This window comes from Suricata suricatta, chromosome 10 (genome assembly GCF_006229205.1).
Source record: "Suricata suricatta isolate VVHF042 chromosome 10, meerkat_22Aug2017_6uvM2_HiC, whole genome shotgun sequence".
In the NCBI taxonomy this organism is placed as follows: Eukaryota; Metazoa; Chordata; class Mammalia; order Carnivora; family Herpestidae; genus Suricata; species Suricata suricatta.
In genome coordinates, this window is record NC_043709.1 from 130,304,529 (window position 1) to 130,376,617 (window position 72,089).

A 72,089-nucleotide genomic window follows, 5' to 3' on the forward strand; every position below is an offset into this window, starting at 1 on the left:
AAGTAAAAAAGGGCAGACGGGTGGTGCACAGCCTGCCGTGTACTTAGGCGGAGCGGCCAGCCACTTAATCCCCTTCATCAGAGCCTACCCCGGGACCACAGGGCATCTGATTGAGCCGGCAACCTGCAGAGAGAGGAGAGAGCTGGGAGGTTTCTCAGCCTTGGAAATTCCCCATTTCTGCTCAGCAAGTGAGAGAAGGTACTCTGACTTGGATGGGAAAGAACGATCTCTTTCTTTGCGCGTTTATGATGATGAGAAACCCACGCAGGGAGCGACCCGCGACTTCTTTCTACCTGTGCAGCAGATAGATAAACCAGGGGTCTGCCCGCACGGTGCAGCCAGCAAGGCCAACACTGAGTGTGGGACAAGAGATGCAGATTCAGGCGCGGGGGTGGGGGGTTCTGGGCAAGTCCTATTCTATCCCTTTGCTTGGCTTTCAGAGATCTACTCATGGGCATGATGGGCGGTCCCCTGGCAAAAGCAGAATGCAGTGCCTGCCTCAAAAGTAAAAAATGTTCTGGGGCGCCTGGGGGGCTCAGTCGGTTGGGTGCCTGACTTTGGCTCAGGTCATCATCTCTCGGCTTGTGAGCTCAGACCTTGTGTCAGGCTCCGTGCTGACAGCTCAGAGCCAGGAGCCTGCTTCGGCTTCTGTGTCTCCTTATCTCTCTCTCCAAAAAAAATGTTTTTAATGTTTGGGCCAAGTTTGTACTTTGAGTGCTAGTGCCCCCTTCTCAGAGAACCAGTGCTTTTGCCCTGGGGACTAACAGAGATAAAGGTCCTTCCTGGTCCCTTAGGAGTGTCACAGTGGCTCCCTCACCAGAATGTAAAAAATAAATAAATAAATAAATAAATAAATAAATAAATGGAAAATTCCTGAGATCCTCAGATGTTTGTGATGCAAATACAGAGGAATTCTCAGCCCAGGCAATTCCTCCGGAGGTTACAATTAAAGGCAAAGGTAAAGCAAAGTGGGGGATTCTGGGAGAACTACGAAGTAGGGCGTTCTGTAATCTCCTTCGCCTCATGTCTAGGATCTTTCCAAAAGCTGACCTTCAAATGTCCACGTGAAGGAGCCCAAAGACAGCTGGAGGCTGCTTGCATTTCTCCTGGTGGGCCTCTTTCCCACCAATCTTCTCCACTGCGCAAAAGAGGCAAATTCGTCCTTGAGAGAGCTGCTCCCCATTTGTCTCAGCAAGGAAGACCTCATATTTACAACCTGCCAAACAGAAATGACCATTATGACTCTCTCACGAGCATTAAAGAGGAAGGTGAGGCAAGAGTCTATGTTTCCTAGGTTTTATTCTTTACGAAAATCTAGTGTGTGTTGTCATAGCCTGAGGTCCCAGAATGCCCTTGGCACCCCTACGATTGTCCACTTCATCTTTTTTTCAACCTTGAACCCTGTGTTAAGATGCCTAAGCATGAGCCTTTCTACTCTTAGTGTATCACTTCCATTTATAGGAAACACTCCCCAACTCCTTTTAGTAAAATGAAATTTACCCATGCAGAAATCTATTCAAGAGGAACTGTCTTAAAAGAAAACTCAGGTGCTAATACAATCGATTTGTGTGTAGCAAGACCAGACTTTTGACTTTTGTCAGTTAGGTTGTGGTATTTCAGTTAAAAAAAAAAAAAAAAAAAAAAAAAGCTGTGCTGCCCCTAAATATCTTTCTCTCCAATTTCCTAAATATTTATGCAATGGAGAAGGCTCCAGAAAGCCCCCTTTAACATGCAAATATGTTTTTACCCTAAAGCGCCCCACATTAGTCCATTATCATTTTAGCAGATTAGTTTATCAGATTAGCAGAGCACAGCCCTTAGGAAAAGAAACGCAGCACAGGTAAATTTAAGGAGGCACACTCTCCTCAGGGAAGAAGGAACGGGGACCCAAGTCATTTTCCAAGCAGGAAGCTATCAGCCCAAAAATCAAGTCGCTGGCGCCGCACAGGGCAGTCAGGCTCCCATTCCCAGGTGCTAGCCCCAGGCACGGTGAGCTCCAGCAGCCTGACTCTTGTCCAAAGGTGACTCCTGGCTCTACTGCTTTCCAAATTAACCTTTACTGTGCCTCAGTTTCCCTATCTGCAAAACGGGACTAATAATGGTACCTACACATCATAGGGCTATTGAGTTAAATATCGATTTAATTAAATTAATTAGCCTATGTGGAGCACCTAGAATAGTGCCTGGCAAATAGAAGTACTAAGTGTTAGCATCAAGAATCAATAACTAGCCAAAGAGCCTATTTTTGTAAACACACACACATGCATTATAGAAAAAGTTTGGAAGAGTACACGATGAATGTTAATGACTCGATGGTAGACATTGCCACTGATTCTTTTCGTGTTTTTTCTCCTTCTGCATTTTCTAAAATCCCTACAGATAAATATGATTGGCTGGGCCATAAAAAGGTATAAAGGACTAATTAATGCTTGATGTAAAAAGATGATCATGAGTATTTTATTTATAGAATAACAAAAAATTAGAAAGAGAAAACAGTGTCCATTAATAGGGATTACTTCAATAAAGTATACATACATTAGAATTACACACCTATAATTTAAAAATGTCACACCAAAGAATGTTTATTGGCATAGAAAATACTCATGAAAAATTAAAAATACTGAACAAAAACTCCTATTTACTGAAAATAAATATAGTTTTATTTGACCAAAAATAACAACATGTATATTTCCAAAAAAAAAAAACACAAGAGGTGATAGTCATCACACATGACAGGATTGCAGAGACTCAATTTATTCCGTATGTTTTCACACATTTTCCAAATCTTCAATAACATGATGCTTTTAAAACAGAAGGAAACACCAACTGTTATCAAAAATAAATAAAGATGAATCATCAGAGTTCTAGTCAAGAAACAGAAACGTTGAGGTTGAAGCGAGGAATGAAATCAGTAGAAAATGCTGTTGACCTCATTGCCTCTGCTCAGACGTAGCACCGAGTCACCCCCAAACTGGATGTGTAAGGACTGAGGAACTGTTAGAACCAAGCAAGAAAAATTCTGGAAGAGGCTTCAAGATGCGAGAGAGATTAGAGCCATCCAAGAGTTCCAGATAAAAACGTCCCTGCCCATCCAGGGCCAGCTTTGAAGAGCAGAGCCAAACTACCAATTTTGCCTATAGCCAACCAAACACACATTTGCAAAACCAAAGTACTGAAGGAACTCTTTTTACTCTTAGCATTTCTGAGGGAGTTCGAGAGGAAAATAAATAGGAGGAATCATATTTCATCAGTAAGGAAAGTTAAGACCTGTCAAAATAATTGCTCCAGAGTCAAGAATGAAAACCAAGAGAACCAGTTCCTGGTGATGATTTTGGTGACAACAGGGAGGAGGAGATGATCTTCTCAGGTGCCCCTTGCAGCCTCCAGCTCCAATCTCGCCAACGTGTGCATATTAAAGTATTAGAAGCAGAATGTGTTAATTTACCAAGGGAGATTAGGATTTTGTAAATCCTGCTGAGTATACAGGAAAATCCTAATGCCATGACACAGATTGCTAATGGCAGCCTCCTAAAAATCAAAGATGCAAAGGACTGAAGTCACTTTGCCAAGAATCTTCACAACAGGCCGCAGGTCTAATACTTCAGATGTGCCCCAGGACCCCCATAGCAGTCAGTCTTGTTTCTTAAGACCACATTTCCATATTAGGGTGTGTGTGTGTGTGTGTGTGTGTGTGTGTGTGTGTGTGTGTTCCGTATTCTTCAAAATGCAAAAGGAAGGAGAGATCCAAAGGATGGTAAGAGGAAAAACTCCAGGCATCAAACAGACCTGGGGTAGAGTCTAGATCTCTCTCTTTTCTTCCCGAGGCATTTTGGAGAGCTACTCCCCTCTCCACGTCATGGCCCTTCCTCCGGAACACAGGGTTTAGAAAATCTCCCTACAATGCTCTTAGGTGACTCTAGACGTCGGGTTCAAAGCACCTGCCTAACACGAGGGTTAGTGCAGAGTCCATGTTCCCTTGTCCAGCGAGGCATTTGGGAAACACCTGCATTTATAATGTCCTCCAGCCTCCTGGGCAGCCTGTTTCCTGATCACCTATGAGCACCCACCCCTCTGCGAGCATCACGTCTAAGAAAACCATGAATAAATATTAAGTGGCCACATAATTGAAAACAAAAGTTGCCTTAGGAAGCAAGTCTCCAGTAGAGGAGATATTTATTCCATGCCTGGCATTCAAATTGCTTTGAGAAATGAGGTACACGGAGTAATTTTTTCCTTTAAAGTACAGTGTCTTTAACCCAGGAACCCAAATAAAGGTCATTTTCCAAGTACACTGGTGGTTCCGGATTCAAATACTCCTCGCCACAGTGTTAAAATCTAATATAGACACTTGGCGGTAACTTTACAGGCCCCAAGCTTGTATCCAGTTCTTTTGGAGAACTGATTCTTCTACGTAGCAACTGTTTCCATTCATATTCTCCTATGTGTCTTAAATATAAACACCTCCATTCATCAGTAAGTCCAAAGGTTCCATCCCAACACCTCTGCCCCCACAGAAAATGCAGAAGCATTTCTCAAAGTCCCAGAATGCCACAGCTTTGCAAACTTCCCATTTCAAGCCTCCAGAGAGGGAGGGGGTGGGGGGTGGGGGTGGGGAAAGGACACGAGTTCCTCTGAAGCCCCCCTCCTGACATTTCCAGACTTATTAGCCGGTTTTCACACTGACTTCAATCAACCTCTTTAATCCTCCAAGGAAAGAGCATTTTTAATTCACCGATTGGCTGATAAGCTTGAAGCCAAAAAATGATTTACACGTAGATGGATTGTACTTTACAAGATGGAGTTTGGAGCATTAGACGCGGATCTGAATTTCCTATCTGTCATTTTATTTGCCACATTCATTTTTTCTCTGCCATTACCCTTGCTGATTGTGATCTTTCAGCGCTATTGGGCCCCTGCTTCCACAGTTTTTAATCTGCCTTTAATCCCATAGATTTTAAATATTCCCGGCACCGAGAGACTGGAGGCAATTAACTGCCCTTCTGATGCTCTCCTTATCAGTTTCCTCCTTGTATCTCCCAGAAGCAGCCTCAAGACACTTCCAGGCTGACAAATACTACCAGCATTGCAGATGAAGCACCCGCTGCCAATGGGGATGTGAAGCCCAGCTGTGCAGGCGGACGCTGAGCAATCACGGTGCTCACAGAGGAGGCAACCGGCAAGTCAGGCTCGGTTTGGGGGGCGCGCGCTGCGTGCTGCAAACCCCCGGTGCCCCTGCTCTGAAACAATGCCCTCGTGAGGTGTCTGGGGACTCGGAAAACACGCGAATCATCTCATCTGTTTAATCTGATCGCTGTGTTTCACTAGAAAACCGTTTCCAGCGCTCTGGCTTTAATGAAGGATGCCGCAGGGATGTCAAACGGAGGCACCCGGTAGAACAGCTCCTCGAGTGTGGCTCCGGGCTCCTCCCTGGCTCTTGTTTAATTTTTTTCTCGTTTCTGAAGTTTTTTAACGTGTTACAGTTAAGATCTGCCCACTGGATTTCCCAGCCACTGGTTGATAAATGTGCGACACCTTTAACGGATGTCCAAACTTGAACGTGTTCAGATTTTCTGGCAGACCTAGGGACATCTCCCTGCTAATTCAAAGGCTCATGGGCTCCGAGTGTACCGGAGGAGCCTGAGCAGTGGGGGCCGCCATGAAAGAAGGGAGAATGTGATTCGTGAAAACCCATGTGCTCCGTCCACTAATACATGTGCATTTAAATACGCTCTGGGAAGCACTGAGGCTCTAGTTAGAGGCCACCCAGTGTCCTTATCAGACTCTCACACGTCTGGAAGTGTATCCATTGGCCTCTCCTGGAAGATAAATAAGTTGGACTCTATCACTGACCTCCATCATTGATTCCTGATGAAAAGTTTGAGCCTTTTGCTTCTTTTTGTAGTTAGGCCTTCCAATGAGACACCGAATTCAAAGCTACCACCCAAAAAAGCCGGAGAGGAGGACACTCCCCCAGCCCGTCTGCCCCCTCCAGGCCCCAGAACCCGAGTGCCTCTCTTCTTCTGGGCCCCAGTCTCCTCAGCAGATAGAATTACCCAAGAGCAATCTGGCTTGCAAATGACTGAACTGCTTGGACTCCTCGTGAGAAGGACACGCACATGGGTTGTATGTACAGAAGACACATCCGAAATTCTTGTAAATTCTTAGTGAGGTCGGGCTGCCATCAGTCCACGTCCACCAAGTGGACGGACTTCGTCGGCAAATTTCTCCATACCCCCTCGATCATTTTTATTGCGGTTTATGCCAACACCTCTCAGTGGGTCGGCGGTGAGTCTGTCCCTGAAGGAGAGGCTCTACCCTGCTCTCAAGGGGGGAAATGATACAAGCCCTGACATCCTGCCGTCTAGGGGTTGGGCGCCCCCGGGTTGGGCGCCCCCGGGTTGGGCCCCCCCCCCCAATCCAACCATGCTGTCTTGAGATGCAACGCAGGCCTTCGATAAGCAGGCCACGGGCCGCCAGCGGAGCTCTGTACCTTTTGGGAGCTGCTCTGGTTTCTAGAACACAAAACTCACAGAGGGTGACGTCAACAGGGAAAGAGGACGCAGCCGGGCAGACAAGGCATTAGGAGCATGTGGTTCATTGACAAAGTGCACCTGCTGCACTAAGAGAAGACGGCAGGCCCTTCCCACGAAGCTTTCACGGCGGCGGGCCCAGAACCCGGCGCGCGGGCGCACTGAGCGGCGCCGGAAAGCCACGCCGAGGCCTTGTGTACGAACAACGCCCGGCCACGGGGACCGGGGAAGCGTCGGGAGAAAGCGGGCGCCGAGGAAGAGGCCAGAGCTCGCTTATATAATGGCAGAGCGGCGGGCAGCAGCTCTCCCTGTGTTGTTTTGCTGTGACTTGCAGCTTTGCTAAAGCATTTTAAAGACTCTCGCAGGTCTTTTTCAAGCTGCCAGTTCTAGCCTACGAATTATGGTAATGTGCCACTTCTGAGCCCTCGGCAGGATTTGCAACAGAGAAATCACATCAGCCTATGCTGATTAACAATTCCATTCCATCCAGAGATTTATATAAAAAAACTATCTTACATTTTGCTTTTTAATAAGAATGATCGCTATCTCAAATTGAGTCCCAGCAAATTTTAATAAAGGCCCAAGGTTGAGTGGCATTTTGCATGCTGATTTAGCTGTGATTGCTTGCTTTTGATGAGCACTAGGCTGGCATGTAGCTCTCCTCAGACCAGGTTTAAAGACCAGGAGTAAGGAAAAGGATAAAAATAAAAACTTCCAACTAAAATGCGAGGTCTTTTCTTTCTATGATTGATTACTAAATAAATACCAACATGTATCTTTGGATTCAGCCTAGGAGTGAAATTCCCTACAGCGAAACAGCTGTTTTTTAATGGCTTTCCATATACTAACCTGTCAAAATATGTTAACTTCGATGACTGCAATTATTATTTTAAAAGATGTTATCAATCTGTTCATCTGCCTTCTCCCCCGATATTTCTTCCCAAATCGAATGGAAAATCACAAGCAAGTCACAGTTTTGTTTCCTGATAAGTAAATTGTCAATAAATAAATATCTCTTGGGGGGAAGCCTTCTCTCCTTTGTTAAAAGGGGAGGCACATTAATTGTTCCGAAGAATAAAACTAGATTTTCAACCTTTGCCAGTGGGTGATGAAAGACGTCTCCAAGAAGATAAAGATTATACGGAAGTAGCAATTACGGGTATTTGGGGATATTTTTCGCATCTTAAAAAACTAAACAAATCAGTGATTGTAGTTTTACAGGATGATGTCACTGCCATGTTGTTGAATGGAATTTATCCCCATGGCCATTGATATTATTTTTCAGATCCATCTGTGTGCGTAATTCCAAGCTGCCATGAAAGTCACCCCAAACGGGTAAGGGGACATTCTACTGCTGCCTCCCAAAGAAAGGTTTGATCGACCAACACAGAGCGGGATGTTTTTTTTTCAAAGCTAAAGAATGCAAATGGAATTCAGCTCATTAGCCAAAGATCCAATTTCACCAACTAGGTAGAGATCCTGACCTAGAAAAATGTTACAGCTAAATCACAGAAATAACTACATCTCAAAAATGCATAAAATGGTTTTCAACAGAATGTTGGCAGGAAGAAAGTATCTTTCCAATAGGCAAGTACTTCTTGGAAACAGCATTATCCCCCACAGAAACCCTTGTCTAGTCCTCGTTTTTAAGGGTAGAACAGAGAAATGAGCCAATGTGACATTCATTACAAAAGACAGTGATCACGTGAATTATTATATAATAACGTAGGTATCCAGTATTATCAAGGGATTGTCTAGAATTGGAGTAGTATTGTAACCACCTACAGTAGAAATTCACTTTAACTTTTTTATTTTTATGCTTTCTTTAAAAAAATTCCGTGTCAGTTAACCATTTTTGTTTCAGTTGCTCATAATGCTCATTTATGCCATGTAGTAAATGCTGTAAGTATGTTCATAAGTCATACATAATGATCATATAAATATTATATATGATTATTCACTTTTTCAGTAAGTTTGTATGGAATTACCATGATGAGCTTGACATGTTGCCAAGTCCTGGGATACAGTGATAAATAAGACCTAAGTCTTCTAAGGTGGCTTACTGTCTACCACAGGAACAAGGAAGAGAGACATTTATCACACAGAGTGATCAATGCTGTGACAAGGAAATATACTGGGTGTTATGGAAACCCACGGACTGATAAGAAGGGAATCAGGAAAAAGATCGATAATAGCTAAGTTAAAAAAGAGTGGAGATCTTGGAGTTGAGAAAGCAGAAATATCAATAAATCATCATACCTGTGCGTAGCAGGATATTCAAAGCATTTAGCAAATATTTATGAGCATCTATTATGTGCCAACGATACTTCTACACGCCAGACTATAGTCATGAAAAAGATAGTCTTGGTTCTCACAAATGTTACATTTTAATCAAGAGAGCCCCAAACCAGTATTTTTTAGAAAGCAAACTTGAATCATTACAGTGTACATATGAAACTAATGTAACGCTGTACATTATCTATACTTTGATTAAAAAAAAATGTTTTGGAAAGCTACCCAACCCACAATTCCACGTAAAAACGAGTAAATACTACAAAGAAAATTAACTGCAAAGATGGGTTTGAGAGTGATTGGAGGGCTATCTCAGATTGGATGACCAGAAAAGATTTAAGGGATTTTATCCTAAGGGAAATTGGTAATCACTAGAGGGTTAAAAGAAAAAAAAAAAAAAAAAGCAATCAGGTTTCCATTTCAGAAATCCAAACCCCCCACAGCATCCCGAAGAAGAAGAATCTGGAAAAGAACAAGACTGAAATCTGGGGACCCAGCAGCAAACAGTTGCTTTAATTTGGGTGAGAGAGGGGAAATAACCTGCCTTAAGGTAATAAAGGGTCCTCTACCGTGGCAGTGGTGCCCTGGAGAGAACCGGACTGTTCTGGAGCTATCGAGGAGGTGACATGGGCAGGTTCTCCCAAGGCGGTCATGTGGGCTGCACCGTCGGGAGCCAAGGACACAGAAGTGAGGCTCTTGGCTTGGACAGCCCTTGGAGAGCATGGTCACTGATGGAGCACATTCACAAGTAGGTCTGGGGAGATGATTGCAGGCTTTCAGTTTTGCTCATGTTGATGTGAGTATAAGGGTCTAAATACAAGTATGAGTGTTAATATTAGTAGGATGTGAGACATTCTTGTGGATATAACAGATATGTGGTTGGATATCCAGATCAGAAGCTCACTAGCAAATCTAGAAATATCTTCCCTTGTGCTGGATGGCTGTGAATCTCTTTCTATTTCTGCCTCCTTCTTCAAGGAGAAGTCTTAAAGCCTATTTTCCTTTCCCCAAATACTTTACATATCCCCACATGTTGCCTTTTATTTGTGCGCTTTCTTTTTATTACTTCTTTCTTCACTATGTTCACCTGTCAAAATTCTAACCCCTTGAATAAAGAGTAAAATTTAAGAAACAAGAATATAAAAGAATGAGAATAAAATAGGAGTGATATAAGTTTTGGGAACTCACCTAGAATAAAAGCAAAGGAAAAAGCAAAGAATATGAATAAACAATTTACAAAAGGAAGCTTAACTGGTCAATGAGCATACAAAAGAATTATTAACTTCACTAAAAAACAACCAAAGAAAACAGTGATAATAAACTATTTTCACCCATTATAGTCCCAAAAAATCTAATGGGTGAAAAGAGTAAGTTTCATATACTCTTATGTTGGCAAAGATGAAGAAAAGTAGGTATCTTCATAGATTGCCTGTCAGACCTGAAATTCATAGCATTTCTGGAAGGGAATTTGGCAAATATATCTAGTCAGCCTTACAGATTTGTACTCTTTCCTAGTAAAATCAGTCTGAGAACTTGTCCAAAGGAAAGAGTCAGTAATGTACATCAACCTTCATGTATATGGATGTTCATTGCAACTTAATTTTATATTAGAAAAAAATAGATTAAATATTCCATTAATGGACAATTAATTAAATAAATTGCAATAAATACAAAGTGTAGTACCACGTAGAAGCATCAAAGCATCACTTAAAGAATATTTAATAACACATGTGATATTAACACAATGATAGCTATGTTAAAAATGAAAATGGAAAAATTATCCAGAAAAATCACCATTTTACATATTATTTTTATCTTTTTTTCCCACATAGTGTTCTTCCATGAAAAGATGCCACAAAGATACTTTGTTAAAAATTAATATCTATTTTTTATTTTATGTATGGATAGAAGAAAATTTCTTTAACATACTAAATAGTGAAATATTGGAAGAAATCTCATTGAATTGACTGTCACTAAATATTTTTCTGAGAGTTTCAGCCTAAACAGGACAAGAAAATAAGTAAGAGACACATACATTTTGAGGAAAATATAAAATTATTCTTTAGAGATGTATGTTTCTCTACCCAGAATCAACTTGAAAACTATTGGACAAAATGAAAATGCTTAGTAAAGCGAGTAATTAAAAATACATATCATAAAGCAGAAATGTGGAGACAATAAAAACATCAGTGGTTGCCAAGAAGCAGGGTGAGGGGGACAAACAGACAAAGCAAAGAGGATTTTTGGGACAGAAGAATTAATCTGTATGATATTATAATGGCGAATATACATCATTACATGTTTGTCCAAAGCCATGACTGTACAATCTAAGCCAAACTGTGGACTTTGAGTGATTATAAAGTAAAAATGAAGGTATATATTTTTTTCAATAGGGCATGGGGTGGAACTTCCTAAAAAAAATTTATATATATGTATATATATAAATCAAAGATGAACCTTCATGTATACATCATAATCCCTCAAAGTCCATAGTTTGCCCATAATATATGTATATATATTATACATATACTATATATATATGTGTGTGTATATATATAATATACTATATATATATATGTATATATATATATACACCATTCTCTCAAGTGATGTGGATAATAAGGGAGGCTGGGGGGAGCAGAGGGAGAATCTGGGAAATCTCTGTCCTGCCCTCCAATTTTGTTGTAAACCTAAAACAGTTCAAAAGAAAAGGCTTTAAAAACAAACAAAAAAACAAAAAAACAAAGCCACAGCATTCATGTACGCTACTGATACCAGTTAGAAAATATAAGGGAGGGGCGCCTGGGTGGCTCAGTCAGTTAAGCGTCGGCTTCGGCTCAGGTCATGATCTCGCAATTCGTGGGTTCAAGCCCCTGCATTGGGCTCTGTGCTGACAGCTTAGAGCCTGGAACCTGTTTCAGATTCTGTGTCCCCCTCTCTCTCTGACCGTCCCCTGCACGCGCTTGTCTCTGTCTCTAAAAAATAAAAAAAAATTTTTTTTAATTAAAAAAAAAAAGAAAATATAAGGGAAAGAATTTCTCACTCAAAATAGCAGCCTCAAGATACAAATAGTTATAAATCAATAAATAAAAGACCAATACTCAAATGACAAAAACAGCAAGGGAGATGAGCCTCTGAAATTATAAACACCGGATGGCTGTCAATGTTGAGAGAGCATGTGAAAGTGAACATTCCACATACAGTGATGGGACTTACAAAATAATATAAGCAGTTTAGGAAGTACTTTTGACAATATGTTTCAGGTATACATTCTTTACAATAAATACAAATTAAAATTTAAAATCAGAAATCACCCAATACCACTTTATGTCCTGTCTCCAGTGATATTTCCACAAGGATGAGGTTCCTCCAATCCTTGAATGGCCAGGTCTTCCCTGCCCCCCTCCAATTTACATTTAGTCCAAGTTCATATTTGCATCTGGTCTTTCTGTGAGAAACTTTCTAAGTTCTTTGTGCACTGTAGGTACCAGGTAAGTTTTCTATAACTGAATTCCAAATGACAGAAAATCTTTTCTTAGAAACAATCTGATATCTACAACCAAGAAGCCAAAGCATGTGATAATTGACCCAACATTTTGGTAAACATTTTCCAAGCCACTATAAACTCAACATTAATTACTCCTTCTTACATTTATGTTTAACAGAGTTTAGGAACTTAAAAATATATAAGGTGACCCAAAAGTTAGCATGCACCACACACAAAAATTGTTGTATAAAATATGTGTGTGTATATTTATGTAACCATATATCCATCCATATGTATTCATATATCCACATGTATCTATATTGGAATTAGAATTAGTCCCAAAGGTGACATTCGAGGAGATGATATATTTTCAAGTGATAACCCAGCTGTTAATAAATAGTCTTAGTAAATTAAAAAATTTCACCCACTCATTGTCATCATTGCATCCGATGATGTTTGATGGAGTTTGAAGAGATTACATTGCATAACCTCTTCCCTTCAGGCAAATATAAGATTCTACTGGGCTCATTTCAGAGGTAATAAAACTGAGATCCAGAGAACGCAGGGCTTTCCCAGGGTTACCCAATTAGTTGATAGAGGACTGAGAACTAAAATCAAGTTTTTCTAGCTCCAAACCAAATGTTCCTATTAAGCCATGAAGAATTTGATACACGCACTTGCTACATACAGAAAATAAAAATATTTTTACTGCTGTTTTCCTTCTTCAGTTCAATCAAACATGTATACATGTGTGGACATGTGTGCAAGAGAGAAAGGCCAAAGACACCAATTACCAAAAAAAAAAAAAAAAAAAAAAGCATCATGAAAGAGAATGAAAGGAAAATATCACAATGACTCTTAAGTTTCAAGTTGGAGTTACTTGAGAATGATAGTTCTGCCCCAATCTCTAGGGCAAACTAAAAATGTGAAATGCGAAGGCAGAAGGAAAGAGTTCTGTAGGAAAAGAGAATGAAGAGGAAATAGGAGGATCCCAAAGATTGAATCTGAGGGAACCCCACAAGGTAGGAGGGGATCGGAAGGTAAGAACAAAAGCTGTGGCTCACACGGTGACCTGGACATCCCCTCCTCACTGCCCCCGTCCTCCAAATCAAGAACCAAGAAAAGTCAGAGAATCCATCAGATTCTTTCTCAAGAATACGAATTGGACCCATCGGTTGGTGGTCGGAACTGAAGCCCATCGTGATGGGACGTTTGTAACCAGCAAACATGAAGAGAGGAAATCCTGGAAGGAGCCAGGAGAAAGAGGGGGAGGAGGCAACATGAGCTAAGAGATCCAATTAAATCCATGAGCAAAACAGACTGTAGCGATTTCAGTCCTTCTTGTCTTCACAGTCCACATTTCTTGGCAATAAACACTAAGTAGAAACCAAGGCACATGAACTTGAGCAAAGTTTGAGTCAGTCTCTACTCTTTGAAAACAAAGAGCGAGTACTGACTTTGAAAGTAAACTATGAGGGGCGCCTGGGCGGCTCAGTGGGTTAAGCTTCTGACTTCTGCTCAGGTAATGATGTCACGACTTGTGAGTCAAACTCCGCGTTGGGCTCTGTGCTGACAGCTCAGACCCTGGAACCTGCTTCAGATTCTGTGTCCCCCTCTCTCTCTGCCCCTCCTCAGCTCGTGTGCTGCCTCTCCCTGCCTCTCTCTCCTCTCCTGCTCTCTCTCTCTCTCAAAAATAAATCAACATTTAAAATTTTTGAAAATAAACTATGGACAGAGTGGTAACTGGTAAAATCAAGTGGGGGCAGTTCAAGAGAGAACACAAGTGTGCTATGCTCCAGTCTGTGTTTCCTTCATGACACTTGCAGGATTTTCTGATTTGTAGAGTAAGCCTGCGTTATGATTTTGGGGATCAATAAATTCACTTCCAAGAAAAGAAGTAGTGAAGAGGACATGGAAACAAATGAAATAAGCCAGACGTTTAAGGGGCATCTGGGTGGCTCAGTCAGGTAAGCCTTCATTCAGATCAGGATCTCACAGTTCATGGGATTGAGTCCCACATCAGGCTCTGGGCTAGGAGGGCAGAGGCTGCATTGGATTCTCTCTTTCTCTCTCTTTCTCTCCACCTCCCCTCTCAAAAATAAATAAACATTTTTTTAAAGAGCCCTGAAACTTAAATATGAATGTAAGGAAGAGGGTAGGGACCAGGGACACTGGTCAGCAAGAAGGATCTGGGACTATCAGCGAGCAGAAGGGGCGGAGTCAATGGTAATCCATAAAGAGAAGATATCTTTGCAAGACTGACCAAGACATCATGAAAAGACAAGACACCTCCTTCTTGAGGGAAGGGATGGGGAAGGTAAGAGGATGAGTATAAAGAAAGACTTGAAGACTCAGACAAGGGGATAATCGACCTTTTGAGGGGTTTTCATTCTGTACCTAAAAAGAAATGTAAGAGGTGGGCCAGCCGTGCTCTGTGAACGCACACACATACATGATGGGGGAGGGGGGAGATCTTGGGTGGCCACAGGGAGTCCTAGGAGATAAACATCAGGTGACCACCTGCACGCTCGCCAAGTCCATTTAAAGTTAATTCTGAACAGGATCGAATCTGTACCTCCCTGTGGCTTGACCCTAGGTCTGTCATATCCATCAGCCTGAGTAGATACACACCCTTCCGCCTCTAATACTTTCAGGGGGCTCTTAAAACGTTTTAATTTTTTTAAGATTAAAGAGGAAAAAGTGAACAGTTTAGGGAAGCCGATTATAGTCATCTTTCTACCAAAGCAGTCATAAAATATGAGTTTAGATATTTTGAAAATATTTTTATTTTAAATATGTACATAACTATTTTTAAATATTAATTTAAATAAATATATTTCTTATTTTTATGTTATATTATTTACTTATATACTTATTTCTTATTTTATTATTATTTTAAATATATTTATAATATATTTAAAATATTACATATACAGGGCGCCTGGGTGGCTCAGTCAGTTAAACCTCTGACTTCGGCTCAAGTCAGATCTCACGTTTGTGGGTTCCAGCTCCACATCAGGCTCTGTGCTGACAGCTCAGAGCCTGGAGCCTGCTTCCGGTTCTGTGTCTCCTTCTCTCTCTGCCCCTCCCTCTCTCATGCTCTCTCTCTCTCTGTATCAAAAATAAATAAAACATTTAAAAAAATTAAATATTAAATATAAAAAATTTTCAATTTTTTTAATGAAGGGTGCATGGAAGTTATGAGACTGTGTGCTCTTAGGGTAGTGAGTGACAAGGCCAGTGGTAGGGGGTCTTCAGAGGATAAAAACAGTGTCCTAGAGGATAACAAGATGGAGGGATTGGGTTTCAGTAAAGGCATTACGTATGGGGCTGATGGTGTGGATTTAAGGCAGAGTCTCGTCAAGAGAGAAGAATCAAAAGGAGACAAGGCTGAGAAGGAGCAAAAGCAAAAGGAAGCAGGTACAGAGAAGTGGAAGAGAGAAGTAAAGAGCATCATTGGAGATTGGGAGCACCAAGCACGAGACCGTAGCAACGGAGAGGTGCCTCGGGGTAACAAGGCTAAGGAAGCTTGCCGCTGGGCACACGATTCTGGTGCTGAGGTTCAGTCAGGTCCACATCAGGTCAACGTCAGGTACACAGGGAATCCAGAGGCTCTCAGAATCTGGGGCCACCAGATCAGCCATTTCCCAATGAGCCTCTTGCACTGAAATCGCAAAATCGAGTCCTTGTGCAGTAGCCAGAAGAACACGGAGGTTGGGCGGATGAGAACGCTTGGTTCCAGGTTGGCTTCATCACTACTCAGGTGGGAATGGCACAGATGAACACTGATGCGTGTCATGTCCCCAAACGGTTCTGTTAATACTACGTTTGCCTGAAAGCAATAGGCTGAACATTTTCAATCCCTTGATGTGTCCCAAGCTCTTATTTCTGTAGCTCCATTGTTCCATTCTGGGCGCAACACAGATTGCATTAGGAGACTGATCTGCATCATAGATACGAGTCCGACGGGTTAAGAGGTAGACAAACCTTATAAGTGGGTATAAACACACAGATACAAAAGACACGGTGTTTCCTCTTTTGTTCGAGAGGAGAAACCTTTTTGTTATCACATCACTTCTCCCTTTTCAGTAATAACCATGAAAGAAAATGCCTCCACGTTTCCATTTCTTGCCTTTTGAAGTTAATTCCAATCCTAACTGTAAATCAGAAATGGTACCATCTTTTGATATGTTACAGAGCAATGAAAATTTAATTTAAATAGTATCTTCCCTTTTTTAAGTGCCTTGTTCAGTTAAAGCAGAGGCAGCTGTGAATGATGGCTGAGTTAAGAATAAAAAGTAACATCAAAGTAATGTCTGTCATTATGATTTCAAACAGCATGTGCTACTTGGAAAGATTTGGGTAAAATATTAAAAAAAAAAAAAGGATGTGGTGGACTAAGTGAAATAGAATACAAGCATATAGGAAGTGAGGTATCCTGTACATTTCGGAATTACATGGCTTATAAAAAGTCTAAAAGACAATTTTGAAAATGCACTAGCCCGTTGGATGTTAAATTCTTGCACGACTATGTGTGTATGTGTGTGGGGCATCACTGTTCAATTATCAACGCCTCATACAGGTTCCCAGCTTCAAAAGTAAGTGTGCTTTTTTGTTACTAGAAGCCCTGAGCTTGGAAGGGCTCCTGAGCTATGGAAGGGTTCCATAGCTTCAAAGGCTACGGTGGCATTGAAGTGGGAGGCTCCTTGCCAAGAAAGGGAGGCGTAGAGAGGGAAGGGCGGAGCATCTCACAGGCCACGCCCTCGTGCTCTGCATGGCTTCTCCAAGGACGCTAACTCACTGCAGTGGATGGTGAAGTCCCAAACTTGATGTTAATTTGGAGGACAACACAAGTCACTGAAGGAAGTAAGATTTCCGTAGGAATAGCGGCTTTTACTAGAAGGTGAACAGAGGTGTCTGGACAACAGCCGTCAAAGCCAATAAGCTCTAAGTGTGCATATTAGTGGACGTCCTAGGAGAAGAGGGGTCTAGTTGGTTCCCAGAAGAGCAATTTGTTGAATGTCAAAGACCTTCCAGAGCACTTACAGTGAGAGTCCTCGTATCACCGGTTTACATGAGCCAAGTCCACCTGGTATCAGTGAACAGCCACCTTCATCTCCGAGAGGACAGGGAAAGTCAGTGGGCAAACCCACTGGCAAACACAAGCTCGTGTGTCGGTGACACCAGAGGACCCTCTGTCAGACTGAAAGGCACGTTCAGGAATGCCAGCCACAGCTCCTCGGTGCTCCCTGACACGGCAGCTCTGAGCCCTGATAAAATGCTATCAGCAGTCCTCTCTAAGTACTTAAAGGACTTTAAGCAGATCACTGAGGCAATTACCATAAAGAGGGAAAGATATGGGCCTTTATTGATGGGAGATTAATATTGACCTAAAGCTATTGATTTTTCTCTGCATCTTATTTCTGATGGTAAACCTGTCTTGCAGCCACCTGACCACCTGGCGTTGGTTGGTCGGTCGGTCGGTGTGTGATTATATTGGAGACTGAGTGACAATATTGAGATGCAGCTATCTCAATGAATTGTCCTGTTTTAAATGTCTGTGTGGTTTTGTGCGTTTGGTTTTCTCACTGAAGTCTAGGAGGCCATGCGAATATAAATGGTTATAAAGATTCTTGTGTTCCATATAAATGCCATTTATGATGTGCCTACTATGTTCCAGCCACCGCCTCTGCCATTACACATATAGCCTAATTTAACTTTCACAGAACTGTACCTACTGCAAGTATGCTACCCTTACATGAAAGATGAGGAAACTGATGTCCAGGAAGATCGAGAAACCTGCTCAAGCTTAGAGAGTGATCAAAGAAGTACAGATTGGAATCCAACATATATTAGTATACTTCTATGTAATTCTAAAAGTAGTTTTACATCTATTCAATTAAATACTTAACAATTATCCATTGCAAAGATACTGAAGAAGTAGACTTCGGGGTATGCAAAGGTTGATTGTATGTAATGGTTGTTATAAAATTTTTTTTAAGATAGAATGATGACTCTGAAGTATCTAGCAGACCACTAAGCGCATGATAGTGGCTTTATGGGAGAGCCAGGAAAAGGAAGAAAACAAACAAGGCTTAGCAGAAGGTGTGAAATGACAGCTTCAGTTGGGGACAGCTTGCTTTTTTGGGGTTTGTAAAATACGTTTTTAGGTTATTAAAGTAATGCCATGAAGGAAAGGAAAATTGGGAGTAGTGAGGAAGAATAATAAATCATGCATCATGTCACCTCTTCCAACACAATTATCCTCAGGTTTTTTTTCTTCCAACTTTTTGTTGTATGTCTTTTTGCTTTTAATTGTAGTGGAAGCATCCTTCGCAAGATGCTTCTTCTTTTTCGCGATGTGATATGTCGGAGGCATTGCTGCATCTTCACATTCATCTTTTTTCCTGGACCCCATCTCCTGCCGTGGGTATCCCAGATAGCTGACTTCACAGTTTCTTTTACTGTTGGCATCTTGCTTACTTGTGGCTTTTTGGTATTTTAAGTCATCTTGTGTTGAGGAAATTTATGTACTTCTCTTAGGGCAAATGCTCAGAAATATGACGCTGGGTGGGTCCGTTTCTATCTATTTTTGATGCTGGTTAATTCAAGTGAAATATTGACTGAACGTGTGAATTGTGCATCTACCATTCAGGAGAAAGTCAAGGCCAGAGATACCGATCCAAGAGGAGAGATGCAGATATGGGGGATAGGTGCAATCATGGGCACTGTGGGAGTTTTCCGACATGATTTCTAGTTCTTTATACTTATTCTAATGAAATGTTAGATCTATGTCCCCTACCCATGAGTCTGAAGGACTTATAAATGCTTTGAAAGAAGACTTTAATGGCTGGAGCGAAGAGGGGGTGGCTCATGGCAGGAGACAGACAACCCTACCCTAGGCTAGGTCATAAAGGTTACACAGCTTCTGCCTGCTTATTTTGCATGTCTGTTCACTGGATGTGCCCAGTGATGCTGGGAGAAGCTCTAGCTACATACAGATGCTCTGGTTGGAGGCCAGATGACACAGTCTTCAAATCACCCCAGCTCAAGGCCCAGAACTGCAAGTGAGGACCCCTTTGGATGATCCCTGCCTCCCATGTTGGCCCCCACATTCCTGATAAAGTAACATGGAGCCGAAGCAAGCCATCCTCAGCAGGCTCCATCCAAATTCCTGATCCACAGAATACCAGAGCGTAATAGAAAGATGAAGACTTCCTGACTCCCAGTTTAGGGTAGTTTGATATATGGCAATAACTGGAACAGCCAATGGTACCTAAAAGCGGGTTGTGCTTTAACAAAATCTAAAATGTGTCGCCTTTCAGGGATAGAGAGAAGCTCGATGGGCCCTGTGGACGTTATCAGTAAAGGCAAGTGAACTCAACCATCAAGATGAAGGGAACCTTAGGAAGAATGCAGAAGGTGTCATCTGTCTTTTTACACCCCCAAATAAATAGGGAGAGTAAAAGAAGTAAACCAAAGAATTAGTTACTCTGTTTTTTATTATAATTTGGAGGATTGTTTCCAGATTCTGGTGATGACAATGATGCTACTGTAAACTTCCAGGTAAAGGTCTTTGTGTGAATCTAAGCATTCATTTCTGGAACATAAATTCCTAGAAATGGGATTGCAGAGTCAGACAGGATATCTCCGTACTTTTTGAAGAAACGCTCACACTGTTTTCCAGAGAAGCTGGGCCATTTTGCATTCCTGCCGGCAATGTTCGAGAATTCCAGTGGCTCCAACTCCATCATTACTTGGTATCATCAGTATTTTCGACGGTCTCGGTTCTAGTAGGCCTGGAGTGGTTTTAAGTTTTATGTTCCTAATGACTCGTGGTCTTTCCATTGGTTTATATTGCTACTCTTTATCTTCATGGTGAAACCTATGTTCAAATGTTTTGCTCCTTTTTAATTGGGTTGTTTCCTGTTGCATTTCAAGAGTTCTTCACTTTGCTTTGTTTATTTAATGTGTGTTTGTTTATTTTGAGGGAGGAAAAGGCAGAGAGAGAGGGAAAGAGACAATCCCAAGCTCGCTCCATACTGTCAGAGCAGAGCCCACGAGGGGCTCGAACTCACTCATCCTGAGGTCATGAGCTGAGCTGAAATCAAGAGTTAGACACTCAACCGTCAGAGCCACCCAGGCACTCATGCCTTCTTTATTTCGGATACGAGATCTTGGTAAGTATGTGATCTGCAAATGTTTTCTCCCAATCTACAGCTTGTCTTTTCAATCTGTTAATGGTGTTCTTCAAATAGCAAAGATTCTTAATTTTGATGAAATCCAACTTATTGGTTTTTCCTTTATGGATACTGTTTGCCAAACTGAGGGTGGGGAGGGCTTATCAGAATGAGGAAATTCCTTAAAGATGTTGGATCATTCTATATCCTGTCTGTGGTAAGAGTTACAAGAATCTGTACATGTTAAGACACACAGAAGTGTACACCAAAAAATGTGAATGCGAAGTCTTAGAAAAAATCTTTCACATCTAACTAATGCATCTGCAGGGAAATAAGTGTAAATGACACACATCAGAGTTTTCTCATGCACATAATTTTATTTTTATTAAAGCAGATACAAAACAATAAAAAAAAAAGTGTTAGCCCTGACTTGCGTCTAGAATACAAGTGTGGCATGAGTTTATACTCTGACACTCCTCCATCTTTTAACATAACTTATGTGTTAATTGTATGCCATTTTCAATTGTTGGCCAATAGCCAAAGAATCAATTCTTTCAGGAATTTTCCCCAGTAGAAAAGATGCTGATGTTCCAATTATATCCAAGCAGGATGGCACACAGGGAGAAGAAAGACCAGGGCAAGGTGCCAATTATCCAACAACAAATGAGCTGATGGCAGTTGTCTAAGGGACCCCAAAACATGTAGCACCTTTCAAAAGTATTCAGATTATTGACTCCACCTGCAGATAAACAAAATCAAACAATTTGTTCTTTTTCTCTGCCTTTATAACTAATCAAAGCCTGAAGATCTCAAAAGTACCTTCTAATTGGTTTCATTGTTTGGCTTAGTGTGCTTATCACAGGGCAGTTAACATTTACATTTCTAATAGGCCATCCTGACCTTTCAGTTGGTTTTAAATGACCCTTAATGGTCTCCTACGATCCTGGAGAGCCAGTGAATCCATTCTGCTCTTCCCCTGACGGCCTTAGAAGGTATGACTGTCGGAGCTGGGTTCACATGTGTCTTAGACAGGAAATATTCTGGCTCATCGTGCTGCCCATGACACATCGGGGACACCAGGGTAGACTACTTGCATTTTCCTGTTTCTGCCTTGCATTTGCTCACTTCTATAGCTTTCCTCGCGTGATCTGCTCCGCAAAACCCTTTGCCATCAGTTTGCAAGCCTCCAGGAAGCCACCCTTAATTCCACAGGCTGGCACACAACCTCTCTCCATTGCTGCTGCCTTGTTGGTTATTTCAGTATCAATCCCTCCTTCTTCCAAAGTAGTTTATTACATATCGGTCTCTTATCTCCATCCCACTATAGCCTCCTGTAGGCAAAGATCATGCTTTATTCAGTCTTGTCTCTCAAGTGCCTTGAACATTGAGTCCTTTAACAGGTGATTTGCAAATGTTTCCTCCCAATCTGTGGTTTGTCTTTTCATTGTTAACTGGGTTCCTCAAGAAGCAAACTTCTAAACTTGGATGAAGTCCAATTCATTAATTTTTTTTTCTTTATGACATTTAAATAATGTCTCTGGTGTCACAGTTCAGAACTCCTTGCCAAATCTAGAGATTAAAGCGAGCCTGGGGAGCAATCTACAAACGGTCACCATTATGGAATATTGAGGGAATGTCGGAATTGTTCTGTATCCTCTTCGTGATGGTAGTTACAAGAATCCATGCCTGTGTTGAAACTCATAGAACTGTACAGCAAAATATTTATGTAGCACTTTCTAATTGTTCAAAGAATATTAAGCACTTCCTAAAGTGCTGAAAGAATAGTTGCTTGATTCAATTGTAGCATTAAGAGAACCATTTTTGGAGAATGGCTTGAGAATTTAACTCCCTTAACCAAAAGTCACACGTCCCATGAGCTAAAAGAGCTAAGTAAATAATGTCTAGATTAAGCACTGGCTCTATGCAAAGTACTTTCCCCCTTCTTTTCAGATTCTTCCAAATGGCAACAGACATGTCCCCAGTGACCCGTGAGCCACAACAGAATAAAGATATTGTCCAACTTCAGGGACTCTACATTTATCCCTATTTGGAGTGATGGAAATACTGTCTGTCTACATAAGAGCCCTTTCTGGAGGGAGAAGAGTGGCATGAACACAAGAAGAAGAAGCAGGAAGAAAGCTAACTTCTCAGTGTCATACTGCTTCTCTGGGAGACTTCTTCAAAGTGGTGAGGGGCAGGCATATACTTCCGCTCTGAGCAGTCTGCCGTGGGCCCCGCCATCTGGGAGCTGGTCTGTCAATCTTGTACAGTCCTGGTTATATCCTGGCTTCCTGCACAACTGCGATGTCCTACTAGAGATGGGTATTGGCATCCACAGAGCAGGAAATGCTTAAAGCTTCCCAGACCTCATACATAAAAAGGAACTTTACTGCAGGGCAGCTGGGTGGCTCAGTAAGTTAAGCGTTAGACTCTTGATTTCAGCTCAAGTCATGATCTCATGGTTCCTGGGATCCAGCCCTGTGTTGAGCTCTGCATTGACAGCACAGAGCCTGCTTGGGATTGTCTCTTTCCTTCTCTCTCTGCCCCTCCCCTACCTGCGTGCTCTCTCTTTCTCTCAAAATAAACATATTTTTACCTTTAAATTAAAAAGAAGAAGAACTTTATTGCCCCTGAACCCAAAGCTCAATGGCTTTCCACCAGGAAACTTTGTCTCTGATCCTTTGGCTCTGTGCCAAGGAAATAGGACAAGATTTATGAAAGTTGCCGAAAACTTGCCACTGCAAGATTAAGACAATTTTAAAACAGATGAAATGCAGATGACATGGTCTTGGGTGTGCACAGATTACCCTATGATTCAATCAGCTTTTGTTTAAAGTCAAGGAATATTTCTTGAGAAAGAATAAACGAATCCTTCTTTTGATGACACAGTCCCTTTGTTTTGAGATGATGGCCCAGGTGGACCGTCATTCTGGGAAGACAGGCAGCTCAAAAATGTCACGTTGATGTATCTGCATGGTGGATGGATGACATGGACAGTGCCTTACGGTCTCCAGGTCCCTGCACAAAACTAGACTTGCAACAATTAGACTAAATCCTTGAATTAGTAAGATCAATTACTGATTCATCCTCGGCTAATCAGGAGACAACTGGAAAAGTCCATGCGGTGGGCCCTTAGAACTACCCCTAATAAACTGCGTACAATTCTTCGCAGCATCATGTTCTCCTCCCTTTCCTAAGTGGCATTCAGTTGTGGCCCCATTGCACTGCAGCAATATGAAGCCAGTCAACCTTGGAGAGAGCAGGAAATTGGGACTCCGAGTGGAGTGCAAACTCCTTACGGTCAGCCTTCCACGCCAAGGAAGCCTGTGGAAACTCAGCACAGATTTAAGTTTCTGCCTGGCAACCAGTTAACATTGCGGAAACTGTCAGACCAATTTCCTTCTTTCCCACTATCATGAGTTTATGTGTCTGAGAACTGGCGGGAAAAACAAAGTGCTCTTAACTGCCAGATTGTTTCTAAGGACAGAGAGCATCCATGGAAAATAAAATTAAAAATAATTAAGGTCTGGCCCTCAGGATAACACTACACTTAAAGGAGTTTAAAAAGACAAAACATATAAACAAGTAAAACTTGCTTTTGTGGATGTTACTGCTTTTATTTTAAGAGCCTCTGAATAACAAAGTAAGTTACTTAATATCATTTAGTTTACCAATCTCTACTAAAAGAACACCCAGTTCTGCATGAAACATGATCTACATGAAACATGTAAGTTCCTCAGAGGTTCTATCACTACAAAAAAAATTGTTTTTAATTTAGAAATCCAAATTAAGTAACAATTGAACTCAGTGACTCAAAAAGAACACAGACAGTGAACAGTTACTTATTTCATATCTTACTGGATCGATTGTATGAAGAAAGATAAAGTTTAAGAGAGAAAGTATTTACAAGGTCAGATGGCATGGAAGGCAGAGAATCTACATTTTATTTTAGTATTTATTTATTCAAGAACTATATGCAAAGTGTTTTTTATATGCAAGAGCTTTTCAAAGCAAGGAGATACAGTACTGAACACAGAAGTCCTTACTCTCATGAAACTTACATTCTCATGAGCAAGACAGACAAGGACACAAGATATCAAGTGCAATCAAGTAATGAAAAGTGTGATGTAGAAAAAAATAAGCAAAAAAAAACCAGTGCGTGATCAGAATTATGACAGATTGTATGATCCAAAAATATTCCATCAGGAAGGAGATTTCTGAGCAAAATGGTGATAGGAGGGAGTTATACAACTATAAAAATTTTATACAAAGATTATTCAACAAATCGGCCTAGGAAAAAAATGCCTTAATTCCTTTTTGGGGAAAAAGGTGTTTCTGTTACATTTTAAAGCAAAGTTAAATCCAGATGGCTGAAATCCATTAAATGTAAAATAAACACAATTATTTTTTAGAGCAAAGAAATATAGGTAAATATTTGTGTAATCTTGGGTTGAGGAAGGAGGTGCTAAGCATCTGAGCAAAACAGAAAATGCTAGGGAGAAAGCAGCTTTAAATTACCAAAAAAAAAAAAAAATGCAGAGTACTGGCATGCTCCAAAGACCCGTAGGTAGCAAAATAAATGAAAAAATGACAGACTGATAAAACAGTGGGACACATAAGATTTAAAATGTTAATATATAAGAAATTTTCAAATTAAAAACAATGCATTCAGATAATAATATTGTCTGAAATTTTAGATAATATTAAGGAGCAGTTCACAAAAGGAGAAATAAAAACTATCAATAGAGACCAAAATAGTTCAGCCTAACTTGTGTTAAGGAAATGAAAATTAAAACAGGATGGATATGCAGTCCTTTTCCATTCCAGTTGACCAAGAGTGTTTAGAGATAATATAAGGTAGAAAATCGGCACTTCAGACACTGCTATGGGAACAGTACAGCCTGCTGGACAAAGGGACCATATATATGCATGCATCCCAAGGAAATATTCATGTATGCAAACGAAGATTCACAAACGAGAATACTGATGCATTACTTACAGCTTCTCCAAAGAATACTTATGAGTTCAAGGTGGAATATGAGAGGGGAAGTGAGGAGAGAGAGTAGGAAAGTCTGAGTGAGAGTTTAGTGCCAATCAGAGCAGATGCACTTGCGTTTCTTTAATATGATAACATTTTAAGTAAGATTTGAATTGCAAAGAAGCTCAGAAGAAATGTATGTACATACGTCTTGAACCATGTATATATGTGTGTGTGTGTGTGTGTGTGTGTGTGTGTGTGTGTATGTATATATATAAATAGTGCAAATTTACATACAAATTGGAAAGAACCCAAATTTTCAATATTAAGAAGTTGATTAAATAACCACATGAGACCATAACTGAAAACTACTTGTAATTAAATGGTCCATACTTCAGTATTTGGGAAACATCTAGAATTAATTACAAAAGATATATTTTTAATTACAAATAGTATACACAATACAATCCCAATCATACTTAAAAATTCATAATTTATGTACAGAAGGATAATAATGTGTCTGGAAAAAGACTAAGACTGTTCATTTCTATATCAAAATAATAACCATGGTTATCTCTTGGAAGAAGAGTTATGGATGATGAAGTGAACCTTTAAAATTTTTTTAACGTTTATTCATTTTTGAGAAATGGAGAGAGACAGCCTGAGTGGAAACGAGCAGAGAGAAGGAGACACAGAATCCAAAGCAGGCTCCAGGCTCTGAGCTGTCAGCACACAGCCCGGCATGGGGCTTGAACTCATGAACTGTGAGATGATGACCTGAGCTGAAGTCGGACACTTAACCAACTGAGCCACCCAGGACACCTGATAAAGTGAACATTTTTAAAATGAGTAAATTATAAGTCTGGAGGCCTTTAGTACAATGATCTTAGAGGCTTAATATTATATTTAATTAAGTATATTATACACTAAATAATTTATATAATATGTATTAATTAAAATTATGTTATTAAATCATAGGTTAAATTTAAATTGTTTATTAATTAAATGTTAATATGTAATCTATATGATATAACATCTACCATATAAAAAATAAAACGCTTCTTCTTCAAACAGATTCATGAACAATTGTCCTGTTTAGCTCTGATTTTAACTAGATACTTAACTATTACACATACCAGTAGTGAAAATATATTTCCCTTGTTCCCTAATTTTCTCTATAGCCAGATGGTCAGTAATTAAGTGCTACATATACTAAAACAGGCCATAAAGGAGAGAGGGCATAAGGAGATAATTGAGAAATTATAAGAATTACCAGTATCTGTCTAGTGATTTGGAGTTCCAGAAAGTTTCACACATATAATCACACTTACATTCAATAACAACTGTGAAATGTAGTTGGAAAGGGCAAATAAAGGTCTCTTTTTTACAGAAAAAGGAATTTGGCAGCAAAGAGTTCAAGTGACTAACCCAAGAACAGAGATTTGATTCTCTGCCTTCTCTGCATAACAAACTTAAAGTATGAGATTTTTAGACCAAGAATTGGCCAGCTCTAATTACCAAGCCACGCCTGAGAAAATACTTCTTTACTATCCTTTTAAGTATATGCCATACACAACTCTACCGTTAAACTCAAATGAACTAAATCTGACTTCGTTTCCATCCTTTTGAAAGCTCTACCACAGCCCTCGGGATAAAAGGAAACATCTGCATGGATGGGCGAAGAAAACATAGAGGCCAAATCAGTAACCAATAAATTCCAATCTTCTCCCTACTTTCCATGTCAATGAAATGTTGGAATATTAAAATATACCCAGAGGTGTGCATTCTGCTACTGTCAATTTAACCTATAGAGATGTAAAATGAATCTTCTTAGGACAGGCTTGACAACGGGAGAAGTTAACTCCAGAAAATATTCAGGAACGTATCACTAAAATAAGCTCTGTTTTCTCCAATGCTACTGTTAGAGCCAAGAAGCACCAATGGCCTACATCACATAGAAATTCTAACAAGTAACCTGATATGAAAGAAATTATTCAGTTTCACTTGTGTATTTCTCACATTCATCCTAAACTAAACTTGCCTCATTGTGATTTAGTTATTCACAGAGATTTATCTAGTGACCTCAATCAAAACATGAGTGAAATCTCAAATTTTTGTCTGTCCTTTAAATCCCTTTTCTAGACTCAACAATGCCTAATGTCCATCACCAGATTCTGTCACATTTGATTTGAACTCACAAGTATATATCAAACCCATTCCACCCTGCTCATCCTATGGCCTCCCCAACGCTACCTGAGCCCATCATCTCTCACCTGTACAATTTCCACCACCTCCTAAATGGCGGAAACCTTCCCCAGCTTTCATGTTGTTATTATAAATTCATTTCTAAGCCCACTTCACACACCCAACTCTTCTTGGTGCCATTTGCAAAAATTTACAAATTCTTATTACAGAAGTCACATATATTCTCACTGGGAAATCTGAAAGTTATAAGGACATAAAAAGTTTTTACACCCCCAGTTACACCTCTTAAAGACAACCTTTGCTTTTTAAAAAAAAATCTCTTGCAAAGCAAAACAATGAAGATGCCTAATAATGGCTGCAGAAGTGGCTGATTGTCCTGTATTGATTCTCTAGCTTGGCTCATCATCTAATTTAGATAAAAATATAAGATTGGGCTAGAGACTATTTCTTGCTTGCTCAGAGCATTCAATGTTTTGATAAATTACACTTAGTTTTCTCATCATGTCAATTTTGTGTCTGTTCCACACTAGGTCCTACTGACTTGAAAGAAGAAGGGTATAGCAATTGCTTTATTATTTGGGAATAGTTTTAATCTGGTGAGAAAGAAGAAATTCAAGAAAAAATTTAGTTAAAAAGGACTAAAGAGAATAAGATTGCTAAAAAGAAAAATTAAATCAAGGATGTATGCTATAGTAACAAATTATTCCAAAATCTCAATGGTTTACCGCAACCAAAGTTTGCTTCTTACTGATCTACCTGCCTACCATGGGTCATTTCCAACTCTGCTCTACCTGACTTCTCATCAGAAGCCAGACTAATGCAGTAGTCTCTGTCTGGAGTATTGATAAATGCTCGAGAAAGGGAAAACAAGGCATGGGAATCAAATCTGGCTTTTAGAATTTCTTTCAAATAATGTCTCACATATCATTAGCCAGAACAGTCATGTGGCTAAGTCTGAAATCATTGGAGTGGGAAAGTATAATTGTGGCTAGGGAAAGGCAGCAAATAATTGTGAACATGCAAGTGACCCCACATGTCTCATGCTATTATGACCTAATCTTACAGAAGCTCCGGACAATGCAATAAGACAAGAAAAGTATATAAGGAGCACAAATTTCAGAAAGGGGATATAATTATCATTGTAAACAGATAATTACTTTCCTGGAAAGCTGAAAAGAACCAACTGAAAAGTTACTAGAATTTCTAAGAAATTTTGTTATCCAAGAGATACAGAAATGCTGATGCATGGGAGCACATGTACCCCAATGTTCATAGCAGCACTGTCAACAATAGCCAAAACATGGAAAGAGCCTAAATGTCCATCACCTGATGAGTGGCTCAAGAAGATGTGGTATATATACACCATGGAGTATTACATGGCAATGCGAAAGAATGAAATGTGGCCATTTGTAGGAAAGTGGATGGACCTTGAGGGTGTCATGCATAAGTCAGGCAGAGAAGGACAGAGACCATATGTTTGCACTCATAGGTCTAACAGGAGAACAGGAGAAACCTGATGGAGGACCAGGGGGAGGGGAAGAGGGAAAGAGAGTTGGGGAGAGAGAGGGATGCAAAACTTGAGAGACTGTTGAAAGCTGAAAATGAACTGAGGGTTGAAGGGAAAGGGGGAGGGGAGTAAAGAGGTGGTGGTGATGGAGGAGGGCACTTGTGGGGAAGAGCACTGGGTGTTGTATGGAAACCAATTTGACAATAAACTATTAAAAAAAAAAGATAGCTAGTAAAATACATAGGAATGAGTAGCTTTCTTACATATAAGTCATAACAAGTTAAAAAAGGAAGATACTAGCCTAGATGTTCCAGTTTGAAGTATTCAAACTCAAACTTCACAATTATGTTGATATTATTTGATGATGCATAGCATTAATTTTAAGCACTGTGTACTTATATATATGAGTTATTTCTTATTCCACTTTTTATCCCCATTTTATAGATGAGGAAAGTAAGACAAAAAAAGATTAAGTGACTTGTCACAGTTCAAAGAGTTAGGAACTGGCAAAGACAGAATTCAGATCTACATGCTATTGCTCCAGGGCCTATGCTTTCTACACTATTGTGTTTCTCTTATCTACCTGAGAAAACATGTATAGACATGATACAAAAACTTCACCAAGTTACAGAGATGATTGTTTTTAACTCTGTAGCACAAGAAAAATACATTACAATAATTTTTATTATTTATATATCCAAACAAAATAGCAAACATGATTAGAACCATAGTCTTTATTTTACTCATGAGGTTACAGGATAACAACTAAGAACAGTTTACATTCCTAAATCTTCTAAGTTATTTGTACTGTTTACACTAAGAGACTTCATCATCTATAAATCAAGAAGCTTTCTGTGAAGGAAAAAGCCTTTTCATTTAACTGAACACTTAAAAAATGAGAATAGTAACCAAATTGCTTTTTTTCTAATTCCTCAAAAGAAGAAACTCTTCTAATAGTAAAATGCAAAATGGGATGAACCCAGGACTGCTGTCAATTTTGTTATCATTCCCATTAGAAATCTTGGCAAACTGAAAAGGAATCTACAAGAAAAGTGAAAGATGGATTTTGGGTGGTGTCAGGTGAGTCCTTTCTGGGCCACCACCTGTGGGTTTGAGAAGAGCTCACCATCATCACCTGGCACGGGCTTTACTTGGAAAAGGAAATCCTGGGAGGCTGGGTCATCAAGAGAAGAGAAGGCACAAACCCTTGGAACTAGGCTCTTGTCCCAGCAGAGAGGGATGCCAGATATAGACTTCCTGTAGACCTACAGGAGAAGCCCCCACCCCCCCAGAGGACTATTGCTCCCTGCCAATCACTATATTCATAGGAGAGAGAGAGAGAGAGAGAGAGAGAGAGAGAGAGAGAGAGAGAGAGGGAGAGAGAGAGCAGCCTATTCAGTGGGGCAATACACAGCCTACTGAGAGATCAGCAGCATGGAGATGGGGTACCAGCTGTTTACTGGATTCACCGGGTAATTCCAGCTGCCCAGCATTTGAAGTCTGTACAGCAAATAGAATTTCATAGTATCCTCGCTTTCAGAGGCACCGCACATCTAGTGGGACACTGACCTCGGCTGCAGTGTCTTCTGCCTGGGAAGGGGCCACCTCTAGGTTCTCAGGCAACTTTCTGGCCAATCCAGAAAAAAACAGCTGTCTTATCATTTCAGATAATTTTCTTACTGCATCGTACTTGGAAAGGGAGCTTGAAGTTCTGGGCCTAAAGATGTACAGGGTCAGGTTAAAAGATTTCCTTCCAAGGAAATTTCAATGTAAAGGGAATCCCTAATTAAAAAAAAAATAAAATAAATAGCTAGACTTTACAAACACTGCAGTGTTTCAAGCAATACCTTAATTGCTTTATCTATTATTTTATGAGATCCTCCTGACAATAGCATGATGGGGAGGTTCCACTTTCCATTTTAGAAGTGACAAGGTCCAGATTCAGGAAGGCGAAGCAACTTGTCCACTGCCACACAGCTGGTATGTGACAAAGCAGAGACTTGAACGGCCACTACTCTGCTCTATCTGTCTTAAACTATTGATCATCCTTGTCAAACTGTTTATAAGCTGAAATCACTATTTGCGTTTTCCATATTGGGTACATGTCCTGGTCTAAAGGCCTTAAATGTATGTTTATTGAGTGAATCAATAATTGACAAAGGCTAAATAAAGAAAAAGTAAGATATTTTAAGTGTCATACATTCTAAATGTTTCTGCTTTGATTTTGGTACATCTTAGAAAATTGCCTTACAAGATGGACTGAAACTAATTCAAAAAAAAGCAGAGTTCGTGTCCAGTCAGCTATTATAAAAGGAAATTTTACTCAGTGATGTGACTATCAGTCTTATAATGCCACAGGTCAAAATTCTTTCTGCATATTTACTACAATATGTAAAGGCATAAGTGAGAACAGAAGGAAGAGGGATGAATATTTTAAGTCCTCTAAGTTAGTCCTGCTTGAGGAGAATATCTTGAAACATAAAGTAATTTGCAGTAAACTTGTCTCATGATCATGAATTTTGGCAAAATATCAAGAAATGTGGAAGAGATCAAATTCCTTTTACCTTCAGGAAAAAGGAGGAGAGCATATGTACAAACCAGCTGAGGACATCCATCATTTTTTGGATTTTCCACGCAATCAACAAAAAGGGAAGTCTTTCCTCCGATGGGGTTCTGTTTCTCTTGGTGAGAAACAACTGGAGGAACCAAGTATGAAGTGAGGTTGGAGGCTCTACGGATCTCTCAGGCAGATCAGAACAATGGGAAATGCAGTGAGGGGCTTGAGGTATTCCAGGCCTTCCTACCAGATTGTAGTTGAAATTGTTCCTGACTCCATTGTTGTTGAAATTGTTCCTGTCTCACCCAGGGAAGTGGAACACTTGATGTCCGGTAGTTTAGGCATTAAGTCTTAACTGCTTTATCTATAAATCCTCTGAGCCACCATAATAGGGGTAATGACCTTTTTCTACTTCACAAAGATGTTTTGTAGATTAACTAATTAATGATTATAATGTGTTACATCTTATTAAGTTTATTATGATCATTAAGTTCTCATGATGAAGAGATAAATTTTCACATTTGATGTTCAGTAGGTGGTGTTTCTCCCTCTGGATCTATGGCGATCCTAGCTATGCTCTAGGGACTGTCTCTGACATCTTTGGACTCTTAATTGTTGAAACAATACTATCAACTAGCACCTTCTCCAGGCACATGGAAGAGTTAAGGAGGACATAGCTATTTTTCATTATAATTTGAATATCATCCAGACAAGCTTTGATATTGACTCCCTGAATAACACATAGTATATCATCAGGTATACATTTTCCATTATATTTATAAAAATATAATACAAATACTATATTAATACATAAAAACAAATATGTAAAATAAATTTATAGTTATATTAAAATGTATACGAATAAAATACATTTATTTTATATATATAAATGTAATACAATATAATAAGAGCCAACACGCATGGAAAGCATTTAATTAGGTACTGTTAATTGCTTTGTGTTATTTCATTAAATCCACTCAACAATCCCCCGCTTTTTTTTTAACCGTGGTAGACAATGAACTCATTTGGTACTTTTTCTATTCTATATCATTGAGCGGATTGCATTCAACTTCTTGAGTTGAACTGTTTTGGCGTAGGCACATCTCTAGCTGAAGGACCTTTTTAAAAAATTCATTTTACAGATGAGAAAGTGAGCAACAAAAATATGAAGTAATTTGCCCAAGGTCACAGAATGTAGGCAGTGGAGCCACCTAGATGCACCCAAGCTGTCTGAATCCAAACTTCCATGTCTCATCTGCTAAAGTTATTTCCTCCTCTGCTGCCTGCCTACACATCACCTAGTCACCATGTGAAAATGCTTACAACAATCTTGTTTTGAACACAGAACATGACCTTTACATTTCCTTTATGAAAAAAACTGGAAAATTTAGATTGAATATAGGCAGAAATTTGTTATGATGTAAATATTTTGGAATTATTTTTTAAAAAGATTGAGTTACATTGTTTGCATGATAAATTTTTTGTTTACACACATATATAGTCTACTCTTACCAAATTTTTAAAAATTTTTTAAATGTTTATTTATTTTTGAGAGAGAGAGAGAGATGGAGCACGAGTCAGGGAGGGGAAGATAGAGAGGGAGATACAGGATCTGAACAGACTCCAGGCTCTGAACTGTTAGCACAGAGCCTGACACAGGGCTTGAACCCACAAACCGTGAGATCATGACCTGAGCCGAAATCGGTTGCTTAATCAACTGAGCCACCCAGGCATCCCTAGTGTTGCTAAACTTCTGAATGATGTTCTTGTTTTCTGTCCCTATTAATTCGGGGAGTGTCTTTGTGGGGAACAGTTTGGGGAGGGATGAGCAGTGAGAGAGGGATTATCGGCGGCTTTAGAACTTCAGGATGGAGTTTCCTGGAGATAATGACAACACAGAGCTCTGTACTTTTCCTGCACAGGTGGAGGGTTTGGCCCCAGGACATTGTTTAGGGGATGGAACTTACTGGCAAGTGAACAGAGAGAAATTTCAGATGCCTCATGAAACTACTGCTGTACTATCACCTTAGAATTTTAATCCTTGATATAACTAATGATCCTATTTACATACGTTGATCAACAACCATGATATGTGATGTGTGTATCACTGAATTATTTGGTGGCCTGCCCCAATTGATTTGGACTTTTTTTCCAATGTAGAGTAGGATCAATAACTAAGAAAAAGACCCAAAATACATGGACTCTGACCTGTCCTTAAAACCACAGGAATCGCAGTCACTGTTTTTCAAAGATAATTTTTAGTTATAACTGTAACCTAAGGGAGAAAAGTCCATAAAGTGCTAGAGTTTGTGGGAACATGCATCAGGGGAAAAAAAAAAAAACAAAACACCACCTGCTTCTAGGACTTCCACAAAATGCAGTGCAGACTCAGCCCAAGAAAACTCTGGAAATGTGGCACCAGTTTTAAGAAAAGTGGCCGCTCTTGCTGTCATTGCTGGGACTCCAACAGCGGTGAGTGGGGTGTTTGCCTCTTGGGGTGAAAGGTCTGGCAGAACTCGGACTGCAGTTGAGCCTGGAACTCAGAATTCCAGAGTCAACCCTCAAGTCCAGTGTTTTGTTGCTCCGATAAGGCCACCATATACTTTCTTTCTTTTTTAAAATTTTTTAATGTTTATTCATTGTTGGGACAGAAAGAGACACAGCATGAGTGTGGGAGGGGCAGAGAGAGAGGGAGACACAGAATCTGAAGCAGACTCCAGGCTCTGAGCTGTCAGCACAGAGCCCTATGCAGGGCTCGAACCCACGAACTGTGAGAGCATGAACTGAGCCGAATTTGGACGCTTAACTGGCTGAGCCACCCAGGCGCCCCAATATACTTTCCTATTGATGTCAACAGAAAGGGGCTCACTTTCATTCTAGAAATGAAAATCAATAGGACTCTATGCCCAAGGTGTAAAAGATGAGGAAGAAAAAAGAAAGATAAAACAGAAATGCATTTCAAAATTTTGTGAACAGTCTCCCGTGGAATGTCCTCTGGTGGCTGTAATCCAGGATGGGGTGTCATAACCATGTTTGTGATTGGTGACCTGATCTCTGAATGTGTTCCTTGTAGTGAGGAATGAGAAAACGTGAGCTGGGCCATAAGATGACAGGTCTAATGTTATTTTTGAACGTTCATAGTAACTGAACTGTGACAATTAACTCTCCGCAGTACTGCAGGTAAAATAAATAAATCAAATAAATCAAGATGCTATGTATTTTTAAGTTGTCTCTCTGAATGAGCTATGTGCAGTACCACTGCAGGAATATAACTACCTTTTCTCAAATTTATGTCAAATTCACCATAGGCCAACTTCACATAGGAGCTTAATAAAACATCCTAAAAAACTCCCAAGAGACAACATTTAAATAACCGAAACCACTTCTGAAAGACCTTTGGCCTCAAAATTATAGAATCTCATGACAAAAGCTTACACGGTGTGACCTACATTTGTCATATACACAAATATTTGTCTACAAATCACTTACACAGAAACATTTATGCTTGGATTGACTTCCAAGGAACATCGTGAAATCTGTTTCCTCATCAGTAAAGTGGAGGTAAGAAGAGCAACTCTACCTAACTCATCTGGATTAGGAGAGCTTATTTGGAAATTAAAACCCAAGGGGGGAAAAATGCTGTTCCAACACAGCTGGTTGAAATTTACCTTTTTTTTTTTTCATTTGATGAAAGTATCATTCTCAAAGTAGGACACCGTTTCTGAGGAGTGCACTGAGTATTAGAGAAAGAAGTGACATGTGCCCAGATCAGAGCAAAATCAGCCAAGTATATTCTGGGCACTAACATGGAGACAGATACTGACGTCAGAGTGCTCTCACATGCACCTGCCTCCATCGCCATCACTTTGAAAAATGTCGAGGTATCATATGTACATAAAACATAGAGTTTAAATCACGGAAGAGGGGCTGTTTTCTGAACGACACTGCAGATGGGCTTTCCTCCCTTTGGAAGTGCTCCTGGAGCCAGCAAATTTTCTCATATTCTCTCTCTTTCTCTCTCTCTCTTTTGAGAGAGAGAGCTCATACCTGAGTTGGAGAGGTGCGAAGAGAGAGGGAGAAAGATTCCCAAGCAGGCTCCACGCTGTCAGCACAGAGCCTATGCGGAGTTTGAGCTCATGAAGTGTGAGATCATGACTGAGCCAAAATCAAGAGAGAGAGATGCTTAACCGACTGAGTCATCCAGGTGGCCCTGACATTCTCTCGTCAATCCCTCATCCTTTAGTTTAATGTGTCAAGCCTACTTCTATCTAGGACCCTTGTACTTGCTGTCCCCTCATCTGGACAGCTGTTCCCCAGGTCTTCACAAAGCTTGCAGCTTCACTTCCTTCTGGTCTCAACTCGGATGAGGTTCCCTGCCTGGCACTCCTCGGCCACCTTCCCTGCTCTATGGAGACAGACAAACCTGACTCCCTCAGTTGCTGTCAGTTTATGTAATAGTTAGCAAGCACTCATCCAATGCTCCCTGTGCATTGGATTTGCTAGACAATTCTCTCTACATCCTCACCACTGCCGGGAAAAGTCAGTATATCACCTCCATGTTACAGATGAAGAAACTCATCCTAAAGAGGTTAGGTCACCTGCCCCAAATCACAGAGCAAAACAGGGTCATCTGTCACCAACCAACACTAATGACCTGAGCGTCCACCCCGCAGACGCCATCTTGCTGGTTAAGGATATATGAGGTCACCATGCATTGTCTCTGCTCTCAGAGACCTTCCAATTCAGCTGAGAAGAAGGTTGCATGGTAAGAGAAAGGAGCCGTGGGCACGAGGGAAGGCAGAGTCACCTAAATGGAAGCAGGAAGCTTTCACAGATGCTATGGACTAAATGTGTCCCCCCCCCACCCAAATTCAAATGTTGAAGCTCTAATCCCAACACTGTGACGGAATGGGGGGGAACCCTTGGATGTATTAGGTTTAGATGAGGTCATGAGATGGGGTCCTTCTGATGAGTTGGAACCTTCTTTATTTTATTTTATTTTTATTTTAGAAAGGGAGAGAGAGCACAAGCAGGGAAGAGGGGAAGAGAGAGGGAGAGAGAGGATCTTAAGCAGTTTCTATGCTCTGCTGGAGCCCGACGCGGGGCTGGATCACAGCCATGAGATCATTGTCAGAGTCGAAATCCAGAGTCCAATACTCAACTGACTGAGCCCACCCAGGTGCTCCAGAATTAGGGCATTTCCAAAAAAAAAAAAATCAGGGGGCTTTCTCCCACACCTCCCACCTCCCTCTCCCCAAACCAGGCAGAAAGTGACCTCTCCTACCAGAAGCTGAGTCAGCCAGCACCTGGCTCTTGGGACCTCCAGCTGCCAGACTGCAAGACATAAAAATTTGTTGTTTACATCACCTACTTGGTGGTATTTTGCCAGGGCCGGCCGAGCAGACCAGACAGCACACAAGTGTGGTCTGAGCAAAGCAGCAGAAGTAGCATTTCAATAAACGAAGGGGCATTTTTGGCAGTGGGAGCTGCCTTGTAGTAACACATCAGTCCAGTACAGAGTACATTAAACAAGATTTCTTATTAAACTTGAGAAAAACAATTAGCCGTGTTGCTTTTTTAAAGATACTTAGAATAAAGCTAAAATAGGTACAGATTTAAGGAGGTGCCAACGATGTGTCTGTGTGGGTAGTAAAATGAATATGTAAGAGACAGCACTGGGTTTAGCCCTCTGTCTGCAACATCGAAGGAGAATTGGGGCTTTAGCCTCGACCTCTCTGTAGGGGACTGAAGCCGCAGGCCATGGTTGGCAGATATGTCCGTCTCTTTGTGTCAGAGTATTAGAGACAGTCTGGCCCCAAGAAGCACCTGTAAAATGACATTGGTTGTCACAGTTATTTTAGCTGCAAACTGGTTCAGTTTCACAAGTTAAGACGCGAACTTTCCAACTGCCAATAGGGCACAGTCAACCTGGGATCTGAAAATCCTCGTGATGTTTTTCTGCCACTGACGTCATTATTATCTGCAACGAGGACATGGCAATCCCAAGGTAGCTGACAATGGAGTTCATGATGCCTACGGCAAAAATATCAAACACGTTCTCCCACAGCTGGGCTAGGTCTGCCTCCTAGACAGATGTAAAAACTTGTTCCAGATGCTGGCATTGGAAAGTGTGCCTTTAGACAACCAGAGACTGGCTTAGTGACTCTCAAATTTGGCTGCACAATCAGATAAACTGGGAACTTTTTTTAAAGGATATTTATTTTGAGAGAAAGAGAGAGAGAGAGCACATGTAAGCAGAGGAGGGGCAGAGAGAGAGGGAGAGAGAGGGGGAGAATCCCAAGCAGGCTCCATGCTGTCAGCACAGAGCCCAGCACGAGGCTCGAACTCACATGAACTTTGAGATCATGACCTGAGCCGAAGTCCAGAATAAGATACCTACCCAGCTGAGCCACCCAGGTGCCCCCGGATTACCTGGGGATTTTTAAGGACTCCTTGTGCTCTGGGATTAGGACTTGGACATCTCTATATATTTTAAAGTTGCTATGGTGATTCCAAGGTGAAGTTACAGGTTGAGAATCATTGCTTCCATTTGTCTGGTAGTTTCAACCCCACGTCTACATTCAAGTTATCCAGAGAGTTTTACGAAACAGTAATGTCCAGATACTACCCTACAAGAGACTGATCCATTGGTCTGGGATCAGGAATACTTAAAAGCCCCCAAGGTGACTCTAACAGGCCCCCAGGGTTGAAAACTGTTGGTGCTAATTCCGCCCCTGTCATTGTGTTCCTGCAGTTCTCAGGAAGGAGTTTGTTGATTGCATTATAATAGCCAGGCCCTCAGGAATATGAGACCCCCAAGAAGAAGGTCTATAGTTGCCCCCAAGATTGTAAAAGAGAAGAGGAGTTTATCTTTTGGCCACAGCTTTTCGAGCCAAATGTGTTCTCAGACCAATTAGACAAATTATACTACAAACTAAGACTGAGCACAAATCCCATATTTATGGAGAAACCTTAATACGTTTGCTACTCAAAATTTTCAGGTACAGAAAGATCAAGCTTCTAAAAAAATCATCCTTGAAATCCTGTGGAGGCTCCAGGAAACACAGAGGCTTTTGATTCGCCTTGTATTTTTGGCTGCCTTCCCCTACCCCCCTACCCTCCCACCCCATGCTGACGGCTTCCAAGCATTGAGCAGTCTGCTGATACGAACATTCTGAGGCTCCATCTGGCCTGATATTCAGCATGGCCACACTGAAATCGTCCTCTGCTAACATGAAATCATTTCAACCTTCCAATTTCACTGGCTCCAGGAGTGGTGCCTCAATTTCTTTTTCTGCCCAAGCTCAGAGCCTTTGTATTGCTTTGCTCCTTTCCCAGATCAAGTTAGAAATCATGTGGTAACGTTCTCTCCCATGCACATATGACATCCACGCTTTCCTCTGCATCACTAGGGACTACACTATACACGAGTCCCCCTCATCCATGGGGACACATTACAGGACCCCAGTGGATGCTTGGAACTGCACCTTACATATTATGTTTTACTTCCTATCATCAATCCATCTATACATACTTATGATAAAGTTTAACTTATGAAAGAGGCATGATAAGAGATTAACAATAATAATAATAAAATAGAAGAATTATAACAACAGGCTAATCAAAAGTTGTGTGAATGTGGCCTCTCCTTTCTCTCTCTCAAGATAGCATGGTGTACTGTATTCACTTTTCTTGTGATGATGTGAGATGATAAAGTGCCTATGTGAGACAAAGTGACGTGACTGACGTAGGCACTATGACATAAGATGGGGCTACTAGTGACCTTCTGACTTTACTTCAGAAAGAGGATCATCTGCTTCCTAACCAGAGTTGACCAGGGGGAGCTGAAACCACTGAGAAAGAAAGGTAGTGAGTATATTAGACCCTCATTCTCTTCCCAAGGTGAATTACTGAATGTTATCACCCTTATCTCTTCTTTGAACACCACTGACAGATGAAACTTACATGAGTAACATTTTCATCCTGTCACTTTCCAATTTATAAACTCCAAAGCGATCCTACTTTCTACCACTCCTAAACTACATCTCCTTTTCTGAAGACACATCATCCATGGATCTTACACTCCTCATCCAAACCTACCTTCCAATGACGCCCATGAGCATTTCTGCCTTTATGTCCTCATCATCCTTGAGGTGTTCTCTGTCTTTGCTGCTTACCCAAATCCCACCTATGCTGGAATGCCCACCAAGATAACTACAAAGGCCACTGTCACAAAAGTCCCTTGTTTTTCAAGTTCAGTGCAAGACTTGAGATAAGCTAAAGTTAGTGTTTAGATGACAAATATCATCAAGTAGATTGTAAATTGCATTTTATGTCCAAGACAGAATGAAGAATACCCATGGACTTGACACAAATTTCCACTGGAACAGTCTATGTGTGTGGTGTTCTGCTGACCTGGAATCAGTGACTCTTCCTAACTTCAAAGGCTGCTCATTCCAACATAATTCTGAGGAGTAGGAAACAAGAGAGCAATGCTCCAGGATTACTGAGCCTTGAAAAGTCATGCATCCAGAAAAAATGGCTTGAAACAAATAGAAAAGACTAAAAAATTAAAGAATGGACCTACACTCAAGTTATGTTATATCATAAAACACATGACTCCCAGACACGCTGTGATTTGAACATTTCTAGGTAAAACAGTAATTAGTAGTTGTTCGGAACTCATTTTACAGACCACCACTGTTACACGGAATCATTCTGTACTACTCCTGTTGGAATAAAGAAGTTTCCAAGGTTCCTCAAAACACTAAAAATAGAACCTAGAAATTGCACTAATAGGTATTTACCCAAGGAGTACAGGTGTGCTGTTTCAAAGGGGCACATGCACCCCAATGTTTATGGCAGCACTATCAACATTAGGCAAGGTATGGAAAGAGTTCAAATGTCCATCAACGAATGAATGGATAAAGCAGATGTGGGATATATATACCATGGAATATTACTTGGCAACCAAAAAGAATGAAATCTTACCATTTCAACAACGTGGATGGAACTAGAGTGTATTATTCTAAGAGAAATTAGTCAGTCGGAGAAAGACAAATATATGACTTCACTCATATGTGGAATTTAAGATACAAAACATGAACAGAAGGGCAGGGAAGCAAAAATAACATAAAAACAGGGAAGGGGACAGAATATAAGAGACTCTTAAATACAGAGAACAAATGAGGGTTGTTGGAGGGATTGGGGTGGGGGGATGGGCTAAGTGGGGAAGGGGCATTAAGGAGGACACTCGTTGGGATGAGCACTGGGTGTTATATGTAGGGGAAGAATCACTGGATTCTACTCCTGAAGTCATTATTGTACTATATGCTAACTAACTTAGATGCAAATTAAAAAAAAAAAACAAAATAAAATAAAATAAAATAAGAAGGAAAAAAAGAAAGAAAAGAGAAGAGAAGTTTCCAGAAGAGCAGTTCCCATGGATTTTCTGCAGAGAGCAAAGACCTCAGGGGAGCACCTAACAATATGAAGTCACACCCCAGCGAACCCCCCTCAGCAGAAGGGCCTGGGTCGCTCCCCTCCACGCTGTGTGCCCCTGTGTTCTTTTTCAGCAGTGAGCCTGACCGGGTTTGCAGGCCAGACCAAATTATCATCACCTAGTGATGTCAGATCTTCATAGGATTTTTGTTTCCTTTTGATATTGAGTCACCGAGGACCATCTCTATTAATAAAATGTGTTTTGCTGAGTTTGGGGATATATTTCTTTTCATAATTTTCAAAAGAAACATTGAATTGCTTGGCTAGTTCACGATTTTCAATCCCTTCTGTGTTTTTCTGCATGTACGCTATTGTCATTGACGTTACGGAGCTTGGGAGAAAAGAAAATTCAAGAATAGAAGTGGAAGTCGTGTTATGAATACCATTTAAGGGGGTTTCTACCCAAAGAAAGCAGCTCTCCTGACGCATCTCGTGTTTGTGAGCACGTCCTCTGAGCTGCAGTCACACCCCACGCGCTCCAATCGGGGCACCGGTTACGCTGCGCTTTCATTTCTGCCCTTGCCTCCCGACCTCCCACTAAACACAGGGCTCCTTTAGGACAGGAACCGCGGCGTTCATCTGTGCCTTGTCATGGCCTAGACAGGACTCAACAAATGTCTGCAGAAGGCGCCAGAGATAGAATTCTCTGCTTTTAGACGTATGGGAATTGGAACAGTATTTATACAAAGACTAAAGAAAAAAGGTAATTATGGTAAAACAGAAAGAAGATGCTGGAATAGACACGAGTCCCTGAGGGGTAAAAATTAGAAATGGTTATAGGAAAATTTGAGACAATTTTTCTTTCTTTTTTTTTTTACATCCCAGAAACATGGAAGAGTCCATGAAGAAAAACTCACACAGATCTTCCTCGAGGAGACCAGGTTCAGATGAATGGCTTAGGGACCTTCACATGTGCTTAGCACCCTTCCCCTGCATAGTCCTTGGGACAGAAGTAAAGGGACTGTACTCCTCAGTGAAGGGCACAGACTGTCCTAGGGAGTAATCCAATGAGGATAATTGAAAAGATTAAACGTGGAGGGATTAGGGTTTATTAAAACACTTATTTGTTTATTTATGTTTGAGAAAGGGGGAGAGTCAAGACAGGGAGGGAGAGAGAATCCCAAGCAGGCTCCGAGCTGTCAGCACAGAGCCAGATGCAGGGCTCCATCTCACAAACCATGAGATCATGACCTGAGCCAAAATCAAGACTCGGATGCTTAACTGACTGAGCCGCGCAGGCGCTGCAGGGATTAGGAGGTTTACTGGAATATAATATATACCCTAAATATTTCCAAGCACTGACTTTGGATTTTACTGAGCTCCAATACAACAGAATAAATGTAATGAAGTTTTTGGCGCCAGATGTAAATACCCCGGTGGCATTTGAAAATAAATATCCCAAGCCCTCCCCAAGTGGGAACAGAAAAGTTCTCTGTAAGAGCTATCTTGGAATGTACCCTTAAAATACAGGATTTCAAGTATCCCAAGAAGCAGTTTTACATAGTTTTTTGTAGATACAGACTCTGGAATCAGACAGCCTAGATTCAAATCCCAGATCTACTGCTCACCAGCGATGTTACTTTGCAGAAGCTATTTATTCTCTCTGTACCAGGTTAATCCGGATAAAATGCATTGTCCTATCTCACTGGTTTTTGTCAAGATTCAGTAAGAGGAGGGGCACCTGGGTGGCTGAGTTGGTTGGTGCAGGTCATGATCTCATTGTTTGTGAGTTTGAGCCCTGCACCGGGTTCTCCACTGTTAGTGCGGAGCTGGCTTCAGATCCTCTGCCTGTCTCTCTCTCTCTCTCTCTCTCTCTCTCTCTCTCTCTGCACCTCCCCTGCTCATGATCTCTCTCTCTCAAAAATAAACACTTAAAAAAAAAAGATTCAGCAAGATGACATGTAATAGCAGTCAACAAATATTGTTTTTTTATTGTAATAATCATCCTACTGACTGTGGTTGTAATTTATGTTCTACAAATGACCATTGGATTGGGGCACCTGGGAGGTTCAGTTGGTGGGACGTCCGACTTGGTCTCAGGCCATGATCTTGAGGTTCATGGGTTCGAGCCCTGAGCCACGCTCTGTGCTGACAGCTCAGAGTCTAGAGCCTGCTTTGGATTCTGTCTCTCTCTCTCTCTCTCTGTGCCCCTCCCCCACTCACATTCTTTCACTTGTGCCTCGACTAGCTGTCCAGGCCCCCAGTGCAGCAGCAAATTGAAGCACATACCCGCATCCCACTCAGTAGCATTACCCAATGATCTGGAGTGAAAAACATTCTGAAAAAGTCCTGTAGGGGTACGTGGGTGGCTCAGTCGGTGATCCCAGGGTCATAGGATCCCAACTCTTGGTTTTAACCCATGTCGTGATCCCAAAGTTGTGGAATCGAGCCCTGTATTGGGCTCTGTGCTGAGCATGGAGCCTACTTAAGAGTTTCTCTCTCTCTCTCTTTCTCTCTCTCTCTCTCAAATAATTTTTAAAAAATTAAAATTTTTTTACAGGGTCACATAGTTAACGGAAAAAATTACAAAGAAAGATTGGTTCATTAATAGGGTAAGTGCTATGTGTTCATGAAATGACAGAAAATGCCAAAACAGAGCCAAAAATCAAACTGAATGACATGAAGGATTGGGAATTCAAAGAGACTTCAATGTATAGCCTTTTGTTTAAAGGAAGCGTAAAGATAAAGCCCATTGATATTGTGGCATGGACTTGTACATGATCAGTGAGATACCAGGACCCTCTGTGTTTGAGGAAACAGGGGACTTGGACTTTAATCCCAACCAGATGCTTAGCTGACTCTGTGTATGTGTGTGTGTGTGTGTGTGTGTGTGTTGTCCAAGTCACGTAGCTCCCCACTTCTCCAAAGTTACATGATTTGTAGGGAGGGAAACCTAGAGGGTTTACGTTAAAGGAGCCCAGTGTTTGTGAATGTAGCAATGAATGAATGAATGAATGTATCAATCAATCAATCCTCTGGAACGAAGCCCTCTGCAGTGGAGTTAGCCCACAGAATGGAGCTCGCCAGGCCCGTATGGTGAGAAGGGGCGCGAGTACCTGTGGAGGCTCCGTTGAAACACTCCTTCCAGGGTCTCGTTCCGTGTGGAGCTGGACAGCGATACATTTCCAACGGCAGCTTCCACTTGAAAAGTACGAAGAACCGACCTCAGTCCAAACTACTGACCTGTTAGTGGGCTTTTGCAGCCTCTCTGCCATGGATGCTTTCCTTTACCCACCTTGGCTTAAATGCCCCTCTAAGTCAACACAGAAAGGAGATACCAATATTTCACTCATCGGTTCATTTCACTCACTTGAGCTTGGATGTGTGTCAAAGTATTTTCTTAACCAGACATTTGCCTTCCATTTTTAACTGTGGAATGAAAGGTTGCCTGCTCTATAGAAAGCATTTCTGACAACAAGCAGACAGACGGACACCAGGAACATGTCTGAGGAATTCCTGACACAATAATAAGTGTAAGTCAAACTCCTAAGGTGAATGGATGTACTTTCTTGTTGGGGGCCCAGGGGGGAGGGGAAACCAGATAGAATGGCCTATAATCTCTTCTCTTTCCTCCTCCCAACAAAGGGGATCCTGGCACCTGCCTGCCTCCAGTTGGCCTAATCTGGGCCCAATGCCTGTTCTGGGCAGAAAACACAAGCATCCGGCTTTATATCCTACTTGAGGCAGCCCATCTCCTCCTCAAGAAGATTCCTCTCACTTCTGTCCACTTTTACCACCCATTTTCTTGGCTTTTATACCTTCTCTCTGTCATCAGCTTTTCCAGAGATATATTCCATGTTTTCTAGCATGATTGGTATTTTTAGTTTGTCTTAAATTATAATTTTCTTTACCATAATTCCCTCCCCTTTCTGATACCCTATAACAATCCCCATGACATCTATATTTCTCCCACTTCTATAAATACAACTTTTGAGTATCAGCAGTAAAATACACTATCCATGCTATTGGAGGCAGCCCATTTTTCTCAGTTCTACTGACTGAGTGTCCACTGAGAAACTTTTTGCCTTCATTACTGTGAAAAATAGAATTATGTCATCCATTTCTACTCTCAAGGAGCTGAAATACTAACCAACTAAGCCTTAGTGTGAACCAACACAAACATAAAACATATATAAACATATATATATATATATATATATATATATATATATATCACCATTTATATCCTCTTCATAACTGAAATCTAAGCTAATTAATTATTAACAGGTAACAGATCTTGAACATAGCTTATGTCATGGCTTTAGGCCAACAGCCCAGTGCAAAATAATACAACCTTTTAAGAGGACAGTGGGTGGCTCCATCAGTTAAGCATCTGATTTCAGCTCAGGTCATGATCTCATGGTTCGTAGGTTCAAGCCCCATGTCAGGCTCTGCACTGACAGTGCACAACCTGCTTGGGATTCTTTCTCTTGCCCTGCCCTTCTTCCACTCGTGCACTTTCTAAATAAATAAATAAATAATAAATAAATAAGCATTTAAAAAAGAGAAAGAAAATTACAGAGGCAAACCAGAAAATGTATCAAACGCACACTTCGATGAGACTTAGTACTTTAGTTTCTCACTTTGTAGCCCCTCCACCTCACAGCTCTTCATGTGTCTAGCCTAGTCCACTAGTTCTCAAACGTCTGGGGTAGGTTTTGGGTTTTGTTTGTCTTTCTGAGGTGGGCAGTGGGTTAGGGGAAAAAAGAAAGTAATGTTTTAAGATAACTCTGGGAAATCTTCTGTAGGATAAATACTGTTGATAAGGCAAGTGTTATTGGTAGGGTATTTAAAAATAAGGCCCAATGACTTGGACAGCTTTGGTGGCAGAAAGTTTTTTTTCAGACATCAGAATGTAGTTGAGAATACTCAGGCCCCTAGGAGTCAGTCTAGATGTGGACCCACTAGGTATGAAGTGTCTTGTAATCTGCAAGCATTTGATTACATTTAAGGAAGCTCTATAAAAAGCCAAAGAAAATGGGATTGCAAGGGACCTCCAAAATGCATCCGCTCTCTCTTGCCCTGAGCAGCACTGCCCTTCAAATGCTATAGAACATTGGAATCTATCATACAGATAAGTCTTCTAAAGTGGCTGCATCCTCACCATCCACCAGCGAGTAACTATTTCCACTTACTTTATAACTAACTTTCACTCTCCCTTCTAAAACATCAGCAGACTGCTTTACTTGTCTTCAATGGAGATAGTAATGAACTTGGGTCCAAAGTTCTTTATATTGTAACAAAGCTCGGCAAAGCTTCTCAACAGCCTTCTTTGATGTAAACAATTCTATTCGCTTCACTTGTATTTAATAATCCAGTTTTTCAACACTTGAAATGTTGCGTCCTTACTGCTTGAACATTCCCTTCACCAGCTTTGGCTTACCTTTATGCTGAGAAGTTCAAATTGTGACAGAAAAGTATTATTACACCTTAGTTTTGATAGGTACCAAATTCCATGGGCAGATTCTTGGGGTCCCTTGAAAGCTGACAATGAACACTTGGGTTCTGCATCGCTAATGTGGTCAGAGAGTGCGCTGACCCATAGAGGCTAATGTTCTCATAAACAGAGCTTCATATCTATCCCACAGATTCTGGAGTCCGCAATAGTCAAGGTATCTAGGGAAACATAGAGTTTAAGAGAAAGTCCATACCTTCATGAAATTGATAACGTATTAGGAGAGGACAGGCCAATCAGGAATAAAAGACTGTAAATTCCAGTGGAAAGGAGTTACCCAAGTTAATGAAGATATTCCAAGAAGGAATAAGTTATTTTATACAGAAAGAGGTGAGGGAGGAATAGAGGGAAGGGGTAACGTTGTATCTCAGACATTGGTGACTGTGACCCAGCATTGGACGGGCCAGCTAGGGGGGTGGCTACCACGGAAGTGGATCCAGCATCAAGTCAAATAGTCAGAACATGGCGTGTGGAGAGAATTGGGAACACGGGCATGTGGTAACACAGACCACCATCCCTGGGGATATGGGAGTAAGCAAAAGAGCTGGCGTATGAAGAGAGTGGACAGGGTGGAAAGGATGAAGCCATAGGAAAGGGGGAAGCGGACGTGCAGATGGAGAACAGCACCAGGACAGGATGTGGGGAAGCCGATGTGAAAAGCTATTGGACTGGGGAGTGGGCAGTGGGGTCCCCGAGGTTCCCAGCCACCATGTGAACTCCAAAGAGCAACCAGAATAGCAAAGAGTTCTTGCACTGTAGATCGGACACATGCACATTACGTGTAGTAGCTCACTTGACCTTCCCATCAATGTCACTAAGGAGGTGCTATTACTGCCATCATGCAGTTTAGAAGCCGAGCTCCAGAGGGACGGAGTGAAGTCCTGAGGTCGGTGGCGGAGCCAGGCTTCCCAACCAGCACCCAGGCCCCAGGTCGTGCTCTTGGCCGAGCCGCTGCATCAGCTGGGGGGAGGCCCAGTGCTGCCTGAATGTTCAGAGACGATTTTCAAGAGGGATATTTTCCCGAGACATGTGCTCCTTGTCAACTGTCTTCTCGACTCAGCAGGAAACAGGTAGCGTTCCCGTTTTTAGCTTGAGTGCAAGGCACACCACCGTTCCAAAGTGCCTTTTTTTTCCTGTATTTCAGGCATATAGAGGAAAGACAGAAGCATAAGAAAAGGAAGGAGGTGGGAGAATCATCTCACTTTCAATATTCCCTCTATGAATAAGATAATTGTCTGAATAAAATGAAAACCAGAAAGATGACAAAGAACACAACAATGGGTGATACTGAAATGCCAGTTTCGCTAGGAAAGCTACGTGAGAACAAAGAGGCACGGTGGGGGCACCTGGCAGCTCAGTCGGTTAAGCGTCTGACAGCAGCTCAGGTCATGATCTCACAATCCGTGGGCTCAAGCCCCATGTCGGGCTCTGTGCTGATGACTAACTCAGAGCCTGGGGTCTGTCCTTCAGATTCTGAGTCTCCCCCTCTCTCTGATCCTCCCTTGCTCTCTCTGTGTCTCTCTGTCTTTCAAAAATAAATAAAAAACGTTAAAAACAAATTAAAAATATAGGCACCTTATTCCAAGGAAAAAAACTTGTACCACCCACCACAGTGGCTGAAAAAACCTCCCATGTGTTAGTAGGGAAAAGAAGAGTGCCCACACCAGGAAGTCACAGAGATGGGGGAAAGCAAACAAACAAAAAACCACTGGCTTTAAAAACAGGGTGGAGAGGGTGCCTGGGTGGCTCAGTCGGTTAGGCATCTTAACTGACTTTTGATTTTGGCTCAGGTCACAGTCTCGTGGTTTGTGGGTTCAAGCCCTGCACTGGGCTCTGCCCTGACAGTGCTTGGGATTTTCTGTCTCTCTCTTTCTCTGCCTGTCCCCTGCTCACTCTCTATTTCTCTCTCTCAAAATAAATCAATAAATATTTTCTAAAAAGGGGGAAATGGGGCGTCCGGGTGGCTCAGTCGGTTGAGCATCCAGATTCGGCTCAGGTCACAATCTCATGTATTGTGGGTTCAAGCCCCGCGTCGGGCTCTGTGCTGACAACTAGCTCAGAGCCTGGAGCTGCTTCAGATTCTGTGTCTCCCTCTCTCTCTGACCCTCCCTTGCTCACACTGTCTCTCTCTCTCTCTCTCTCTCTCTCAAAAATAAATAAAACATTTTTAGAAAAAGGAGGGGGAGTGAGGAGCCATCTTTGAGTAGGTCAGGTTAAAGGAGAAGACAGTGTTGTGCTGACAGCCAGGAAAAAATTAGAACATGAAAAAGGTGGTGAATTGGTTGCATTTATATCCACTCTACAATAGCGCTGGCCATCATTTTACTATTGGAAAACCACAGTTTAGGTGCAAATGCGTCGATAGGAATTTCAATCTACCAGGCAGGAGAAAAAGTAACCCTTCTCTGTACACCACACACGTTTGTCTTTCCCTTTTGGTTTTCTGTTTCTTTCTTTCTTTCTTTTTTGCCAAGTTGGTTTCCATATAACACCCAGTGCTCTTTTCCATAAGTGCCTCCGCGATGTCCATCCCCCCTTCCCCTTCCCCTCTCCCTCTTCAACCCTCAGTTTGTTCTCAGTATTCAAGAGTCTCTCATGGTTTGCCTCCCTCCCTCTCCATAACTCTTCCTCCCTTCCCTTCCCCATGGCTCCCTGTTAGGTTTCTCCTGTTAGACCTATGAGTGAAAACATATGGTACTTGCCCTTCTCCGCCTGACTTATTTCACTTAGCATGACACTCTCGAGGTTCATCCACTTTGCTACAAATGGCCAGATTTCATTCTTTCTCATTGCCGTGTAGTACTCCATGGTATATATATATATACCACATCTTCTTGCTCCATTCATCAGGTGATGGACATTTAGGCTCTTTCCATGATTTGGCTATTTTAGAAAGTGCCACTATGAACATTGGGGTACATGTATTTTTTCTTCTTTGTTACAGGTGAAAATTTTACTTCCTGTATAGAATTTGAGATTGACATCTGTGGAATGACTTTCCAGTCTTCTGAGCTATTTTACTGTTTATAAAGCTTATGTCTTTTGCAAAACATGTACCAAAGGCTCATATGTACATTATATGTATCTCTATCTATCTCTATCTCTCTATATTTGTAGCTACAAAGACTTAAAACTCTAAGTGAAGTTTTGAAAAGGAGCTGGACTCTGTCCTAGCTGGGCCAGCCACTTCGGCCATTTCAGAGACCCATGTGGATTGGCATGGATCAGTTCTACAATCGGTAAACAAGGTGGACAAGTGATCGTGGCAGTTGTGTGGAAATCTGTGGTAGAAACAAAGGATAGTGACAGGATATGGCCCAAAGAACTGTGTATTGGCTCAGTTATATGTCAAAATATGAAACATGACAATAAGCATAAAGCTCAGAGAATATAAAAAGTACCATACTGATTCAGCCCGAGGATCCGTCCAACCCTGGATTCTGTGTGCATTTGTGTTCTATGAAAAGTTGGGGAGGGGTGCACTCTGCCTACAAACCCTTTTATAACTAGCTGCAAACCACCACCACACCTGCCTAATTAGGAACGGAACTTGTCTCCACACTCAGCCCTACCATCCCAGGCTTGTCCACCCACATGACAGACAATCAAAATACCACCCAGCTGAAGCCCAGGCTGTCATACTTCAAGAAGACAAGTCCTTTGTCTGGCACTGGAGCTGTTACCCTTAATCGGAGCCATTTTGAGCACACAGCTGAACGTGGGTAGTTAGGTCCATGCCGTACCCCAAGTCCTTAGGGTACTATTTCCCTGATGATTGTGATCATCTCCTATATTCCCAGCTTCACTTTCCCACCCCTCCACTCTCTCACCAAACTACCTGAAATCTAAATCAGATCAGCTCAATTCTATGCCGAAATGGAGTCTGCTGGCTTTCATTGCCTACTACACAACGGGCTTGACAGAGCTCACAGTCTGCCAACATCTCTCCCTAGTCGACGTCAGGATTTGCTTTAACATCCACCCCCCTGTGGCAGCACAGAAATACCCCCTTCAGCCTCTGCAATGTTTAAAACCCCACCCATCAGCCATCTTTTCTGTGAAGCCCACACAGATCTTTCCAGACAAAAATAATCACATGGTCCTTTATGTTCTCATAGTACGTTGGCCATTCATTGATTCACACACTCAACAATTATTAACTGAACCTCTACCACGGGCGACGTGCTGTTCTAAGCACTGAGGATGCAGCGTTCAACAAAATTGACAAAGTCCCTACCTACAGGGTACTTACATTTGAGTGGAGGGAAACAAACAATAAAGAAATCTGTAAGAAAATATACATCTGAGGTCAACAAGCACTACAGAGAAAAGTTGGGTAGGTGTAAGGGAGATAAGGAGAGCCGGGGTAGAGAGAGGGCACTGTGATTTAAATTAGGCTGATGAGGAGAGCCTTCTTTAAGAGTGAGGTGGACCTTGACCAGAGACTTGAAGGAAAGAGGAAATCCTGTAAAACTTCCAAGAAGAGCATCCCAGACACCAGAACGCAGTGCAAAGCCTTGAGGTGAGAACCTACTGGCTGTGATCAACACCGTCCCGGAGGGCAGGGTCTGAATGGTCGGTGGCAGGAGGGGAGTTCAGGAAGGAAATAGAGGGCAGATAAGATAGGGGCTTACAGAAAAGGCAGAAGAAAGGCTTTTTTCTTTGTGGGAGATGAGAAGCCTTTAGAAGCACGTTGAGCAGAAGAGTGACACAGTCAGATTTATATCAAAGAGTCACTCTACAAAGAGCTGGTGGAAGGTAATGGCTGCAGAGATGCAGTGAAGAAGGAAGAAAAATGTGGGTGGCTGAAATAAAAAAGGTGAAAGTGACAAGAAGTGTCAAAATGAAGAGATACTTTGAAGATAGAGCTGATAGGTTTTGCTAACATATCGGATGAAGGTGAAGGAAAAAGAGGAGCAAAGGGTGACTTGGAGAGTCTCTGCTCCATTAACATGGAGAATGAAGGAATCACTTACTGAAATGAAGAAGGCAGGGTGGAGGAGGAAGGGAGAACTAGTCCTTTTTGTAGGTGACACACTGGAGACACCTAGTAGGCATCCTAGCAGACATACACACAATCAGATGGATATTCAAGTTTGGAGTTTAGGGAAGAAGTCTATTTTGGAGATATAACTGTGGGGGAATTGTCAGGTTATGTAGGTATTTAAAGCCATAAGATTAAGTGAAATCAGTGGGTGGGGGGGGTGAGTAGGTATAGAAGAGAGATCAAAGGACTGAGCTTTGGGACTCGGCAATATTCAAAAGTTGGGTTAGTAAAGAGGAACAGAAGGTGGTGTCCTAGACCACACAAAGCTATGTAAAATGGGCCAAGGGCTGTCAAGTAAGGAGAGAATCTAGAACCACTAGATTTAGTACCATGAAGGCCACTGATCACCTTGAGAAAAAAATTAATCAAGTGATGGAGGCAAATCCTGATTTGCACTGATTTAAGAAAGAATAAGATGGTAAGAAGCAAAGACAGTGATTGTAAAAGATGCTTTCAAAGAGTCTATAAACGGTTACGGGGACATGGAGTGGAGTCAACAGAAGGTATTAGACTGGATAGTTCAGCAAGTTTAATAATGGAAAAGATCCATTAGAAGAGAGAGAAAAAAATGAGGGGCACGCCTGGGTGACTCAGAGGTTAAGCTTGTGACTCTTGGTTTGGGCTCAGGTCATGATCTCACAGTTTGTGGGATTGAGCCCCACATGGGGCTCTGCGCTGACAGCATGGAGCTTTCTTGGGTTTTTCTCTCTTTCCCTCTCTCTCTCTGTCCCTCCCCTGCTCACGTGCCCTTGCAGTCTCTCTCTCAAAATAAACAAAAAAATCCTTTTTCAAGGGAGAGAAAAAAAATTGATAAGGCAGGAGTAAGAGACACTGAAACGATATTCTTCAGTGGGTCAGAGGGAACGGGCTATAGTGTACAAAGAGAGATTGACCTTATTTTGAAAAAAAAAAAAAAAAGAACAGTTCATCCATTTTAATCCAGACAGAATGTATTCACAATAGGGCAGTAGTTGTTCTGGTGATAACACTAGAAAGTTCTTTTATGATTGTTCTTACTTTCTTAATGACTGAGGGAACAGGACCTTCAACCATAGCTTTGGGAAAGAGAAGGTGTCAAGGGGTCTGAGAGAAAGTGGGCCAGTGAATGGAGAAAAGAAATGGCGTGGTGCTCCCTGGAGCGCCCCCTGGAGGGAACTGGAAGAGACCATTGAGCCAGAGTCCGGCTATCTCCCAACCCCCTCTCCGCTCCCACCACTGTATTAAAGTTAGGGGTCCGTTTCAGTTCCCTCACAAAATCCTAGGCTCTTAAAATAGGTATCTTTTCATCATTTCTGACTTTTCAGCACCTCGCACAAATATCCGATAAATTTTTGTCGAATCACGATTGCATGAAGGACTGAACACACATAAACAAGACACATCCCGGGCTCTCCAACATGGGTCTACGTAAATCAGGCTTAGAAGTATCTGTAAGTGACGGCATTGTTGTATACGTCATTGTACCTCTTGAAACGCTTAGCAAAGAAGCTTGTACTTAGTGGTCATAACTAGATATTTGTTAAGAAATAAGTGAGGAAAGCTTTTCAGGCTGTCATGGATTCTTGGGTAGGAAGAGATTCAAGTTCCCAAGATTTTGCCAGCCTAGTTAGGAAGATAGCCTGTCTTTATTCTTCATAATAACAACAGAGTTTTTGCATTTTGAAGTTGACACACACCAAGATAAGCTTAAACAAAGACTGGTTCCCACAACCTCTGATTATCCCCTAACCCAGTTTGCAGAAGGGTAACCTGGAGCATGTAAAGGTCACACAGACCCAGAGGTCACAAGTCTAAGTTCCTGTTTCAGAAGTTGCCCCAATAGAATCATACCAGCCGTTAGTCTGTGTCTGAACAAACCATAAAGAAGGTCAGTATATAAAGTACAGTTTAGTGCTCTAATTGGACCTCCCTAAAGGGAAATAATACTTTCCCCCCCAAATTGCTGTACAAATAGTGTAGTGATTTATTTATTCTCTGCCTCATGCCACAAAGAATTAAAGGGAGCGTACCGCTTGATATTTTCCACCGACCCAATGAAAAGAAAGACCAAAATCTTGCAAGCCCTGAAAATCCTCCCCAGGGTCCCAATGCCGTGCATATCTGCTCAGCTTACTGTATGCGTCCCATATAACTCTGATATTCATAATGATCAACCCTCCCCCTTTTTGCCTTTTCTCTGCAGAATGTAAGTTTCCATCCTCATTCTCCCCCAAACAGGTGAAGAAAGGGTCGGGGAATTTCCACAGCCACACCGCGAGACCTAATCAGAGCCAGATGTCAACCTTTCTGAATCAAGGGGACTCATATACCATAAAAATGAGTGATGTATTTATTATAGGCCTCTAATTAACAAAATATGGTTTTAACATACAGCCAACAGAGTGTAGCCCACCGTGTGCCTATAAAATACGGCTGGCAAATTGGAAGGAACATAATGACTAAATCACTGCAATTTTCACCACATTAAGAAGACCCAACTGGAGGTTTGCATTACATCTACCCAACATTGACCATACAAGGAGCAAAGTCAAATCTTTAGTCAATAGTTAGTACCTAATTCACTTACTAAAAACGCTTGAGTATGTGCTGTAAGCAAAACTAAACACATACAGATGATTGAAAATAAAAACTATAGCCCAAATCTCAGACATGCTTTTAAATCATAACTACTTTGCTTCAAGTTTTATTACATGATCATTTTCTAAATTAATTTATTGAAATGACTGTTTCAGCAGCAGAGGAGAGGCAGGATAATCTGGGGCCATATCAGTCTTCATCTGTCCCTTTAGACCGCCTGCTTTAATTGTAACGAAACAAGGCAGTTTATATGTGAAATGTGGCTTCTGCACTGTACTGTTTCTTAATACTCTCGTCATTATATGAATACTTAAGGCGGATGATAATGGCAGTGATGAGCGTCACAGGTGGGAAAGGACTTCTTTGCCAGGTACTCCGACAGTTGATTGATCCAGGCACATCCAGCCTTTCACAATTGGCAGGTGTATCTTTCCTAAAGCCTCAGGTCTACGGAAAGGAGAAAGGTCCTAACCGGCCGCCGTGGGCCACGCCTCTGCTACAAGCAGTAGGAAGGACGGCGCCAGCCTCGGCTGTGTCTCTGGCGCGGGCAGCGCCTGCACTGCCTCGGAGCCTGGCGGCGAGCGGCTGCCTGCACCTGCCCCGATGCTCACCTGCGCTCCGAAACGATGAGAAATCCCTGCCATCAGCGCAGTGACAGCGGTGCGGAGGGCTGACTCTCGGCGTTAGAGATGCCTGCGGCCAAGGGAGCACGGAGGCTGATGAGCAGGTCAAATGACATGGTGTTTCCAGGGTCCCACTCGGTTTGCAAAGCGGAAGGTGTCCTGATTGTATCCAGTTAACTCCACGTGGGGCTGCTGTGTTTTCTCTGCTATGAAAACGCGGGTGTTGCCACACCAGGAAGTTGGTTGCCTCGGGAGGTGGCTCTCAGCAGCCCAACTTCTGGGACAGAGGTCCCACTTATTGGCAGGCCTGTGCCCCCACCATCCCCTCCCCTGGTCTCTCAAGCCCCACGTAGAGGATGGAGCTGAGTAAACGAGACCCGATCCGCAGAAGACCAAATCCTCCAACGCATCTTCCTTCCTGGAGAGCGAGAAGCATCTTTCCAGAAACGGGCACGGAGAGTGCCCTGAAATGTCCAGCATCCTTGAGACCCTGGCACAGCTTCTGGAGGGAGCTCGCTGGTGTTAGAGTCAACACGGATATGGTTTCTATTAATTTGCAGCGGTGCAGGCATTCAAATGAGAGGAGTAGATGGAGAAAAGGTCTCATCGGGGGACGTTGGTGCCACAATCCTGTTCGTTTAGGCTCTGCCTTGTGGGTCCAAGCCAACACGAAGGTCTCAGCACACAGAAGCCTCCTTTAATAATCAAATAATCAGCAAGGATCAGTTGATAAATACCTATGACATATCTAATCTGTGCCCAGAGCATCACTTTGCACTAGAAAGCCATGCAAAATAAATACGAGACATTTTTCCTGCTCTCTCTACATTTAAAGAGTACCTCATTCACTTAATAAAAACTTCGGAGTGTATTGTAGGCATCACTAACACACAACAAAATCCCTGGACGTGAAAGCTCGACCCAATCGAGAGGCCAAACCTCAGACTTGCTTTCAAATCATCATTTAAATCTCTAAACAAATTTATAATCTCGTTTTCTTCCATGTGAAGCACAGTCACATATGTTTAAAAATAATATTTGAATGTTTCTTTTTTCCAGGATAAGTTTTCTTTAACCATTTCTCATAAGCCCAGATTTTAAAAATCACTCCCCTTCTTTATGGCCTCTTTGTAAAGACCGTCCTGTTTTAAGCATCTCACTAAGGCGATGCAGGTCTTTGGGGCCACCCTGTGAGACTCGGTCCCCTTAGCTGGGGGATGGGAGGGTTACCTACTTTCCTAGGATCTTATCCTTCCATCCCTAAAGGCACTGATTTGAACAGGCTTGTTCTGCCACAGTTACACACATCTACCCCTCCAGCAACACCCAGAGAGGCGCAGTCTTCGGATCAGACTTGTTGAAAGGCGACCAGGATTGAACAGTGGCCACTGTGAAGCTGTGGCTTCCTGAGAATGTGTCCGCAACAGCGACCTGAGGTCGTGTCCTGTGACAGTTGCTCGGACTCATTTGCAGGGACTCCCCCCAGCCCCCACCCCGGGCCGTGCGACCCTCAGAGGCTCTTGAAGCTCCACTGCTTGAACGCATCCTCTCTCCTGAGTCGAAATCAGAGCCCCATGTGCCGGGCGGCTTGTTCAGAACCGACACTGCCCTCAGCGCGGTGCAGTTCGCCAACATGTTAGAGGCGGTATTTCTGATCTCCAACGGAAGCGGGGTCTCCCGGGACAGCTGCGAGGGAGCAGGTGGGGCGAGGGGATGCTGCAGGACTCCCAAGGCTAGATCGCAGTAGGCCACGTGGTTTGCTCAGCCACTCTCCCCCTGTCTCACTCCCTCCTCATCGTGTCCATCTCTCTGCACCTCTTGGGAGCTCTGAGCCACCACAAAATGATTCTGATTTTCCAGAAGCCAACGATCTGGAGAGACCAAAGAGGAGGCATCTGGGAGGCGGCCCGTGCTATCTGAGTCCTCCAGTCCTGCGGGCAAGCACGTAAGTGGTCCGGCTTCTTGTAACATTCCCCAAGTGAGGACCACCGGACGAGGTCCAGGACCCCAAGAGGTAATGATACAATGTTGTTCTTTTAGGCCATTAAGTTAGGAGATGGTTTGTCACCCAGCAACAGATAACCAGAAGCCAGACCTCTCTCTTCAAAGTCCCCCCACCACTGCCTTTTGTAGATTTTCCTCAGGGGGTTATGGGGGGGGGGAAGCTATACTCTAAAGAAATTATTCTATGCAGTTCTTTAAAGTAAAATGAAACCTGGAGGTTCTGGGGAAACAAATATTCAAAACGGTAGAACTAGAAATTTTACAGATTTGATAAAATAAACTTGCCACCCTATGACTCTATGATGCGCTCAAACCCAGGTGAAATTAAGCCAAATGTCTGAAGGAACCTGAGCAAAAATATCGTGGGGAGGTTTTCGTTTTCTCGTTTTTATTAGATGCGTCTGGGATTTTTGTTGTTGTCATTGTTTGTGGGGAGAGCGAGACCCAAGCCTTGACTGCAGCTAGAAGACGCTCTGAGCAACCAGGTGGGTGCTGACGGCTGCCCACCACCATCTGAGAGCAGAGGAAGGATGGAAAACGAGAAAGCAGTCTCCAGGGAAAGCGATGGCGGCCCTGACAGTTCTCAGTGGGTAAATGTCCAGGGAGAAAGGATAAAAAACAATTATGGGAAAAATAAGAGCCTAACAGTGGGGCTTGTCAAAGTTGTTTTGGGGGGCGCCTGGGTGGCTCAGTCAGTTGAGCATTTGACTTGATTCCAAATCGGGTCATGATCCCAGAGTTGTGGGTTCAAGCCCTGTGTTGGGCTCTGTGCTGACTCTGGAGCCTGCTTGGGATTCTCTCTTTCTCTCTCTCTCTCTCTTTCCCTCTGTCCCCTCTCTTCTGCTGGGGTTTTCTCTCTCTCTCTCTCTCTCAAAAAAAAAAGTTGTTTTTACCTGCTACTCAATTCTATATACTGGAAAACTGAGGGAGGCAATCTCTGGTTTAAGAAGATGACTCTTTGTCCCCAAATCTGGCCTTAGGAGGTTCTGGTGGTGATCAGAGGCGCTCTGGGGACCGGAAAAGAGAGTCCCTTTGGAGCAGCCCTGGGTTTCACGCACCAGGCCACACGTTCCCTCTCCATCGATGGTTGGAAGTTTTTAGACACAGCTTTGCCGATGGAAGTCAACAGCAGGGATTCACCAGTGGAACTGTTCCCCCCCCTACCGGACACATCTGCCTTCTGTTTCTCGCTGAGAAAAAGATGCAGACTATGAGAAGAAAAGAAAGAAAAAGGCAGGGGACGTAGTTTTAGGCCACGCCCTGACAGTCAGCTGCGTGCCTCTGAGCTCGGGTCTTCTGACTCTTCCTCTGAAAATGTCCTCACTGGGCTCAAAGGCCTCCAGTGCTGTCCGGCTCTGGGAAGACTGTCCCCAGGCCACCTGTCAAGATATCTCTCCCTGTTCTTTTTTTTTTTTTAATGTTTATTTACTTTTGAGAGAAAGAGAGAAGGAGAGAGAACATAAGAGGGGAGGGGCAGAGAGAGAGGGAGACACAGAATCCGAAGCAGGCTCCAGGCTCTGAGCTGTCAGCACAGAGCCCGACACGGGGCTCCAACCACAGACCCCGAGATCATGACCTGAGCCAAAGTCAGATGCTTAACTGGCTGAGCCACCCAGGCACCCCGCCTCTCCCTCTTCTTTCTGGGGTAGTTTTCCACTGATGTAAATTAGAATAGGTGTCCCCAGATCTCTACACGGAGTATCTTTCTTCTTATCTGAGTCCCCTCACCCCCTGTACTGCTGAAGCCACAGTTGTTTTGAGAACTCACTGCCCCCACCAGCAGCACAGGGTCTCCCTGCATACGTGGTCTGCAAGTGGCCCAGGTGACCCCCAGCACACCCCGCCACCCCGTGACCCGGAAGGACGCCACAGCCTTGGCCGGGCAGACTGCCCCTCTGTGCACTTGAACCCCTGCACAGCCTGCTGGATCTGAGCCCCATGGTGGGGAAGCAGCAAGGCCAGCAAGAGTCTGATCTGGGACTGGGCTGAGCTCAGAAGCTGGGAAGTCAACCATCTCGAGAAGGGGAGGAACCCCCACCCAAGACCCAGAGTTGTCACAATGCTGAGCTCTGGGCCGAGGCGAAGCCCCAGGGGGTGACAGCAGAGCGTCAGGGGCCGTCCTGGGGGCGCAGGGCGCTCTGGGAGGGTGTGGATCGGGATGCAGGGAAGAGCTGACCCTGGTCGGGCTGGGTGGAACGGAGGCCAGCAGAGAAGGCCAAGTCAGCAAGCAACAAGGAGGCGGGAAATCATGACCGTGGTCAGGAAAGTGAACCCAAAATAATAGAAGAAATGAATATGTTGGGGAGAGAGAGACAGAGAAAAGAGATGAAGGAGGAAGGAGAGACGCAGACAGACAGACAGAAAGAACCAGAGACAGTCTAGGCCATTTGGCCAAGCAGCCAGTTCCACAGTCTAGTAAACTGACACATAAAATTACCCATTCAATACACTGTGCATTTGAAAACGCCTGACCCAGACGCAGGGACCCCAGAGAGCTCTCATTCCTTCTGGCTCTTTATGTTCTCTATCTTTGTCTCTCTCTCTCTCTCTCTCTCTCTCTATTTCTCTGTGTGTGTGTATTTCCCCTCGCCTCTTTTTTCTACATGTAATTTAAATCAGCAGACTTTGAGGACAAATGTGGGTGGGCCTCACCCAATCAGTCGAAAGCCTTACGAACAAAGACTGAGTTCCCCCCCACAAGAAGAAGGAATTATGCCCCAAGACTACAACGTAGGAGCCCTGCCTGGTTGCCATGCCCAGCTGCCAACCCAGCAAAGTTCAGACTGGTCAGCCCCTACAGCTAAATGTGCCAATGCCTTAAAATGAATCTCTCTACACCTACACCCACCCTTGACCTGGTTCTGTTTCTCGGGAGATTCCTGATAAATCCAGTACATGAAGCATTTTTTCACAGTTGCCCAGCAAGAACAGTATCGATGACCTTATCTTATAGATAACAAAGCTTCAAAGTATGTGACCAGCAGCCGTCCATGGTGACTACCTCACTGACGTCCCCCAGCGCCTTTCATCTGGAAAACAACTGACCTTTATTCAAACCTATGCAATCTACTGTGTCCTAAGCCTGGCAGTGGCCTCTGCAAGCCTTTTGGTCCCACTGAAGACATCTGAAAAATCTTAGGAATATCATATGGCAACACTTGGCCGGAGGGCTAAACAGAATTCCTTCCCACAGTTCTGGGTCTCTGGCAATTATGCAGTCCCGTTGCTAGAGTGGCCTGGCCTGCGGCGTGGAGGTAGGAGCCTTGGATGTGAAAGATCTCCATCGCTCCACGGATGCCAAGACCTAGAAAACGTCCCATTGCAAACGATGACTTACTCGGCAGTGTGACAGCTGAGGGCCTGAGTCCATCCCCCCTCTGCTTCCTTTACTGGGTTCTGCTTCAAGGGGTGTGAAGTCCCAGGTCGGGTCCCTACTTGGCACTTCTCATTATTCACAGCCCAGAGGAGCTGTGAGTTATACAGGAGAGAAGAACCGTCTCGTCCTGAACCTGGCTCAGCCCGCAGCCCGCCAGCGTGCCCTGGAGTGTATGCACCATGCACAGAATTAAAGAGCTTGGACACATTTGTGGCTCCTGGTATCTGTCAGGTGTCTCACAGGAGCTGAAGAAAGGAGGGGGTTAACCACTAACGGAAGTTTAACTTCAACAGCTTTTATTAACCCTGCAAGTGATTCTAACCACTGTGTTCAGGACCCAGCGATGGGACCTGGGTTCCTCGCCTCTCACGTACCGCAGAGCTGACGCTGAGGACAGAGAGACTGTTGGCACACCTGTACGTGTCTCATGTGGCTTCTGCTACCTCCCAATGTAATCAATGTAATCACTTTTTTTTCTTGTTGTTGGTTTCTCCCCTGCCAGGGGTAAGTGATTTCTCCTGCTCAGAGCTCTTTCTTATGCTTCCGTCCTTCTATTTTAAGCTTATTTATTTTGAGAGGGACAGAGACACTACAAGAGGGGGTAGGGCAGAGAGAGAGACTCCCAAGTCAGCTCTGGGCTCCCAGCACGGGGCTCGATCTCATGAAACTGCAAGAGCATGACCTGAGCCGAACCCCGAAGTCAGACGCTTAACTGACTAAGCCACGCAGGCACCCCGAGAGTCCTTGTAACTAACAAATTATCAACTGGCATTTTTCTTGGGCCTTCAGAACAAAGACTGTAGGTTGAGGAGGTGAACCAGGGTGGTACCTGGAAAGGTCCTGGCCTGGGAGTCAGGATGTGCAACTCAGTAAGTCCATCACTAACCTCTTTGGATTCCGCTGAGTTAATATTTACTGACTCTTCGATATGTATTGAGCATCTGTGTGCTAGAGATACAAAGACAGACGAGTCACCCCCTTGCCTTTAAAAACGCTGAACTCCAGTGGGGCCAACATTTACGTACAGAAAGAGCTGTAATCGTGGATGGCCATGCCTCCACAGACTGTCCCAGCCAGGCGGAGTCCACGCCACCCTCTGACAAATGGACAAGCCAACTCCCAGAATTCTCCACCACAGACTGTACTAAATGATGACAGGCAATGGTGCATTTGCCATGGAGGAACCCACAGCCGGGGGGGGGGGGGGGAGCAAAGGCGAAGGAGGGACAGCGAGGCTCTATCTACAAACCCAGCACAAAGCAGAGCGCATTGAGACGGAGGCAAACAAAGGAGGAAAATGTTTCCTTGTAGAGGAATCAAAAAAAAAAAAAAAAGCGTCAAGACATACAGGCCCCCACGTGCCCTTTACTACCAACTGAGGTATGGGTGTCATCCCCATTTTTCAGATGGCAACACTGAGGCTCGGTTGGCCCCACTGGGATGTTAACACAGGCATTTCTGATTTCAGAGTCCACGTTCTTTTTTTATTTTTTATTTTTGAAGCCTATTTATTTATTGAGAGAGAGAGTGTGTGTGAGCAGGGGAGAGGAAAGAGAAAATCTCAAGCAGGCTCCATGCTCTCAGTGCAGAGCCTGACAGAGGGCTCGATCTCACAAACTGTGAGATCATGACCTGAGCCAATATCAAGAATTAGATGCTTCAGTGGCTGCGCCACCCAGGGGCCCCCAGAGTCCACATTCTGAGCAACCAGGCTTGTTCAGGGTGCAGTTTTTGGCGCTCTGCTGGGAGGCTCTGCTTAGCCCAAGAGGCAACAGAAATAGTATTGTTTTGAAGGAGAGGGCTGATCTAATGCAGCAGAATAGTCAGCAGCAGTGTGGCATCCGGCGCTGGGCAAGTTGGGAGATAAGGAGATCTTTGACCTGAATCCTACTTCAATGATATCTACGCAAGAGCACCGAAAGGTCGGGACCGAAGCAATCAGCAGTTGAAGAAAAGGAGACCAAAAAAGGCAAATATGCAAAACATTGCAGAGGTAAAGTCACGGGGACCCAGCTAGTGACTGGATACAGTGAAAGAGGTGAAAATAGAGGAAAGTGTGTTTGGTCTCTGGGAACCCCCATTCCCAAATCAGAGTCATTGCCTCCACCTAACCTCCCAGACCCAGAAGCATAAGAGTGACTTTTCTGAATTTTTTTCTTCACCATAAAGTATGAATCCCACAAATTCAGATGTCTCTTGGACCCCAGGTTGTGGACAGTAATCAATTACTATTTCTCTAATGTCCAAGAAATTCAGCCTAAGAAAGTTTATTTTGTGGGGCTCCTGAGGGGCTCAGTCATTAAGCTTCTGACTTTGGCTTGGGTCATGATCTCACAGTTGGTGCGTTTGAACCCCACATCGTGTGAGGTTGAGCCCCACTTCTGGTGAGCTGCAAACCCACTTCAGGTAAAAACACCGGGCCCTGTGAGCCCCACTTCTCTCTCTCTCTCCTCTCTGTCTCTCTCTTCCTCTTCCTCCCTCTCCCTCTCTTTCTCTCTGCCCATCACTCACCAGCACCTTCTTTCTCTCTCTCTAAAAAAAAAGTTTATTTTGTAGAATGCGGACAGGCAAATTTTCCTTTATAGAAAGTCCGCCCCAATCACCTATTCCTGTACTAGGTGCTTAATGAATATGCTTTAAATGAATAAATAAGTAAGCCACAAATAATTTCAACCTCTTTCTCTTCGGAAGGATCTTCTCCATGCCTTTCTTTCAAATCAGAATTCCAGAATCAGGAGTTGAGAAAACAAATGGGGAACATGAGGTCACAGAAGGAGAAAGTAGGTGCGCAGGACACACAGGCAGGGACCGGAGAAGAAAGGTCTAAGTTGGGTCCATCCTCAGATACTTGGTACGACTTCTGGCACGTGGTAAGACTCCAGTCAATATTTGTTTGATGACAAATAAATGAATAAATGAATCCGATCGTCTAAATGGGAAAATCTTAGCAGAACCTACTAGAATAGGGGAGTTTTTGTAGCCACCAGTCCCATTAACCTAACATGCCAAGGTGATTAATGTTGCTTTTTCCAGAAGTCTTGGCCTGAAAAACTCACCACTGAACACCTGAAGAAAAAAAAATCCCATTAGCAAAGCTTGCTTTTCACAGTGGGAGACTCCCAGCAACCTTGCCAATATCCCTGGGGCCCAATACCTTTCTGACTTTGCAGTAACTCCCAAGTTAAACAAATTGCCAAGGAGTTATAAGCTTCTTAGGAGCTGGCCGGAGCCCTCGATGGCTGTCGGCTTCACTCTCCCTGCATACATGTTGGTGAGTTCCATCGATAATTCGTGTGCCTGCAGGTTTGCTCTGCAAAGCGGGGAAGGCTGGCATTTCTGGGTTCGCATCTGCTCTGTGATCTATGATCTATGAGCTCCACTCCCTCTTGCCTTCACTTTGAACTGAAGTGCTGTGTTAAGCAACCCCACTACCCACCACCTAACAAGCTGAGACGTGAGTCTTCATTAGCGTTTCAACACTCGCTGTTTATCCCAGGCCAACCAGTAACACCAGTATTCAAACTGCAGTGTGCTGATAACCACAGTGACCCTGGCAGAAAGACCCGCACGGTCGCCATGATGCCAAGGAGCACGAGTGGCACTGGAGATGGGCGATCACGAAAGGACTGAAGAGGAGAGGCGGCGGAGACCCCCACGGACAGCTGAAACAGAGAGGTGGCGTCAGACTGTGGCCCTTGATCCACACAGCAGCAACTGGAATGGAGAACTGGGAGAGACAGGGCACCTTTCACCCTAGTGACGATCAGGCTGACCCACTGGGATAAGCAGTCACCACAGAGATTAATCTCTCCATTCCAGTTACCAGCCCTGATTCACAAGTCACTGTCCGATCCCCAATTTCATTTTGAGTTGAGCAACATTTAGCTACCATCCCAACTTGCTTCAGCCTGGATTCCTACATAACGTAAGATCTGCGTCATGATTTCATGACACACAAAACGAGAATGTTCTGTCCACACGGATTCCCCAGTGAAAGCTCCTTGAGAGGAATGATAAGCTAAGCTTTCTGTTTTGTTTTTCTTTGAAATGCACAGAAGTCTATAGTATACTGATTCCACTCTTCTCCTGGGGGGGGGGGGCAGGCTTATGACAAGGGGCCACACCATTAGTTTCCATTGCTATTGATTTAAACCTCCTCCCTGGGATTAGAAGAAACAATCATTTTATTAACTACAATTCGAGGGTAATGGAGAAAGTCCATGATTCCATCTTTCCTCCTTAGCAGAGTTATCTTATTTCACCCGGGGTTTTTCCTATGTGTGTAAGCAAGAGCTTTCAGAGGGCGCGGCCCTGGGATTGGAAAGATGGAGGAAGAGGAACGGGGTGGGGGGGGGGGGGGAGACATGTACTTGCACAAGGTTCACATAAGCAAACACCTGCACACAAGTGTCCCATATTCAAGACCTCCATCTGAAGTGGAGAGAGGAGTCAGACTGGAAATGAACTTGGCTGTGACCCGAATGCTCCCTGTGAACCATTCACTCCTTGTCCAGAAACGCACCATCAGTGAAAGAGGACAGTCCTCGAAAACTGCCATCTCTCATTTGCACCCTTATTTCTGCACCTTCAAGAAGACAAACGGAAACGCTGACCTCCTTGGAATCTATCCATGACAGAGAGGCCTTCCCAGCTCAGTCTTTTCTAATTCTCTGCAATCACTTTGTTTTGTTAGCAAAATAATCTGCCACTCAGCATTCTCTAGAGACTTCATTATTTATTCTCCCACATCCAGAAATAGATCTTGATAAAGCAAAGTTATTTATAACTTCTGTGCACCAGACATCAGCCCAAGCTTTACCCACCTCTCTTGGCTTCTTTCTCGAACACATCTTTTAAATCATTTTATGGACAGGAACTCTATTAATTCCATCCAATCATTTACTCGTCTTAGCAATGTCTGTTTGATGCAAAGAAGGCCACCTGAAATAAAATGGCTCCGGTCCCCCAGGAGGAAATTGCTAAGCGCCTCGGACTGTAGAGATGGCTTCATCCATGAATGTGACCCCAGATCCGGCAGGAGGGACTGAGGTCTGACCTCGCCCTGGCCACACTTCATTAGTAAAGCCAGCTCACTCTTGTACGTCACAGTCTGCCCACCTGAGAATAAATTTAAGTACAAAGTTTTGCCTCTTAAAACGAAGAACAGAACGAACCCCAGTTGGACATTGTCAAAGAACTGGCAAAATATGGGCGTGTTCTATGGATCCTAATCATTACTGATATTAGTAGACAGTTCTGTGGTTTCCTTCAGAGTGGAAAGGAAAATGAGCTCTTAAAATGGGGTGCGGGGGCTGTGTTCCAAAGTAATGGAAGCTGTCAACGTTAGAGGGAACTGGGAACTGGGTGGGGGGTAGACCAGAGCCCTGCATTAACGTTTCAACTCCTCTCTAAACCCAAGATGTTTTCATAATAAAAAATTTTGTTTAGAAGTTGGGTGGGGCTGAGGGGTGGGAAAAATAAACTCGGGACCATGAGAGCATTGGAGAGCTGGTTTGAAATTCCAGTCTTACAGGGCAGAAAATAACCAGAGGACCCCACTGGAGGAATGCAGAGAACCCCAACCCTTCGGTAACATAGATGAAGAATCTCTAGATCGCTCTTATCTCTGGAGAACAGAGTCGCCAGCATCTCTGCGGGGCAAGGAAGACTCCAACCCCTTTGCATCCCACAGCACGTCTCTCCAGCTGCCCAAGGAGACCCCTCGGAGGGCCGTTTCATTCGAGCATCAGGTGGTTCCCTCAAGCGCACGCTCTCTCTCCATTCAAGCGTGGGGCTGGGATCAGCCCTCCTCTGCCTTGGACAAACCCAGCCTGGGTGTGGAATCCAGTCCTCGAAGTTCCAGTGAATGAAGATCCGTGGTATCTGAGAATCTCTCTGGGTGTGCGGGGAGTGTTTCATCTGTTATTTAAATTGTAAGGCTTAGTAGGAAGACAAAAAAGAGAATAGAAAAGCTGAAGGCAGTTATATCAGTTCTGTGCAAACAAAGTGAACGTGGCTGGGCGCAAGCCAAGCTTCAATGTGATTGAGTGCTTCTGTATGAAGGAAAAAAAAAAAAACAAACTCAGACCGAAAAATAGAAAACCGCCACAATCCTCTGCCAACCTTCTTAAAATAACTACCACGGTGTTGGATTAAAAGGCATTTGCTGAAGATTTGGTGAAGAATTAAGCTTATTTGTTATTCTTTGAAAACAGGAGGCAGAATAAAAGAAAAGCTGTTAGTCAACATTGTCTCAGAAGATAACGCTTTCGAGATAGCACAGTATCTGGGTCAGTGGGAAGTCACAGAGAATGTGCCTCTGATTGGCAGCTCTTCAGAATGCCAGCTGCACCCTTGCCACTTCCTCCTCCACCCCCATGGCGGGGGCTCATCAGACATGGTCCCCGAGACGTGGTCCGGTCCAGGGTCCCGTGGATGAGCAGCGTCGTTCCCCCCTTCCCAGGGTTAAACCGTCACCTGCCATGCTTGGACTTGGGGACCAGAAGGGAAAAGAGGAAAGTAGAATTTGGCAACCAGAGAGAAGGGAACTCCTGAGTGTTGCTTTGAAGCTGCATCTGTTGCCTCTTCTTGCAGGGCCCACGGGGATGGGTTTGGGGGAGAAGGAGGGAATGAGGCTTTCCTATAGCACAGCTCCCAGACCCAACACCAAGTGCCGGCTCTGGACCAAGTAGCCTGATCCACAGAAGCCAAAGTTCAGGCAGCGACAGTGGCTCTGGGAAAACAGCGTTTACAACGGGCAAGTCTCGGGGATGCTCAGGATGGAGCCCTCGACTATTCCTCCCTGAGGAAGGCCGTTACTTCTGCCCCATTGTGTAGGATCCAGATCCACGCAGCCTGGGATTGCTTCCCTCCCAAACCAGAAAGATTCCTGCACACGCCCAAATCTCCAGGCCTTGGGCTGACCCTTTACACCTACATGCTTCTAGTGTAGACTCTGCTCCTAGACGGTAGTTCGCAAGTGAGGGGATCATCTCCCCACCCCCCACCCCCAAGGGGACATTTGGCAACATCTGGAAACATTTCTAGTTGTCCCAGATGCCAACAGCAGGAGAAATTCCTACAGCGCACAGACTGCCCTCCACAACCACGAAGGATCTAGCCCAAACGGCGATTCTGCCACGGTTGCGAAGTTACCCTAGAGAAAGGAATGAATGTTGAAGTCTCTACTTTAACCTATGAAAGATTTACTTTAACTTCTTAAAACTCCACAAGAGAACGTTCCAGTGTTAAAAGTCTTCTATCATCCTATCTAGGATCCTCACCTCGGGATCTACCTGAGCTGCTCAAATGAGATGACCAGCAGATGATCACCAATGGCAGAAAGCAGATGTTCGGAATATATGCCACAACTTCTTGCTCTGGACGCTGTTGTCAATGACCCCGCCAACAACCACGCTGGACGCCTACCACCTGGTCAGCCCGGTGCTTGCGGCGGTCGGGAATATAAAGAGACATAGCCTGCAGCTAGAATTAAAATTTTTTAATGGCTATTTATATTTAAGAGATAGAGAGACAGAGACACAGAGAGACAGAGCACAAGTGGGGAAGGGGCAGAGAGAGAGGGCGACCCCAATTCTGAAGCAGGCTCTAGGCTCTGAGCTGTCAGCAAGGAGCCTGACACAGGGCTTGAACGTATGAACTGCAAGATCAGGACCTGTGCCAAAGTCAGACACTTAGCTGACTGAGCCACTCAGATGAACAAGTAGAATTAAAACTAAAAAAGGAACAGACTTACAGAAAATTAAAATACGACACGGAAAACATTAACAAGAAAATCTTAAAAAGCGTACACTTAGCTAAATATAAAAATTAACAAGTTTTTATGTTATACGTAACGATTTTATGGAAATTAAAAGTTTAATGACAAGTAACAAGTTCAATAACTACCGATTAATTTGCTTTGCAAACCAGTGAACGTCCATTGGCATTATTTTTAATTTTCAAAGTTAATAAATGGGATCCTTTCTTCAACACCACTAGGAGGCCACGGAAAGATTAAAGCTGGCCCAGGTTTACCTACCTGAAAAAATAAAATTAAACAGACAAACAAACAAATAAATAAATAAGGCATAGCTCCAGGACAACTATCAGGAAAAAATATGAGAAGGAAACTATTCAGAAAAGGAAGTTACCAAATTTAGGATAAATCGACATAGTACATCATTCTTCACAAAATCAAAGATTTGTAATGATACTAGAAAGTAGCACAGAGCTAGGTGGCAAAAGGAAAGTCTTTCTCAATGTAGACACACAAACCTCTTTAGCTGACTTTTGCCCAAAAATGAAAAAGAAAACACTGAATCATCTGAATTTAAAAAGAGTGAAAGAACTCAGAAGTAAAAGTTAGATACATAAGAGAAAATCCACTGGACTGAACAAAAAGAGGAGCTTCCCCAGGCCTAACAAACTCATGGGATGTACTAAACACTGAGAGAGAACAGCACTGACTGTTTTTCCTTGATGCTTCTACCCAGACCCTATAATTGCTCAACGCGGTCAGAGGAAAGAATTTTACAGCAAAGAGGGTCTTCAGTCAGGAGAAAAGAAGCTGTCCATTTCCCCTGGAGGAGCCTCTGGCCCCGGGAAGCCCGCCGCACTGCCCGGGAGAAATCGTGGCTCCTGGGACATAAGGTGGTGGGACTGGAGGCGGACGTGGCCTGTGGTTCCTCCTTTGGTCTGACATTCAGGACCTAAGTGACAGATGACAAGTCAAATCCAAGAAGTTCCAGGCGCCATGCAAAGGTGTTGGACTAACGAAGGGTTTGGGGTTGATTGGGGTGTGTGTGTGTGTGTGTGTGTGTGTGTGTGTGTGTGTGTGTGTTTTGTCTGCCATCCATGTTTCCCCATCTATCAAGCAGGAGAAGAATAAAAACTTGAGAGAGTGGAACGGTGGGGAGGAAGCCCTTTACCTAAGTCAGCACCCATCCTGTGGCCTCTCTGTCTGCAGCTGGTTCTCCATGAGAAGGTCGCCACTTCATAGGGCATCCCTGCCCAAGGGGCATCTCATAGTCCCTGAGAGTCAGCGGCTGTGCGCTGCCTGGCACTAAGTTACTTCCTGTGTGCATACTTACTCTTCCTGAAAACAAGGATAATGCCTGGCATGACTTCAAACACCCTGAGCAGCAGAGCTCAGCAACCACCTTCTTCCAGATACACTTGAAAAAAGGTAGAGTCACGAAAAGAAGGTGGACGTCTGGTCTCCCGTGAGTCTGCCTGGAGCTTCCCAGACAACAGCAGCCCTGCGAGGAAAATTGCCGTCACGACAGATTAGGACTCAGGAACTTGTCAGCTTTAATAGACCACGTAGGAGTGAGCCAACCCAAGTAAGAGTAGTAGAGGTCCAGTTAAAAAATCACATAGATTTTTTTTTAATGTCCAGAAGGCATTTACTTCGACTTAAAAACAAAACTAATTTCATTTTTTTAAGACATTTTTAAGTTTGTTTATTTCTGAGAGGGGCCCTAAAACAAAACGAATTTAAAAAATATATACATATAGACAGATACATAAAATCCTTTCTAGAATTTGACAATTACAAAAAAAAAACCTACAAAAAAAAGTTACCTGTTGATTTTTTAAATGTATTGACTGCTAGCTTCCTTCTAAGACTGCTAGAAATAAAATAAATATGTCATGATCAAATGGGTTTCCTAGACCATCTGGAACTCAGAGATTTCAGTGCTGGGAAAGCATGGTCTAGCAAGAGTTCATGGGAAAAGCTGCACTTGAACTGGGTTTGAAAACTTCACAGCCAAAAATACACTTTTCATTGTTTTTTTGTTTATTCATTTGCTTAATGGATTCTGGTACTCTCAAAAGTCACCATCATCTCTGTCCTTCGCCATACTCTGGCAAAGTGCGCTCAGATTTCCCATTCATGCCTCAGATTTCACCCTCAACATAACCTCCTACCGCTGCACCATTTTCAGTGGGCTGCCTGCATGCCTGCTTGGATTTGTGTCTTTTTGACTCCCAGGGAACATTTGCACAGTTGATGCTCCTGTCTGGCCAAGTCTGATGCCAACGACCACCTGCTTTGGAAAAATCACCCCCCTCAGGTTTGGGCACAGGTAGTGGCCTTCACAATAATAACTTTAACTACTATAACTTCCCACTCACCAAAATGTTATGTAATGTAGACTGGTCAACATACACAGAGAAGAGGGAGACACTTTGACCCACATAGAAAATCAGATACGTAAAGCTTGATCTGCAGTTGAACCTCCCCCAAAGCCAGCCAGCCGCAACCTCCAGACATCTATTACTCCTTGTTTAAGCCTGATAAGCATCATAATATTCTTTGTAACATATCAAAATGTGCTGACTAGAAAGCACACTGCATTATGTCCTTAAAGGGGCACTGGACGGGTGGTCATACAGTCAATGTTGGTCCTCAACTCACAGAGAGAAACTGAAGCACACAGAGTCTGAGGAAGGGAATCTGCTTGGAAAGCCACTGAACACCACCTTCTAGTGACCATATGAGTTCTTTTCTCAACAACCCGAATGAGTGGTGTGACAGACAGTCCACTAGAACCCTTACAATGGTGGAGAATTCACAGCCAAGTACAGTCCAACCTGTGTGCAGACAGTACAAACAGGAGTTATTTCTGTTATCGAGCTAATATTGGCCTCTCTGACATTTTTATCAATCATAATTTTAGCCCCTGGAAACAGTCTGGATTCTGGGCTCCAGTGGAAGTTCAGTCTTCACGTATGGCTACACCTGCCGTCAACACATGTCTACTGGGAACAAGGAGTTTCCTTGGATCCCAGTCCTACTGGGAACAGACTCTTGTTGAAACCTGTAAACAATTACTGTTCAAAGCAAATCAGAGTTACTTACAACTTATAAGCAATATTTTTTTTAGTGATAAGAATAAAGCTGGTGTGAGAGCAGTGGTAAAAAAAAAGCAGAAAAGTAGACCGATTGCATATAATCACATATGTTGAACTATTTCTAGCCTAGATATAATCTTAGTATAATGAGTATTGTTAGGAGAGATAAAGATAACAACAATAACAATAATTTTATTTATAAACCGTTTTCCAGCCAATGTGCTCGGGGCATTGCATGATCACATACAATGATTAAAACACTATTAAAAAACATCAGACGAATTACACACAAGCTATTCTTCAGACATAAAATGAAGTAACGCTAAGGAATAAGGGGCTAATATTGGAAGTAAAGAAAAATGACACCAGGTAACAGGAAAATCACAGACTGATTAGCATTTTGTCCACTCTAGTTACTCTGAAAAATAATCTTTCAAATCCTCCTTCTAATGTATTTGTATCATGAGTGTCTACTTCCTCTTTAGTTCCCTCTCTCTATATATTAAAATTTCTCCTGTCCTTAGATCAAGATCAAGATCTAATTTTATGTCCCTTCAGTTCAATCCACATGACAAATGGATTGATCTAAAAAAAAAAAAAAAAACAGCCAAATAAAGCCAGGAGAGTCATGAAAGCCATTTCTCTAAGATGGGTGTTTTCTCGTGCTCATGATGTATTTTGGCCATGTCACCAATGACACTGAAAAAAGAAAGCATGACCAATGCCCGAGCATAAAGGCCACACAACTCTAATTTCCAATCTTTTCGCCATCGTGACATACTCTCATTCTGAGTTTGGCAATAACCACGGACTCCCTCCTCCCTTCAGAAAAGATGAGGATGGTGTAAAAACACGTTGGTTACCTACACCACAACCATTTCCTCCCCCTCCCCCGCCTTTCTTCCTTGCT